The sequence below is a fragment of the Malus sylvestris genome, chromosome 17 (assembly GCF_916048215.2).
Source record: "Malus sylvestris chromosome 17, drMalSylv7.2, whole genome shotgun sequence".
Classification (NCBI taxonomy): Eukaryota; Viridiplantae; Streptophyta; class Magnoliopsida; order Rosales; family Rosaceae; genus Malus; species Malus sylvestris.
The window spans coordinates 3,454,711-3,524,248 of NC_062276.1; the positions used below are offsets into that span (position 1 = coordinate 3,454,711).

General features: G+C 37.2%; 8 protein-coding genes across 16 annotated transcripts in view; 4 read left to right on the forward strand and 4 right to left on the reverse strand.

Moving 5' to 3' along the window:
• The window catches only part of LOC126611671 (plant cysteine oxidase 2-like), a 2,873-nt gene extending 167 nt beyond the window's left edge, over positions 1–2,706 (forward strand). The window contains exons 1-6 of one of the 2 annotated variants that reach the window (XM_050280045.1): positions 1–50; positions 154–394; positions 1,147–1,265; positions 1,355–1,517; positions 1,857–2,075; positions 2,176–2,706. The exon at positions 1–50 is cut by the window's left edge and continues 167 nt beyond it. In XM_050280045.1, the coding sequence (XP_050136002.1) occupies positions 172–394; positions 1,147–1,265; positions 1,355–1,517; positions 1,857–2,075; positions 2,176–2,300 (849 nt within the window). In that variant the 5' untranslated portion in view covers positions 1–50; positions 154–171 and the 3' untranslated portion in view covers positions 2,301–2,706. The remainder of the gene's footprint in view (positions 51–153; positions 395–1,146; positions 1,266–1,354; positions 1,518–1,856; positions 2,076–2,175) is intronic. The other variant, XM_050280047.1, reaches the window with a different exon arrangement.
• An 11,125-nt stretch (positions 2,707–13,831) lies between these two features.
• On the forward strand, positions 13,832–16,811 carry LOC126611666 (probable WRKY transcription factor 72). 2 transcript variants are annotated; one of them, XM_050280040.1, is made up of 4 exons: positions 13,832–14,282; positions 14,686–15,201; positions 15,412–15,525; positions 15,800–16,811. In XM_050280040.1, the coding sequence occupies exons 1-4, from the start codon at positions 14,187–14,189 to the stop codon at positions 16,439–16,441; spliced, it is 1,368 nt and encodes a 455-aa protein (XP_050135997.1). In that variant the 5' UTR covers positions 13,832–14,186; the 3' UTR covers positions 16,442–16,811. The 2 variants fall into 2 exon arrangements, with proteins under 2 accessions (XP_050135997.1, XP_050135998.1); XM_050280041.1 differs by lacking the exon at positions 15,412–15,525.
• Positions 16,812–21,126: 4,315 nt separating this feature from the next.
• On the reverse strand, positions 21,127–25,761 carry LOC126611662 (translation factor GUF1 homolog, mitochondrial-like). 5 transcript variants are annotated; one of them, XM_050280036.1, is made up of 12 exons: positions 25,304–25,761; positions 24,054–24,813; positions 23,758–23,914; positions 23,575–23,629; positions 23,223–23,290; positions 23,045–23,149; positions 22,875–22,946; positions 22,583–22,696; positions 22,174–22,314; positions 22,023–22,082; positions 21,752–21,938; positions 21,127–21,599 (listed from the first exon to the last, which is right to left on the reverse strand). In XM_050280036.1, exons 1-11 carry the CDS (start codon positions 25,640–25,642, stop codon positions 21,773–21,775), a joined length of 2,037 nt encoding a protein of 678 aa, XP_050135993.1. In that variant the 5' UTR covers positions 25,643–25,761; the 3' UTR covers positions 21,127–21,599; positions 21,752–21,772. The 5 variants fall into 5 exon arrangements, with proteins under 5 accessions (XP_050135993.1, XP_050135990.1, XP_050135992.1 ...); XM_050280033.1 differs by having other exon boundaries at positions 21,127–21,602; XM_050280035.1 differs by having other exon boundaries at positions 21,127–21,655.
• An 833-nt stretch (positions 25,762–26,594) lies between these two features.
• On the reverse strand, positions 26,595–30,122 carry LOC126611664 (uncharacterized). The gene is made up of 4 exons (XM_050280038.1): positions 29,513–30,122; positions 28,906–29,390; positions 27,394–27,994; positions 26,595–27,160 (listed from the first exon to the last, which is right to left on the reverse strand). The coding sequence occupies exons 1-4, from the start codon at positions 29,600–29,602 to the stop codon at positions 26,705–26,707; spliced, it is 1,632 nt and encodes a 543-aa protein (XP_050135995.1). The 5' UTR covers positions 29,603–30,122; the 3' UTR covers positions 26,595–26,704.
• Positions 30,123–33,171: 3,049 nt separating this feature from the next.
• On the forward strand, positions 33,172–35,548 carry LOC126611660 (probable endo-1,3(4)-beta-glucanase ARB_01444). Its single transcript, XM_050280030.1, has one exon. It carries the CDS (start codon positions 33,305–33,307, stop codon positions 35,387–35,389), a length of 2,085 nt encoding a protein of 694 aa, XP_050135987.1. The 5' UTR covers positions 33,172–33,304; the 3' UTR covers positions 35,390–35,548.
• Positions 35,549–39,064: 3,516 nt separating this feature from the next.
• LOC126611486 (uncharacterized) lies at positions 39,065–42,417 on the forward strand. The gene is made up of 5 exons (XM_050279781.1): positions 39,065–39,435; positions 39,556–39,605; positions 41,088–41,211; positions 41,322–41,429; positions 41,634–42,417. Exons 1-5 carry the CDS (start codon positions 39,240–39,242, stop codon positions 42,257–42,259), a joined length of 1,104 nt encoding a protein of 367 aa, XP_050135738.1. The 5' UTR covers positions 39,065–39,239; the 3' UTR covers positions 42,260–42,417.
• Positions 42,418–42,600: 183 nt separating this feature from the next.
• LOC126611485 (serine/threonine-protein kinase PBL34-like) lies at positions 42,601–47,439 on the reverse strand. 3 transcript variants are annotated; one of them, XM_050279778.1, is made up of 6 exons: positions 46,501–47,433; positions 44,828–45,165; positions 44,583–44,718; positions 43,782–43,918; positions 43,579–43,702; positions 42,601–43,445 (listed from the first exon to the last, which is right to left on the reverse strand). In XM_050279778.1, exons 1-6 carry the CDS (start codon positions 46,679–46,681, stop codon positions 42,925–42,927), a joined length of 1,437 nt encoding a protein of 478 aa, XP_050135735.1. In that variant the 5' UTR covers positions 46,682–47,433; the 3' UTR covers positions 42,601–42,924. The 3 variants fall into 3 exon arrangements, with proteins under 3 accessions (XP_050135735.1, XP_050135736.1, XP_050135737.1); XM_050279779.1 differs by having other exon boundaries at positions 44,828–45,162; positions 46,501–47,430; XM_050279780.1 differs by having other exon boundaries at positions 43,179–43,459; positions 46,501–47,439.
• A 10,304-nt stretch (positions 47,440–57,743) lies between these two features.
• On the reverse strand, positions 57,744–60,168 carry LOC126609697 (homeobox-leucine zipper protein HAT7-like). The gene is made up of 3 exons (XM_050277567.1): positions 59,737–60,168; positions 59,168–59,583; positions 57,744–58,491 (listed from the first exon to the last, which is right to left on the reverse strand). The coding sequence occupies exons 1-3, from the start codon at positions 59,834–59,836 to the stop codon at positions 58,093–58,095; spliced, it is 915 nt and encodes a 304-aa protein (XP_050133524.1). The 5' UTR covers positions 59,837–60,168; the 3' UTR covers positions 57,744–58,092.
• Between the last annotated feature and the right edge of the window lie 9,370 nt (positions 60,169–69,538).

The window sequence follows — 69,538 nt, forward strand, 5'->3', positions numbered from 1 at the left end:
CTGTTTTTTTCTGGGTTTCAATCCAATTTCTCATTTTTTTCTTCAATTGGGTATGTACCCAGATTGAAAGTTTACATTTTTTTTGAGTTTTTCTGAAATGCCCTGATCGAAAATTTCATTTTTTTCTATTGGGTTTTTGTGTTATGATTAAAGGTAGAACTTGGGGTGTGAATGGGGATTGAAACGGTGGCGCCCAATCGCAAAGGCAGTAAGGAGTTTCTGGCATTGGCGGAGGAGACGAATTCGAAAAGCAAGACCAGGAAGGGCCGGCGACGTCAGCGGAAGATGTCGCCGGTTCAGAAGCTGTACGAGACTTGCAAGGAAGTCTTTTCGTTTTGTGGGGCCGGGGTCATTCCCCCGGCTGAAGATATCCAACGGCTATCCTCTGTTTTGGGTATAATTCTTTTATCTCTGCTTTAGCATGAATTCAAATTCATGTTCTTGCTCTAATTAATGTCTCAGAATTTCGTAAGTATTTCATAAGTTGATTGAATTAAAGCTCAATTTTGGTTATTTTTTAATGAATTTAGAAAACCGTATTGAATTAAAGATGCAAAATTTTATAAAATTGGACTCCATTTTACCATTTCACATGTTTGTATCGGTCTTCTGTGTTGAATTTGCATTATCTTGTAGGTTCTGTTATCGGCCGGTGCCTTTTTGTTTTATTTTTTTCCAAAAAAAAATTTAGATAATTTAATCAATCTGTGTCCTTGCATTTGATACATGCATTTCAGTTTTGCGGCTGTATACATGCATCTATATGTATGTATGTCTTTTCGGGCATTTCAGTTTTGCGGCTGTATACATGCATCTATATGTTTGTATATCTTTTCGGGGTTGTTGTTCAATTTACTGTATAAAAAAATGTTTGTGACATAACACGTGTCAATTAACGATAGACGTTAGAAGATTTGATCTCGTTTTTCATGCCAGAGGGGGCCTCCATATCTGCATCGGTTCATTTCTTTACATCTGGATACTGTTTTGGTTACACAAATGGAATATTAGTTGCATTCAACTGTGTTTAATTCAGGATTTTGAGAGAAAATAATCCGTGATAGTGTTATTTGCAATCGTTTTTCTTTCCTTTTTCGAATTGATTCCCCCAAAGTGGCTTATAGGGTTTGGTTGTTTTGATGCCAGATGCCATGGAGCCTGCTGATGTCGGCCTCACTCCTGATTTGCCGTACTTCAGGATGACGGTAGCTAGACGAACCCCGGTTATAACATACCTGCATCTTTACGAGTGCGAAAAATTTTCAGTAAGTTTCTTCCGGGTGCATTCCCGCAATTTACGAAGCGAAATCAGTCAGCGTGGCTTTTGTTCTTATAAGGTGTTACCTATATGCAGATGGGGATATTTTGCTTGCCGCCTTCGGGTGTCTTACCGCTTCATAATCACCCGGGAATGACGGTTTTCAGTAAGCTTCTGTTTGGGACAATGCACATCAAGTCCTACGATTGGGTGGCTGGTGCCCCGGAGAAAACATTGGCAAGTGCGAATCCTTCACTAGGTAAATTCCTCCTTTGAAAAATTGTACTATTTCTTAACATTTGTATAGAAAGTAGTAAGTGCACACTCAACTCCTGGTGCCGCACCCAAGACTTTCTAGTTTGGGTGGGACCAACGTGGGGTCAAATGCGACCAAAATACATGGTTGCATGCCTGAGTGAGAGCTTTCCTATGGATGATGTGGTCCGGAGCCCTTGCACAAGTTTTTTTCTATATAGCAAAGACACAGCATGACCTTTCTTGTTAAATGTTATTGCATTGTATTGCATCTTCCTTGAGATAATCTGTGGGACTTGATGAGAAATCTACCGGCCTTTTCGATGTGCTTTCGTTCATGCAGTTGCACCGCCCGGTGTTCATCTGGCTAAAGTTAAGGTTGACGCCGATTTCACTGCTCCTTGCAAAACATCCATCCTCTATCCAGCTGATGGAGGCAACATGCATTGCTTCACAGCAGTGACAGCATGTGCAGTGCTCGATGTGCTTGGGCCCCCATATTCTGATCCTGACGGCAGGCACTGCCAGTACTACCTTGATTACCCATTCTCTCGCTTCCCAGGTATCAATTTGGTTAGATCTTCCATTCCAACTAAAAACCAAGAGCGCAGCCTGTTAGAACTTTGAGAAATCTCGATGACGGTTCTGTTTTTGAATTTCAGATGGGGGAGTATCGGTGCCGGAAGATGAGAAAGAAGGCTATGCTTGGCTTGAAGATATAGAGAAACCTGAGGACTTAGCTGTAGATGGAGCCAAGTACAGAGGCCCAGAAATACAGGAGAATTGATGATCTCACCAATCCATCTATCTATATCTCTCCATCCTCATTCCATTTCAGTTGTCTGCATCGCCATACCGTTTTCCCCATTCATCCATCCGCCGCCGCATCACCATCCTGTCGCTTTCATTGATGTCATCAGTGGCTGCTGATCAATTCAGTGCCGCAATAGTAGTGCTTTTGTTTCGTTATGTTGGTTTTTTGTCATGTTTTGTTCTTTTTTTCTTCTTTCCCTGTGGGACATGAGGAGGCACTTGGTGCCCTTTTTTTTCTTCTTTCTACAGTTAATGTACATATCTAAAAAAAAAAAAAAAAAAAAAAAGCAACAAAAAGAAGAGAAGTGTTATTTGCACTGGAAATTAGTGGATGAAAGTGCATTAGCACTCTTTTCATACTTTGCTTTTTAAGTTTTACATACCCTTCTCTTCACCGCCCCCCCCCCCCCCCCCCAAAATTTACTTGGTTCGTTTATGATGATATTATTCATCATTTTCCAGTCAGAGATGATGCAATTTTCTGTTGAAGTCCAAATCTGAAGATCTGTAGTTTTCCTTGATTTCATGGAAGGAGAAATGTGGTAAATGTGGTTTGGGATTTGTTTTGTTGTCACCTGTAAGAGGAAAATGAATGCATGTCACATGAGAGATTTTTTTGTGCGCGATCAGAAGGGTAGCTTCTTACCTTGGAATTTATCGTGTCACCGGGCTAGCCAGTAGCTTACAGGGAGTGTAGGTAAGCTTATAGGGGTGTGCTTGGGAGAGAATTACATGTGCCCTAGATGCTATGTACCGGTTTGAGAAATTACCACGGAAGTGGTGAAAGTTAAACTGAAACTAATTTATAAACTAGGTTTGATAATATTTCAAACTAATTATGCTCAATGCGCAGCTCTCAATGACATTGTGTTATTAGTTTGGAATGATGTCATAATGTCATATTTAACGGAGATAAGTCTCTCTCTCGTGTACTTTAAGAGTATCTAATGTAAGTTTATAATATGTTGTAGTATTCGGTGTAGGTAAGTCTCTCTGCGAAACTTTGGGCTAGACAACGTGACGTGTGAGTAACATGTGGTAAACGATAGTTGAGCTGAAAAGTGAAGGCGTTGGTTTGGCGTGGGTCATATCATATGAATATGCATGATCATATATCATCAATGGGATAAGACGACATGATGATGGAGATGATCTGTGAAGGGTCTGGTTTGGCGTACTTGCCCTTTGAAGATTGGGACATGGGGACATGTCTCTGGCTTTGGAGACAGCTTCAAGAAAAACAAGTACAAAGCAAGCAGCTGTGACGTGTTTCCGTGGGGATCAGCACCACCAGAGGGGAGAGAGCTGCATCTGCATGCATGTCTTGCACATATATTTACCCCTTTATCTGTTACTAATTACCAGGAGTAGTAACGTGATTTAAACAGGTTAATTTTCATACTAAATTACTAATTAGCTAGCTAGTAATTACAAAGCTGTTTCCAGAAAGATGATATTTCTTGTTTTGTTGAGCTGCTGCAAATTAACTTTGTTTACATTCTCTCTCTCTCTCTCTCTCACATACACATACTGTTTACTTGCATGCAATGCAACCTGTGCGTGCCCTTGGGGTTGGGGTGGGTGTGCCGCCAAGATTAGGTTAGGCATGTAGATTGTAGGGTTTGTAAGTTTGCGAGTGCGTCACTTAGGCTCGTGATGATATCAAAAGTAGGTTATCTGTCTGCAATGACTCGGAAGTTTCTTGGAGAATATTACTTTATTACCAAAGTACAAAGTGCCCATGGAGGGAAGCATACGAAGATTCCTGCAGTTAGCAGTATATGATATATATATATATATATATTTCGATTAATTGAGTTTCGGGTTCAAATCTTCAGCGCCTTCCTTAGTTGTGAAAAAAGAAAAAGGAAAAGAAAAAAACACTGCAATTACGCTCACGAGTTTTGACTTAATAGGCATGTTGCTGCATGCATTTGGGCCCAATGGATTCACACTTCGCAGGTTCTCAACCAAGCTGGCAATACACGGGTTGAAAACTTGCTAAGGTGATATCCCCAATACAGTTCACCGTCTAACCCACAATATTAGTCCAGATACAAAATCTACTAGCTTTTCTAATTTACCCAATTATTTGCAAGAGGAAAAACTAACGCGGTTCAAATATTTATAAACTAATTTGTAATCGAAATTAAAATAAGGATTGATTTTTTTACAGGTTGCTTTAGTGTTTAATGACCAAGTGCAATTTTTCTTTAATAGTCTGATCTACTTAGTAGTACAAAAAATAAAACAATCAAAATTGAATTGAAGAAATACTATTTTTACTCGCTTTCCAATCTAATAAATATAATGTCGGACTATCCAGTAGTCCATACTACTTGAAGACTTACCTGACTATGTGAAAACAAAAAACAATACTATGAATTCAACTCTTGAAGTTGGTGGAGTTGGACTCTTCCTCAATTCAATTCATGCCCCCGCTACTAGAGAATCTCTCCCATTTGGCATGTTAAAACTACATTCACATCTTATTACATTTATGGAAATGCAAATGTGAGTTTTGCTTTATTAGAGGAAATGTAAATTTAGATTTCATGAGATAGCTGCTTAGTTTACGTGATAGTCTTCTTCTCTCCTTGTTTTCACGGGTTCACATATTTTTAGCCCAAGTGAATATTTTACAACTCTTAAAATTGTCCTTTGAAGCGCTTTTTGATCAATGAAAGATGTATAATGTGTTTTGAGAAATGTTAGTAACTTCGCACTAATTTTTGTATTTGAATTCTTTTACTTTAACAAATGACATGTGTCAAATTTGTACTCAAGTTGTTTGTTTGTACAAATTCACTTAAGATCTTTATTTTTTATTTTTTATTTATATCACTGGAGCAATGTATCCAATTGCAAATTTGTATTTGTTGGCAATATTTTTGCTCACTACTCTATTTATGACTATTGGATGAGTTTAAATTTAGATATCTATATAGTGGATAGACATATATATCTCAAAATTTAAACTCATCAAATGATAATAAATAGGGTGGTAAGCCAAAATGTGTGAGAATGTGAGGACAAAATCCCACATCGGTTGGAGACAAAACTATGCAAGAGTTTATAAGAGGTTGAGCTACTTCTCTCATATTGCTAATTAGTTTTATGGTGAAACCTCAATGTTCTTCAAAATGCACCCATATTTGTTTGTGATAATGAAATATCACTCTATCATTTGACATTTTTACACACAAACCAAGATATTTAATGCTTTTAAAATATTATTTTCTATTTTCCATTTTCCTTCTTTAATTCCTAGCCACAAATATTGTTGTTCTTATTTTTTTTGTGTAAAAAATAATACGTCTTTTGTTGAAAAGTTCCATATACAAAGGTTGGTTCAAAAATTGCTAGCACTTCCCATGTTTTATACATCCCTATATACACCCATAACATGAGGTGCTCTTACAGTTAATAAACATAGCTAATTTATTATTAATTAAGTTTACTACCATCACACACACACACACACATATATATATATAGCATCATCAACGATCCAACATATATAACATGTTCAAATGTTCACCAAACCAGATAATATACAAAGCTCCATTCTTAATGAAATTAATCAGTTGCTTAGGCAAGGCATATGGAATACAAAAATGCAGATTAATATTAAATCAGAACTTAATTTATTAATTCAAGATGGCTATCTTGCTAATTGAGAGCATTGACCTAGTTGATTATAATAAGTACCACATGGCCTTTAAGTCTCTTCCAATATATCTGCTCGTAAGACTTAAAAAATCTTATGTCTTGACAACGTAGTGCAAATAAATTAATAAACCAGCACCTCTCTCTCTCTCTCTCTCTCTCTCTCTCTCTCTTTTCAGTCTTCAGTCTATATTTTACAGAGTCAACTATATATGCAAGGGCCAGTAAACTTCATGCTTAATTAACACACACACACACACACACACACATAATATTAGTATATATACATGTTGGCGTTCCATTTTTACGTCTTTCATGGCCGTACGATTGAAACGTTTTAACGAGGCAGAGCAAACTGACAAACCGATTTTTGTGTTGCTTCAAGACCCAATTAATCCACGACATACCTAAACACCTTGAAGAGTTGCCTCCATTATATTCCCTTCCCTTTCCTTCTCAAACTAAATTGTTTAAAGTTAACTAAGGGGGTGAATGGCTTCCTACGTTATCTCAAAGTTGGTGACATCGTGCCTTGTATGCCTTGTATGTTAGCAGCTTTCTTATTTGAATTTTCTCATTCTACTTTCTTGACTCTCATTCTCATGATGATCTTAAATGTTCATTTTTCTGTCACAATTTAAAAATTATCTCGGCAAACAATTTGTTAACTACTCTAAAATTTATGAATACTGAACAAAGAAGAAGAAGCTCTTAGAGAGAATATGAGAGAGTATGAAGTTTTGTATATATTTCCAGATGCCATAAATGGCAGTTTACATTTGGTTTTATAGAGCTGAATTCATGAGCTCAATTACAATAATACCATCTAACAATTCTAACCAATCTTATCCTTATAACTACCTAACCACACATCCCAACTATTTATATTCTTCATTACTAAGTAACCATGTCATCACTAATGACTATGAGCTTAGATTGCCTTCAATACATCTTTCAACAACACTAAATCTCTGATTGAATTGTAGCAGCCTGAGGAAGAACACCAATATTGAGATTATGGCAGTGTTTACTGAAAATTGGATTGTGAAGTTCTTTGGTGAAGACATCAACTACTTGTTCTTCAGTGGAGATGTATTATACTGTGATATCTCCTTTTTGTACTCTTTCTTGAACAAAATGATAGTCTGTGTCTAGATGTTTAATTTTGGAGTGAAACACCAAATTAGAACACAAGGCTAATGTCGACAGATTATCACATTGTAAATGTGGTGGTACTGGTGCATATCTTTCAATAAAGAATGAATCCAAAAGACATTAGCTGCACAATGAGCTAAAACCTTATATTCTGCCTCTGTAGAACTACGAGATACTGTTGATTGTCATTTAGATTGCCACGGAAATGGATTGGAACCATTGTAAACCACATAACCAATAATAAATCTCCTTGTATTTATATTTGCAGCCCAATTAGAGTTAGAATAGGCTGAAATTGTAAAGTCAGGTGACTTTGTATACCTTAAACCACAATGAATTGTTCCCTTCAAGTATCTCAGAATCCTTTTAACTAAATGCATATGTAGCTCAGAGGGTTGTGTCATTTATTGACATACAACATTAACAACATGAGCTATATTAGGTCTTGTGAATGTAAGGTATTAGAGTGCCCCTACTAGGCTTCTATACTGAGTTGGATCTTCAACAGGACTTCCTTCAGACATAAGGACTTGAGAATGAGGCTTCGAAGGGGTTGAGGTAGGTTTGCAGGACTCCATACCTGCTTTCTTCAGTAACTCCTTTGTATACTTCGATTGATTAACAAATATAGATCCATCTGCTTGGTATTTAATTTGAAGTCCTAAGAAATATGTCAACTGCCCCATATCTTTTAAGTCAAAGACTTCTACAAAATGAGAGATGATAGATTGGATTTTGCAGTATTTGAACCTGTCAATATTATGTCATCCACATATAGGAGCATGATAATCACATCACCATCATCTTCTTTCACAAATAGACTTGTATCAGACATTGAAGTTTTAAACCTCAGAGAAGGTAGCTAGTATATTTCGAATTCCAGGCTTGTGGAGCCTGTTTAAAACCATAAAGAGATTTTATTAGCCTGCAAACATGTGTTGGGTGCTTGGGATCCACAAAACCTTGTGGTTGTTTCATATAGACGTCATCATCTAATTCTTCATGTACAAAAGCATTCTTAACGTCTAACTGTCTTAAGCTTTAGTTGTTTAGAACTACCAATGCAAGGATTAGCCTTACTGTGGTGTGTCGAACTACTGGACTAAATGTCTCAGAGTAGTCTAAACCTTGTTCTTAACTATAACCTTATGCCACCAACCGTGCCTTATACCTTGCAACTGTCCCACCATGATTTCTTTTAACCTCATATACCCATTTACTCCCAATAACAGTTCTATTATCTAGGGGAAGCTAATCTCCAAGTTCCTTGAACTGTCAATGCATCAAACTCCTATTGCATGGCATTTTGCCATTGCACCATTGTAGAAGCTGCTTTAAAATTCTTAGGTTCTATAACTTCAGCTATATCAACAATGAAAGAGAATCCACTACTCATACAATCTAAGTCTGTGAACACACTAGAATCATGGAAATGTAATGATTGTAACTCTGGTAAAGCAGCAATAAATGATGAGTAGTCTTGTCTTGTAATAGCTCATGTCTTCAACCAAGTTTGAATACCATTATTTGTACTTGGAGTGGTGGTGTGAGTGTCAGATGAAAGAGTAATAAGAATAATTACCTGGAGTTGTGTAGAGTCAAGGACAGGAAGCAAAGAAGGTGTATTAGTTGACAAGGAAAGAGTGTTGCCTATTGTAGATGTTGAACTTTGTATTTGACCACTGATATCTTGATTAACTATGTATGGTGAGGCATTGAGATTGACAGAAGTAGTAATAGATCCCTCATTATGCATAGACATGTTCCCAGGTTGACTTAGGGATGCGGCTGAATGAAATTGATCATTTTGACTATCTGCATTCTCATAATGAACATTCTGTGTTTGAAATGGAACTGGAATAATGACTGATCTAATCTCAGAAGATGATGTATATGAATCCATAGGATGTTGAGAAGCATTCTGTTAGGAATCTTGAATATATGGAAACACCATTTCATCAAATAGAACATGTCTTGAAATAAAACATTTCCTGGTTTTAGGATTATAGCATATAACACTTTTATATCCCATTGAATACCCCAAGAAAACACATCTTTCAGACCTTGGTTGTAGTTTATTACTGTTATATGGTCTCAACCATGGATACACAGCAGTACCAAAGATCCATAGAGATTTCAAGTCCGGTTGCTTATGAGTATTGTTTATATCTATACTTATATTTTATTGTTTCAACATAGCAGACAATATTTCATGTGTTGGATGACCCAATCTCTGGTGCCAAAGTTTTGACTTTACCAACTGTCCCAGGAAAGCTAAATTCTGCACTATGGATTGTACTCCTCTTGCTCCTTTCACAACCGGTATTTGAAACAGCTCCCTAGGCTTACTCTTTCCTAGATACAAAACCTCATTTGTCTTCTTGTCCTGCATAAAAAACTCACTTTCATCACAAATAAACCAACTATGGTTATCAACACATAGTTGTTGCACAGATAGAAGACTTCTTGCAATTTTGGGCACATGTAACACATTATTAAGAATAAATTCATGAGAGTTATGTTTAAGTGTAGTAGAACCAATATTGTTAATGGTTAAACCTATTCCATTACCAATAATGATTTTCTCAGAACCTTCAAATAAAGTGACTTGATTCAGTGCTTTCACGTTTGCAATGATGTGATGAGAGCCCTAGTGTCAACGATCCAGGAGTCTTGTTGAACATATTGAGGTGTTTGCTGTGTTGCCATATAATTCAATGTTGGTGGTGGAGGTGGATCTTGAAAAGCATAATTTGCCTTGTAAAAGCATTCAAGTGCAGAATGCCCTCTTTTCCCACAAATTTGGCACTCAAGTAAGAACCCTGTGGATGGTGTATTTGAATTTTGATGAAAACAATTGACAGCCGTATGACCCATTTTATTATATATTTGACATTCAATCACCATAGGGTGCCTGTTTTCAGTATTACCAGACCACAGACTATAACTATTTTGTCTTGAATTCCCAGACTGAAAACCCAACGAAATGCCAGAGTTGAAATGTTTGCCTTGATAACCACCATTTTGCCTATGATTTTTATTTCTGTAAGTTGAACCACTGAATGACTTCTGAGCATAATTTTGTCTTGAACCACCAGAATTTGATCCATTCCCCATGAAACCAAAACCATAAGGATGTGACTCAAAGAATTGTGGGTGCTGTGGTAGTGGTAATTGCTGCTGATGATATTGTGACAATGGAAATTGTTGTTGTTGATACTGAGGCATTGACACTTGTTGTTGTGGGAATTGTTGTTGAATTATACCACCATGAATATGACAATGACTCAAGGGATTAGAACCCGATGCATTAGACGAATTCTGTGTTGTAGATGAACCTTGAGTGTATAAAGCAGCCATGCTTTGAGACAATATATTTAACTCCCCTTCAATCTCCTTTTCAGCACTTAACAATTGAGCTTGAAACTCTTTCAAAGTAATAGTTGATTCCCTGGCAAGAATAATAGTTCGAATTATGGCATACTCCGTTGGCAAACCAGCAAGCCTAACAATTATGACATCATTATCAGAGACAAACTCTCATGCAACAATTAATTGATCTCTTATGTTCTTCAGCCTCAACATATACTTTTCTATGGAATCTTTTCCCTTTTGAATGGTATGCATCTCAGTTTTCAGATGATTAATCCTGGACTAAGACACAGATTCAAACCGATCTACAAGATTTGACCAAGCCTCAAATGCAGTTTTGCAACAAAAAACATACTCAATAGCTTCATTAGAAAGAGTTGCTAATAATAGGCTAAGTAATGCCATATCAATTGATTCCCATTCAACATATTCTTTAGTAAACTCAATTGTGACCCCAGTATCATTGTTTATCACAAATTTTAGTGGACAAACATCAGTACCATCAAAATGACCAAACATTTTATTTTAAGAACTAACTTGAATTGAAAGGCCCATTTAGCAAAATTGTTATCCTTCAGTTTGATTGTGAGCATACCCAAAAGATTCTCAAGTTTAATAGTAGGTGTATACATGATGAAATGTGCAAGAGGACACAAATTGTAATCAACAGAAGAAAATTGCACCCACTCAAATGATAATAAGATGCACTGTTATCTAATTTTCCAGGAAAGATTGATACTTCCTTTCAATTCAAGAAAGATAGACACTTTCTTACAATTCAAGAAAGATTAACACTTTTTGTATATACCCAACAAGATCGTTATTTGCAATGAAGAAAGATTGACACTTCATTACAATTCAAGAAGGATTGATACTTTCTGTAAAATCAAGAAAGACTGACACTTCCTTGAACACTCAAACGCCACAGAACTACTTGAGAAATCATATGAACAATCGAGCAATCAATTTCCAATACCCATATCGCAGAATAGTTAGCAAGAAACAACTACAAAATGCGATCTAATCAAATCTTCCAATTACTAATCGAAAATACCAGGGATAACACCTGATTCAGCAAGCAGCAACATCACCAGATTCACCAACCTCTCGAACCCAATCAGCAACTTCCAGGCAGAGTTGAATGTCATCGCAAACCAGAAATCTTCGATCTTGAATCAATAGAAGAGAGATTGTCAGGATCAGAAATGGCAGTGAGCCTCTTTCGGCGATGATACCATGTTAACTACTCTAAAATTTATGAATACTGAACAAAGAAGAAGAAGCTCTTAGAAAGAATATGAGAAAGTATGAAGTTTTGTATATATTTCCAGATGCCATAAATGGCAGTTTACATTTGGTTTTATAGAGCTGAATTGATGAGCTCAATTACAATAATACCCACTAACAATTCTAGCCAATTTTATCCTTATAACTACCTAACTACACATTCCAACCAATTATATTCTTCATTACTAAGTAACCATGTCATCACTAATGACTATGGTTAATACAATTAGCTAAGTTCGAAATCCTTTAGTCATCTAAACAGTTACTCGATTAAGCACTGAAATTTTACCAAGATTAATTCGACGGTTAAATTTTTTTTTACTTGGTTGATTTTTTACACCGTTGATCTTTGACTGCAAATAACACAGTTCCAATCATCAAGCAAAATTCCAAGATGAAAAGAATAGTCGAGAAAGTAAAAAAAGGTCCGAGTGAGAAGGTTATGTCTTCACTGTGAAAGTTTAGTTATACTTTAAAAATCTTAATTTTAGGAGGTAACAAATGGCCTTCCATTCATGAGAATTTTCCCTTTTGGATAGTTCAAATTTCAAATCATTGAAATTAACCTTGAGATGAAAAGCTCACATGCACGATTGATATTTTTTCCATTCTGAAGGTGTGAAATGGCTCGCACTGCTGAGATGACCTAAAAAGTCTATTATCGTTAGTTAAGAAATCCTTAAATATTTAGAATCCTCTCATAGTCATATATATTCAGCAGATATATAGTGTAGATAGGATCTGATAACAATATAGTTAGTGTGTGCAATAAATACAAGGCCTCAGAGTCATATGTGTACAAACACAATTTGGTTTCAGATAAGCTTCACTATTTGATTGTTTAAGATCAACCATAACGATCGGTTTAATTTTTAATACAACGGTCATCTTATAGTTTCAAAAGATTAATATAATTTTTTTGTTTTAATAAAAATGTGACCAGTTGGTGGTTTAGCCACGTCAGTCTACTCTTCGAGGTGCTGGAAAGACTCACATATGCATTTCAGCATTTCCTTGACCACCATTGTATGATTACCAGCGCTAGAAAATCGAACCTAGAACGTAGTATATGAAACATGGGTCTGAAATTAATATAATATTTTTCGGGGTTAGAGTTTCAAAAGATCACACTCATATAATATTCACTTATATGTCAATTTTCAATGGATGAGATTTGTATGCGTAGACCCAAATATAGTATTCCTGGTACTCAGATCCCCAGATAATAAGTTGAAACAGGTAGGTTTTTAAGCTTAGTTTAACATAATCATTAATTATGCAAGATTAGATGTTAGAAGCTACATGGAATTAAACGGCTTCTCACCTCACAGGAAAGTACTTATATACATATTAGGTATAGGATATGCATGCGATTAATATATTAAGTTTTATTTGATCAAATTTTTGTATATATCTTAAGAACCAATGAAATAAATGTTGTGTCGTTGCAAATCTGATAGCTAGTAAATTAGGCATGGTAGTATGCATCGTGTATATATCTATCAAAATTATGAATATCTCATTATATGACGTCTTTTTGTTAAACACAAATTTTATATCGATAATGTAGTTTGAAATGTTTACTATGGAATATAATATATAACTATTATCGATTTACCAATCTCTCCTGCTGAACAAAGAAAATGTATTGTTACCATTATTATCGATGACTTATCAACCTTAGTTTAAGTTTCCCTAACATATATACAACCCAAATAGGTCAATACAATGGAAATTTAGATGGGTGAAGTCTCAAGTCTCACTTTCGACCAAAAAAAGAAGTCTCAGTCTCCTACCGTGTATGACAAGCGTATTGACTGCTGACAACGAATATATATTAGGTTATAATATATATAGAGGCTACACTCTGCAGCATCAATACTAGAAGGTAGAAGGTCACACGACTCACACCCAAATACTTAAAATTCCTATACCTTGACTCTTTGCCATGTCCATGTGACGTCTCCCTCGTTCGAAGCTTCAAAGACGAACTGTAATACAATCGGTGCCCGCAAATTCAGCTATCTCTTAGCACATTAATTTGTTCATCAACTGTGGAAAATGTTGAAACTTATATTTATTAAATCTTATTGTTAATTAATTTGTTTGTTTAATCTAGAAAAATTCATAAATAAAAAAAAAGGGGTGGCAGAGAGTTGACATTTTATGCGTGCCTGCGTAATGGGGCAAACAGATGATCACTGGATTTCAAATTTGTTTTTATACCAAGTCTGAAATTTATGGCTTAACCCCATCTGTCATTTGCCCCACATATTTATGATTAAGTCATTTCATTTGCCACAGGCCCACTGATATATAAGGAAAGATATTTCGTCAATATTATTAGAGCAAACCCTGATCTGCTAATTATAAAGCAATGAGAATGCCAAACTCCAACAGCAGATCATCTGCAGAAAAGAAAGTTGATCAATCTGTTGGATATCAGGAGGTTCACAGGCGGGTTTTAAGAAAGGTAATTAAAATTCAAGTATATAATTATACATACTTCTCTGTGTTGCAAATTAATGATGTTTTCGATTAATTTCTGTATATATGTTCTCTCATAATTAAGATCATGAGCTGACCTAGCTAGATCATGGTTTAATTAGGTTTGTGTTGAACGTGATCATCATTTTCTACGAAAATTCTACTCTTTAGAATAAAATCTGTCTTTTATTTTTAGTTTTCTTGATATTTTATATTTTATGTATCAGTTTCTGATCATCTCAGCTACTGTTCATAGTATTGTTACTAATTTCTAATTAAATTTAACTTTGCTGCAGTCTTAGTTTCTTCAATTTAATTTGTATATATTCATTATTCTTGATATCCAGTCAACTGATTTTTTCATTGTGTTTTATTTATGATCAATATAGGGGAGTGAACTGGATGATGCCAAAGCTGAAATGGGAGAGGTGCGAGAAGAAAACGCTAGGTTAAAAATGACGTTAAATCATATACAGAAGGATTACCAGTCTCTCCAGCTGCGGTTTTTCGACATCCTCAGACAAGAGGCTTCCAAAAACGCTGTAAATGTTGCCGGTGATCGAATAATCGAAGAACCAGAGCAGCTCTTGTCTCTTTGTCTTGGAAGAAGTCCAAGGGAGCCTACAAGTGATCGTGAAACTACTACCAGCAGCAACTTCACAAAACTAGTACAGGTTGATGATGGTGAAGATAACTTGAAGGCCAATCTTACTCTTGGATTAGGTTCTAATGAGACTAGTTTGGAGGAACCTAATAAGGATCGTGCAGAAGCTGGAAGTGGAGACGCAACGTCTCCATTGAGTAAGACGCCGAAGACGATGAGAAATGAAGACGGTGAACCTCCAACGCAGGTCAATGCAAAACGAGCTAGGGTTTCTGTGAGAACTAGATGTGATACCCCAACGGTATATAATTTCTTCGATTCTTCTTACTTAACTATATCATATTGTTAAAATGATTTAGGCCTTTTACTATTACAAAAAATATTATACTGCATACATAAGTTCTACCAGTTGGTTAGAGTAGTGTGCATGCTTCCCATAGATTATATAATTTGGAACAAGTCTTATAAGAAATACAATATCTAATAGATATATTTACTTGATTTCCCATAGATGAATGATGGTTGCCAATGGAGAAAATATGGACAGAAGATTTCAAAAGGAAATCCATGCCCACGAGCGTACTATCGGTGCACAGTTGCACCAGCATGCCCTGTGAGAAAGCAGGTGCGCAGATTTAGTGATCTTCGTTATGAAATAAATTTTTTGCAAACATGAGCTGTCCAAACAGGTTCTTAATTCGTAGATTAGGTTTGCATTTTTTATTTTTTGATACAAGCGATATTGGGGAGCCAGATGCTTCAAACACAGTCTTAAGTGTAGAGGGCCAAAACGCTCTTAATTACTTGAGCTTCATACCCCTTACGTAGCCTTTAGCAGTGGTACCAAACTTTTTTTGAAATATTAGCTAATATGTTACTCCTCCTGTAAATGATGTCAGGTGCAAAGATGCTATGAGGATATGTCTATCTTAATCACCACCTATGAAGGAACTCACAACCACCCGCTTCCATTCACAGCCACTTACTTGGCTTCCACCACCTCTGCCGCGGCTTCCATGCTATTGTCCGGCTCTTGTACATCTCACCCGGGTTTCAGTACCACATCCACCCTACTCAATGGATCAGAATTTAGTGCCTTCGATAACACAAGAACACAACTCTACATGCCCAAATCTTCCCAACCTTTGCTCCCCACAATCACTCTCGACCTCACTGCCTCTCCACCCTCTTCTAGCACATTTCCTTCAAGTCTAAGCTTTTGTTCCCCATCAGATTCCAACATATTCCCCACAAGTTGGGACAATGGATACCTCAAACATGGCTTGCACCAGTTCGACAAAGCTCAAGTTGGATCCTTCAATCTTGGAAAGCCATCGCAAGAGTATTTCCACCAAAATTATGCAGAAATTATCCACCAAGCTTCTTCCCAGGTGTCCTTGACAGAATCATTAACCAAGGCAATCACGTCCAACCCGAATTTCAAGTCGGTAATTGCATTAGCACTTTCATCTATGGTCGGAAGTGGAGGTGGTGCCACTCATAGGAACCAAGGCGAGAGTGGCGAAAGAATCAACACTTGAAGTGGGGTAAAGCTGCTCTTCAGTTTACTTCTCAAAAGTGAAACTTGATGCTTCTGCACCTTCGACTACCATTTCCATGAGTACATCTACCTCTACAATCAGGGATAGAAAATTTCTAAATTTTTCCTTTTTGCTGCTGGAGAGTCGCAGATGTGTTGACAAACTATCAATCTTGACCATTGATCAAGTAAACTCTTGTTCAATTGCATGGTTCAGATTGACAGTCGAGCAACACAATACGCCTCCAAAAACATAATCCGCATTTGTTGTAATGAATATTTGAGTGTTGCAAAACATAAAGGGCAAACGACCTACGGAATAAAAGGCATATGTATATGCTATTAAGAAAACTGTTTAATTGAAAAAATAATTAGAGTACATCATTGGTTTATATAGAGCTATACATTTGCCAACTAGGCACAACAATCCTATCTGTCCTACAACTAATTACAAGGAAATTACAACAGAAAATCAAGATAAACTATCCTTAATAGGCCCCCTCAAACTGAACGTAGGCAACCGAAGTGAGAGTTTGTCTCGAAGAAGTAAAAACCGAGAAGTGGACAGAGATTTTGTACAAATATCCGCAATTTGGTCCTGTGAACACACAAACTGAACAATGACAGCATTGGAAAGAACATTTTCCCGGATATTGTGATAGTCAATCTCTACATGTTTTGTCTGGGCATGAAATAAGGGATTCTTAGCTAAGGAGATCGCCGAAATGTTATCACACCACAATGTAGGAGAACATGATAGAGAGACACCAACATCAACAAGTAACTTGCAAAGCCATGTAATTTCAGCAGCGGTGTTTGCTAAGGAGCAATACTCTGCTTCAGTGGAGGAACGAGCCACGGTTGGTTGCTTTTTAGCACTCCAACTAATGAGAGAGTTGCCCAGAAAAATGCAATAACCACCTGTAGATCTTCTATCCAGTGGACACCCCGCCCAATCTGCATCGGAGAAGGCATTAACAGTGAGAGAACCTGAGGTTTTTGGAAACCAGAGGCCAAGCTCAAGTGTGCCTTTCAGATAGCGCAATATGCGTTTGACTGCCTGGAAATGTGATTGTCTTGGTTGGTGCATAAATTGACAAACCAAGTTAACAACAAAAGAAAGATCAGGTCGGGACCAAGTAAGATACTGCAGGCCACCTACAATAGATCTGTATTCTTCTGAATTAGAGAGCAAGGGAGAAGAGTGATCCAGCTTAGATGTACTAAGAGGTGTAGCACATGGTTTTGCACCTACCATGTTGGTCTTGGTAAGCAGATCAAGAATATATTTAGTTTGAGAGATAAAGATTCCAGAAGATGACCTGTGAACCTTAATACCAAGAAAAAAAATGTAGGGGACCTAGATCTTTGATTAGAAAAAGAGCATTGAGTTGAGCTATTGTATCCTTGCAGGCTTGGGAAGATGGACCTGTGACTAAAATGTCATCCACATATACAAGGATAAACACCAGAGAAGGATATGTCTTGACAAAGAGTGAGTGATCATTCTGTGAACCACAAAATCCCATAGATTGAAGTGCACCATGAAGCTTCTCATACCAAGCACGAGGAGCTTGTTTGAGGCCATAAAGACTCTTATGTAACTTGTAAACATGATTCGGCTTAGTAGGATCTTGAAAACTAGAGGGTTGCTGCATGAATACAGATTCAGAAAGGCATTACTGACATCTAGCTGGTTTAGAAACCAGTCATACTGAGAAGCAAGAGTGAGAAGAAGCCATATAGTAACTGGTTTAGCAACAAGACTGAAGGTTTCTATGTAGTCTAAACCTTCCTGTTGATGGAAACCTTTAGCTACCAATCGTGCTTTATAGCGGTCAATAGTGCCATCAGCTTCCTTTTAATGCGAAAAACCCATTTACATTCAACAAGAGTTTGAGATGGATAAGGAGGAACAAGAGACCAAGTATTGGTATTGACCAAAGCATTGAATTCCTCCTGTATGGCCTGTCTCCAATGAGAATGTTTTGAGGCTTGGAGATAAGTGGTTGGAAGAAAATCAGGAGATATGTGAGAAGGAAGAAGGTGTTTAGTGGCTGAATAAGCCTTAGGCTTAAAAATACCTGATTTGGATCGGGTTTGCATAGGGTGAGTGGGCCGAGGTGGTAATGGTTGTATAGGTGAAGAATGAGGAGAGATGGAAGTGGGAGAGGTGGGAGAGGTGGGTGGGGAAGGTGAGGCAACAGGGTGTATAAGTGGGGAATGAGTAGTAGGTGTAGGGAGTTTGGTAAAGATAAGAGTGGAAGGGATTGAAGATGAAGGGGTAGGAGGTGATTTTATGAAAGATAAATCTTGAGATACTTGATGAAATGGAAAAGTCAATTCATCAAATATGACATGTCTCGAGATATAGACCTTGTGGGATTGAATATCAAGACACCTATAGCCCTTATGATTGAGACTATAGCCAAGAAAGACACAGGGCTTACTTTTAGGCTCAAGTTTGGAAGCTACATATGGTTGTAACCAAGGAAAACACCTGCACCCAAACATTTTTAGTGTTGTATAATATGGAGACTTGTTGAACAAATTTTCCTAAGGACAGGATCGAGACATGGTAGGCAATCTGTTGATAAGATACACTGATGTAGAGAATGCTTCAACCCAGTAAATATAGGGAACATGAGAGGCAGCTAAAAGTGTTCGAGCAGTTTCCACTATGTGTCGGATTACGTTCCACACAACCATTTTGCTCTGGTGTGTGAGGGCAAGATAGTTGATGATGAATACCATGATCCTTAAGATATTGAGTAAACATAAAATTGACAAATTCACCTCCAGAATCAGATCTCAGTGTAACAACATTAGTATGTAACAAAGATTCAGCAAGGACTTTGAATTCAACAAATGTCTTGAACACCTCAAATTTACATTTGAGAGGAAAGAGCCAACAATAACGAGTGAAGTCATCCACTATAAGGAGATAATATCTATAACCAGATACAGAGAGAAGTGGAGCTGGACCCCAAACATCGGCGTGCAAAAGTTCCAAGGGTCTAGTTGTAACACTCGATACAGATACAAAAGGCAATTTGGAACTTTTACCCATTGCACAATTTGAGCATAAAGTCTTATTCATACTAGTAGAAACATGAATACTAAACTTAGAGACAAGTTTATTTAAGATTTTGAAAGAAGGATGGCCCAATCTTTGATGCCAAGCCTCTGAAGAAGCTTTAATAGTAGCTGCATAAAGCTTGTGGGAACCAGCATTGACAGGAGCAGATAATTGATAAAATCCATTTTGCACAGGGCCTTTAAAAAGCGTCCTCGCCGAAGTAAGATCCTTCACAATGAAGTGAAAAGGATAGAGGTGAATGGAACACCAATTATCAATTGTAAATTGATTGGCAGAGAGTAAATCTTGCTTTAAATCAGGAACATGTAACATATTATTCAAAGCAAAACGATGAGAATGAGTATGTATATACGAAGAGCCGGAATGAGAGATAGGCAAACCTTTGCTGTCACCAATATAGACTTGTTCAAGGCCTGTGTAAGGTTCAGGATTTTGAAGATTGGCTAAGGAACTTGTCATGTGGGAACTTGCTCCGGAGTCAATAAGCCATGAAGTAGAGCCATGCTGAGAAGTGTTAGCACACATAGCAGCCTGAGAATTTCGGTTACCAAACTGAGGATTCAGACGATGTGGACATTCAAAAGCTTCATGATCATACTGGCGACATATTTGACAGATGAGTCATTTGCCAAAAGAGTTGAAACCTGAGCGACCTCCACAATGACGTCGTTGATTAGTGCGATTGTTACCACGATAGCCAGAGAAATTGTTCTTGGTCTGTGAAGATCTAGGATTTGATTGATTGCGATCTTGAGAACGTCCTTGATACTGGTTGAAATTAGAGGAATTGTGAGCAAGAAAGGCTGGAGATCCAGAATTGGAGGTCGGTGTAGGCAGAAGACCAGGAGATAAGCCAAGATTCGAAGAAAAAGCCTGAAAAATACCAAGAGATGTAGTGGCTTTCTTGCGATTCACCAGTTGAATTTCTTTGCTAAAAAACAAGCCCTGAAGTTAGTCAATTGTTGTAGAACTGAGACGAAATTGAATCGCATCAACGAAAGAATCATACTCAGGCGGCAGACCATGAAGCGTGACAGAGCTGAGGTCAGAATCCTTAACCGGAGCTCCGGCGCTGGCAAGAGCATCAGCAATTTCCTCAATTTGCTGAAGAAAGGAGGCAACAGTATATGGAATCAAAGATTTAGAGAGAGTTGAGTTGATCCAGATAAGAATTTTTGATCATTCTCATACCAAGCAATGTACTCAAGATTCCAGATTTGATTTCTAGAGGCATCGTGAAGAACTTTCGGCGGAGCTTCGATCGAGCCATCAACAATTCTAGTGAGATTATAGCGGCGAAAAATCGGAGCAAACAATGCACTCCACATGAGATAATTGGTGGTAGTAAGCTTGATTGGAACCATGGAGCCAATGTTCTGAATCGTAATTGAAGCTGTAGAAGCGGTGCCAGAGGAATTAGGGCACGAAGTTGTCACCGGAATTGGATGAACAGGTGTTGCAGAATCAGAGGAGGGAGAAGCAGCAGACGCCATTGCTGGAAATTAGGGTTTCAGAGAGAAGAGGGATGGAAGCGTAAGAGGGAAGACTCAAGGGAGAGGAGGATTGAGAAGAATTGGAGTCGGTCGTCAGACAAAGGCGAAAGATACCATATTAAGAAAACTGTGAAAAAATAATTAGAGTACATCATTGGTTTATATAGAGCTATACATTTGCCAACTAGGCACAACAATCCTATCTGTCCTACAACTAATTACAAGGAAATTACAACAGAAAATCAAGATAAACTATCCTTTTAATATATGCATCGCAAGATCAGAATTGAACTCCATAAATTCAGAAATTTCCATTCCGAGAGGGTTCCTTTTAAAAATAAGCTTTCAACTCCCACCAAAAAACCACAAAGTCATTGTTATTTGATCAGCATCTATACCATTAATGTATTACAACTCAATTCTGCGCGATCCGTTAGAAGGACAAAACGATCGCAAAAGTGATATTTTCTCTACATTGAACCTTCCGTAAATCATGAGACGTCCCCCTTGAGACGGCCATCTTCCCTAGTTATTTCTTCATTGTGGAGGTTAGCAAAACAATCGTTCTTCTGACCACCAAAACAAGAAGGGGCGGATTAGCCACTTAGCGGTCGAAGTGTCGCTGTGCAAGTGCAACCAATAAATTTGACAATATACTAATGGCAAAGGAGCATGAAAGGAGAAATGGTAATTACCAATTAGGCGGTTACAGACATACACTATTATTTTGGATTTGTTTCTATGAACTCTTTAGTAGATCATGAAATGCCTCCTGAGGTATATCAACAGAACCGACACGCTTCATTCGTTTCTTCCCTTCCTTTTGCTTTTCTAACAGCTTCTTCTTTCGACTAACATCTCCACCATAACACTTGGCAAGAACATTTTTTCTCATAGCAGAAATCCTACAAAAACACACAGAGAAGTTTAGGTGAACGGTAATTGTTTCAAGATGTACAACATGACAAACAAAAATTTCAAGTACTTACGTCTCTCTTGCAATAATCTTCGAGCCAATTGCAGCTTGTACTGTTATCTCAAACATTTGCCTGCTCCGAATCAAGACTTTGAGTTGCTTAAGAATCGAACAAAAAATTATTCAGAAATTACCATTTAGTATAGTCTATTAGATAAACAGACCTGTCTATGTGTTTCTTCAGCTTCTCCACCAGTTCTCGACCAACGCGTTGCGCCTTCAAGTTATGAACAATTGTTGCCATTGCATCAACCGGTTGTCCATTCAAAAGGATATCAAGTTTGACCATATCAGATTGTTGGTACCTATATTTTACATTCAACGAAAAATTTGCATCAGTAAATATAAAATAAAATGAAAAAACAACAGTCGTCTCGTCTATACACCTAATGAGTCATGAATTAAACAAAGGCAGGCAAGCATAAGGCTTAAAATAAATTATAACAATATAATGCAAATTGCTCTGGTTTGTTCTTTGAGTTTAAATCATCAGGAGCAAGACTTGATCCTACCAAGCTTTTACGCTAGGAGGATCAACAAAATAGAGAAAGAGAGGCGTGGGCTGAAACTTACTCTGCATCCTCGTAATCAAATGATGCATATCCTGATGTAATACTCTTCAATTCATTGTAAAAGTCGACAACAATTTCCCTTAGAGGCAAGCGATATTTCATAAAGACTCGTAGACTGCATGCATCAAACTACACAGAATCAGCATCTCAATTAGAGATGAGTTCAGAACATCATTGCGAAAACACAAATCCACTTTAACAAAATATGAGTGGTGAAGTAAACGTGATGCTTGAAGGTGAAACCCCTCCAAAACAATAGGGCCAATTTGGCCCAATGATTATTGAAGAATTACCTGTCTATGAACGAATACTCCAACTGCTCCCCTCTCCGCTCAGAGCAAAGGGTGATGACAGGCCCCACATACCTTCAATTAGAGAACAAATTACTTATGGAGTCTGGATGAATAAATACCTCTCAGTGTTGAGAGGGGAAAAAACATGCTAAGGGTGCGCGAGAGCTTACTCACTAGGAATAATGATGGTAGCTAGAACTGTAGGTTCCCAACAAGCTGTTACTCGTTGCTTGGGGTTCGAGGGCAATGTGGCAGGATTCTGAACTTCTAGTTTGCTAGACCAGAACCAACATTATTTGGTAAACCATATAAGAAGACAATCTTACAAGAATAACATTAAATACATACCTTCCATCAGAATACTCAAAAATATAAGGAACAGTTGGAATGGTAGAAATAACACAAGCTCCATGCTCCTATTATCCATAAAAGAGACATGAATTCTTATTTTGTCAATCACTATAGGAAAATTGTGAAACAAGCAAATCACAAAGTAATGACGATTCCCTTTTTCCTGACAAAATTATTAGCATAAAAAATTAATATATTTTCCATTCTGATGAACTAAGAAAAGTATCTTGTGGTTTTGTTTTGTTTTTCCCACAAATAAAGGCAAAAAAAATTTATATTGTTCTCGCACACAACTGATACCTCCATTAAGAAAAATTCTATAACATATTCCAGAAACTACAACCTTTACCTGTTCAAGACGCTGGTGAAAAACATCCATGTGGAGTAATCCTAAGAAACCACACCTGTAGATGGACACAGTAAGTATAACATGTCTACTTCATATGAAACTTATTGAATATAAAGCTGTGGTAGAAGCCAAATCCTTAATTTTGAAGTTAAAAAGAAAAGGTATTAGTAGTAAATACCATACCTAAAACCCATACCTAGTGCTGTGCTACTCTCCTTGACAACAGCCACACTGGCATCATTGCAGGTCAGTCTCTCAATTGCATGGTTGAGTGCTTCAAAATCAGATCCATCAGCAGGGTAAACACCAGAGAATACCATATGTTTTGCAGCCTTGAACCCTACAAGTTGACCACCATCAGTGACAATAAAAGTAAGCTAGGTCTTGACATTCCTTCTGGAGCTACTATTTCTTCCGTTAAAGGAGATTCAGGAAATAAAACTACCTACTGGTGCAGCAAAAGAATGTGATGCATTTACCTGGAAGGGGCTCAACAATTGTTCGATTATGATATAGTGTGTCTCCAATTCGTGCCTCTTTGGTCGAGCGCATGCCAGTAACAACATACCCCACTTGTCCAGTATGAAGAACTCCTGTAGGAGTTAGCTCAGGATGCAAGAACCCGACATCCAAAATTTCATAACCTTGGCCAGTTGCGACAGATAAAATTTTGTCCCCCTTGCGCAGCATGCCATCAACAACTGCAACATGGCATATAACTCCTTTATATTCATCGTAGTATGAATCCAGTAAAAGCATACGTAAAGGTGAACCACTCTTCCCAGGAGGCGGTGGAATGCGTTCTATGACTGCAGGAAGGACTTGCTCAAGACCCTGGCCTGTTTTGGCTGATGTTAAAAGAGCATCACTGGCGTCAAGATCAAACATTGATTTTAGTTGAGCTTTAACACGATCAGGATCAGCAGTTGGCTGGTCGATCTTGTTAATAACAGGTATTATCGCCAGGTTAGATTCATAGGCAAGATAGAAGTTTGCAACAGTTTGTGCTTGAACACCCTGTGCAGCATCAACAACCAAAAGGGCACCCTGGCAAGCAGCTAGAGATCTTGATACTTCATAGCTAAAATCCACATGACCAGGCGTGTCAATCAGATTCAACAAAAAGCTCTGTTCTTTTTGGTCTCCATTGTTGTCGTTCGCACCGTTAAGATTCTGCTTGTGGTTGTAGAACATGGTAGCTGTCTGTGCCTTAACAGTAATTCCCCTTTCTCTCTCCACCTAATAAACCCCAAATCAGAATGACTGCCATATAAACTAGAAACAACAATATAAACAATTTTCCACAACAAAAATCAGCAAGCTGAGCTATAAACCAAAATTAACTGCAAATGCACCTTGTTCCTGAACTACGGAAATGACATGAGCTTCAATGCAACCAAATGGATGAATGAACAAATAAAAACACTAACTTTATGCACAAAAATTGCAAGTAAACAAAACTAACATGCTCATAGAGGCAGAAAACCAATCCCATCTACCAAACTCTCTCTCTCTCTCCCCCCCCCCCCCCCCCCCGGGGAACTATGAAAAGAGCTTCAAATGCAACCAAAAAGATGAACTTTATGCATAAAAATGGAAATTAAACCATACTATCCTCCTCATTGAGCCAAAAAAGCAATCCCATGAACCAAAAAACATTCCAAAGAAAACCCATCTCTCACTTTCTCTCTCCTCATTCTCTCTCTCTCTAAAGAGATTGGTATTCTACCTGCAATTTGTCGAGGTACTGGGGCTGGCCATGGCCTCTCTTGATAGTCCCGGTGAGCTCCAAAAGCCTGTCGGCGAGAGTAGACTTGCCGTGATCTATATGCGCGATTATCGAGAAGTTCCGAATCCTCTCCGTCGGATACTGGCTCAAATCTACGCCGTTCTCTTTGCTGTTTTGGCGAGAGTGGGAGCAAAATCCATGGTTCTGTCCGAAACGGCAGTAACCGAAGTCGTTTCGAAGTGGGTTACTTCTGTAAATTCTGGAGAGCGAGTTGTTCTGCAGAAAAGACGAGTACTTGGAGGGTTTTAGGGTTTTGGAAGCTCTTCTGAGAAAACCCATTTGGGAGTTTAAGGAGCAGAGAGACGACGAGTGCTATCAGCTGCGGAGGTAAAATTCTGAAGTTTCCGTTGACGAGAAAATGAGAGCGTTAACGACGACGTTGTGAGTTGGATTGAGTGGGTTGGGTCAGTTAGGTTGAATTTGGCTGATTGGGCACTACGTTTGGATAAGGAAAATAAACTTGAAATTTGGATAAAAATCAGAATTTATAAATCTCAATGCACCAATTTTCTTGTTTAGATTCAGACGCATAGAACTTTAGAATTTTAGTGTGGAAAAAAAAAAAACTTGGAATTTGAGACCTCCAATTCCCAAGTTTAAATTTCATGTAAATATGTGTCATTTCCTAATTTTTATGATTGATAGTGTAAAAATAACTTTGTATTTAATTTCATTATTCTTTTAGGTTAACCAAATAAGAAAATTCACAAATTCTAGAAAATAAAATATCGTCATTTTAAATTTTTTTAGTAATCTTCAATTTCTTCATCTAAACATAGTGGTTACTGTATGTAATTAGGTTAGTTAGTTAGAGCAATATGTTTGCTCTCTTGCACTCAAGTTTGAGTATAGGGATTGTGATTCATTCCGGATCTTTGTGTCCAGATCCTGCAGGCCGAGAGATTTGGACTACTCAATTTTAATTTTATGGTCCCTATTAGCCTGGCTTCTTTTGCATTACTGGGCATGAGTGGTTTACTTGCCAAATTGTCAGTTTTTTTTATTTTTTTTTATTTTTAATTTTTAAATTTCATTAGTCTATCTCACTGGTTCACTTCACAAAAACTCAAAATATTTAACGATCTCGGATCTCTCTCTCTATCTTTCTCTTTTAAACGGTCCAGATTTCTAGATCCACGAGCTCCGAACACAAAGATCTGGAGTGGATCTCATTCCTGAATATAGTTTTTCCGTACATAACAATAGATTAGGTTATTGGGAATATTCACAATTGAGTGGCTAATGCTTGTATTGCTAATGCATGCTCTGCATCTTGTGTTATTACAGAATTTCACCTAAGGGCAAAGATTCATATTACACAGTGTGGGAAACTGGTAGCAACTAAACACAGAAGGCAAAGAGCGTAGTTCCAGCGGTGTAATTCGGGTTAACGAATCCATTGAAGACCTTGTATCCATTTCCAAGGTAAATGCATCCGTCGCTCACCGAAATGCCGCCATATACAGTAGCCCCGGTATCATATGTCCACAAGATTTTCCCGGTCTTAGCGTTCATCGCGTATATCGGTCCTAGTCGATGAGTAGACCCTCCAAAAACAACGCCATTAGCCACAGTGACAGCGGCTGGGGCAGTAGCATCATTAGCATTCGCCGTGGACCATAGGATATTGCCGCTGCGAGCCTCCATTGCCACCCATCCACCAGCAATTGTAGTGTTCTGGGATGGTTTGAGAGTGAAGTTCTTGTGCTGGCTGTTGGCTATGTTTGTGTAGACCCTCTTTTCGTCCGTGGCCGCACCCCACATTGCTCCTCCTCCTAGTCCTCCTGGTCCAGCTTCCTAAATCACAGCATTTTGTTCAGCTAATGCTTTCTGTAAGTGCATTTAGAATAGCTACTAGCGATTTCAGATAACCAAAATGCTTCTGACAACGTTTGACATAAGAAATTTAAAGTGATTATGAGTAAGCCAGCTAAGAAATTTAAAGTGATTATGAGTAAGCCAGCTAGGAAAGCATATTAACAGAAGTGCTTTCAAGAGGAGCATTTACAAACTGCAGCTAGCAAACTTACCGTAGACCATACTATGCTGCCAGTATCGCGATCCAAAGCCCAAGCAAACCCGCTTTTCTGAACAGCAACAACAAGGTCCCTCCTAGCCCCATTGATATAAGTAGTTAACATCATTGGTGCTTCACCAAAATCTGCATCCGGACTAGGACCAGGTGGGCACCGTGGATCCAAATGTCTATGGCAGGCTCCAAACCATATATCATAGCCTCCTAGCTGCTTATACCATTTGATTTTCCCAGTGTCCAAATCAAGAGCTACCATGGATTCGGAGTGGTTTTCGGGCTCAATGCAGGCCTCTGGATGAGAAGGTAATGTCTGATTGTTTTCCTTCTCCTGGCATTCAATTATCCGCGGAGGAGCTGAGTAAAGGTTCGATGTGGCAACGAAGACGAGGTTCCGAGGGACATCAATGGAAGGGCTGCTTCCCCATATTGCTGCTCCTGCATACTCATTAAACTTGCCGAAATTGTCAGGCAACATGAAGGTCTGCCACAGGATTTTGCCCGTTCGGACGTCTAATTTCGATACGCTCCCACGAAACGTACAGCATTGTTCGATGGTGAGTCCTTCTTCTAGTGACGATGTTCCAACATAGTAACCCCTACAAGAAATTGAAATGTGGTGCCATAAAATTACATTAATACAACTCTTTGTGATTTAAAGATTGATTAATTACAATGCAGATTACATTTTTTCTAGCAGAGTACATGTGATGAGAATTAAAATTACAAAAAATTAGGGACGGTGCTATCCACATACCATTTTTTACTTTCTACACGTTCTCTTAATTTTCTGTCGTCGGATCAAATAAAATGAAGAATATTAAATGACTAAAATTAACAAAAAGTGTGAGAAAAAAACAAAAAGATGTGTGGACAGCACCACTGAAATTAATGTTTTCTTGATAGGATTAAAACATTGCCATAAAACTAAAAAAAAATTCGGAAGTCCAGTTGCCAACAAGTCTTAACATATTTGTATTGTTGATTAACATATGCAGAAACTACAGGTGAATAAAAAAAGACTTGGATTATTAAAAATTGACATATTACTTATCTCAAGTAGGCATAAAAAATTGTTATACTTCTATCCTAGCAGAAGAAAAATAGCCAAGAAGCACATGGTATTGCTTATCTTGTTCCTAACTTCTTGTTTCCAAGTAACACCATTGACTGACTCACAAGTTATTAATATTATAATGAGTATGAGGGAGACTTTGGAATTGGAGGGGAAATCCATGCGAGCTAGGTTTACGACTCGTATTCAGGATAAGGAAGTGCTTCTATTCGTAAGTATTTTCTCGTTAGAGACGTTTTTGTTAGAAACATACACACACAGAAAAAAGAAGTAAAAGTTCAAGTTATTTTCCAATTTTAATGCGTTTATAGTTCCTAAGCAGTTTACTAGAAGCATTTTTGGTTATGTAAAAGTATTTTTAATCATTCTAAAAGTACTGACAAACGAGTAGAAAACTAATGAAAAAAATAGTAAGGTAGATTAAGCTTGACTAACCCTTTGTAATAGGTTCCAGACATGGTGATGAAAGCTCTGGTGTGGTTGTCAAGCCTGGTAGACCAGACAAGCTTCCCGTTCGACCTTTTGACAGCAATAACAAAAGCAGGTCCATAGATTCCACAAATGAGCAGATCGCCGGCGACAGTTGGGGTCGATCTTGTTACTGTAGAGTTGACATTGAGTATGAAACCGGTGTTGTTAAAGCCAGTCAGCTTCTGCACATTCTTCTTCCAAACAAGGGATCCGTCGGAGGCCTTAACAGCGTAGAGGTATCCATTCCAGCTGGGGAAGTAGAGTGTGCCGTCGAAAATGACTGGTGTTACAGTTATGTCACCACCTGCATAGAATTTCCACTTCAAACTGAGATTGGAAACTGTCACAGGGCTTATCTTCTTCTCCCTGTTGGCATATCTTCGGTTGTACAAGTCTCCGCCGTGATTTAGCCAATCTTGGGCATCCTTTTTTTTCTGTGCAGAACCCCACTGTAAACCAAAACCATCAAGTTGTGAAAACCACTTAGAGAGAGAGAGAGAGAGAGAGAGAGAGAGAGAGAGAGAGAGAGAGAGAGAGAGAGAGAGAGAGAGAGAGAGAGAGAGGAGCTTACAATGTTAAAACCTGCACTTGGTGTTATGACTAGACAAAACATACACAGAGAAAGGAGAAAAGGACCATTGGAGAGTTCTGCAGGCGCCATGGAAGTGAAAGCTTGAAGTGCTCTCACACAAAATGCAGAGAAGCTTTGCCTTTTTACTATTTATATGGTCAATCTTTGAATTCATGCCAATTGTAACATTTTATTAATCATTAGTCGTACAGATTACTGAATCAAATGGAAAAAAAATGTCCATCCCATATCTGCAAGTGCATTGGCAAGTTCTACTTTGCTGTGTTCTCAAATGTGTGCCCATGAATTTTATAAAAATGATCAGCATTGGAGCCTCGCGGATTTGTGGATCCAGCAAATAAAACACCATTAGCCACTTTCACTGGTCCAGGAGAAGTTGCATTGCTCGGATAGGCAGTTGACCATAGAATTTTACCACCGCCAGGAGCCATTGTCACCCATCCACCACCAGTAAAACCACCGGTTGTTACGGTGTTGGTTGGCTTTAGAGTGAAGTTTTTTAAATCAGAGTTTGCAATGTTGGCGTAGACCCTACTCTTGTCAGTGGCTGCTCCCCCTGTTCCTTATCCGCGGACGCCACCAGGTCTGACTTCCTGCATATCATATCGTGTAGCTCCTTATTGAGTTAATTTATCAAATATAAATTTGTTTGGAGCCAATTTTGCATGCACTCGGCGCATATACTATAAGTTGTGGGATGAAGGAACATTAAGGATCAGAATTGGTGTCTGGATAAAGGTTGAATCAATCACATAATCAATCTATTTAGAATCCTAATTAAGTCAAAGAGGGGGCACCAGACTCGGCGGCGGTAGAGTTTCCAAAATTCCGAGTATATTTAGAGAATATGCTGAGAAATTGAAATATTATCATAATTTTACAACTCAATAGACTTGACCATCACGAAATTCAAGTATGAGGTTTTGCAATGTGGAGTGGACCTTGAGCTCAACACACAAATCAACTCTATGAGAAACCCTTGCTTTACGCAAAACCTTCTCATACCCTGAGAAAAACACTAATTTATTCATTGACCTCCATCATCACACATTCAGTTCGGTTGAACATCATTGAGTTGACAAATTGGCTCCATATTCAATTCGGTTGAACATCATTGGAGTCGTAAAATCAGTCAGTGGCCTCAGAGTATTTTCAATTTGGTTAAACAACACCACTTCTATTTTAGTTGGTTATCTATCCAAATCTAAGCCGGCCAAGAGTCTACGATTCTCTCGCTAAAAAATGTCACTTCATGAGCTTTTTTGGCGAAGTGAGGTGTTCTATGAACGATTACTCACAAGTACATTTTAGAGTTTGGCATTCAGACGACCAAATTACTTTGACCATAAAAATGCTTATTTATTTTGAGTATCTTTGTCCTACAACCTAAGACCATCTCCAACCCTTGAGTTAAAACCTAAAATTTTTTTTACCGAGAAAATTTAGGTTTTAGCCCATAAACAGTTCTTCTACTCCAACCCTCTTGAGTTAAATTTTTTGCCCGATATTATTAAAGAATGAATTTAGGCTAATTTTTTTTTCTAAAGCAACCATTTTATATAATAAAAAAATTATGTAGAATAATTTTATTTTATTTTATGAACATTTTTACATATAAATATTTAGATTCCGATAAATATTTAAAAATCACTAAACCGACCATATGAAACTCATTAAACACATTGAAAGAATATGAAACAATGATACAAATGGTTTTAGAAGATGGTAGAAAGAAAAATTGGAAGAATTGTAGGAGAATAATAAATTTTGTGTGGAGGTTTGAACAAATCATAGGTATTTATAGAGTTTTTTGGTGAAATTTTGAGTTAAATATTTTTTTTATAGCTGTTGGATTTAATTTGGATCCTTAGTTTGTTTTTTATTTTTTATCGTTTTATATCTAAGCCATGAGATTAAAAGAATTTATAAATATAAAACTAAAAGAAAAAATTAAAGTTGAACCTGGACCGTTGAATTAGCCAATGAGCTTTTGGGTTCATATCTTTTGCCAACAAGTCCTTTATGTTTTGGAGACATGCCCACGTGCATAGGACCCAGCATGTTTACTTTTAAAAATGGGGTTTTTGAACATTAGTCCTTACAAAAGATTAAAATTTAAAAAAAACCTGGTGCTAGATTAAATATTTAATTTAATCCCTTGAATAGTGCTTTTATCAAAATTTACATTCAATTTTTGTTATTTAATGTGTATTTTTATTTAATCCCTCCATATTGAATTTTAATTTTATTAATATGCACATATTTAGTTTTTTAATTATAAATGAACGTAAATGAGAAAATATTAAAAGACATTTGTGATACAAAAATATATAAATATATAAGTGTACAGAAATAACTATGCCGAAATATATAGAATTGACTTTTTTTGTACCGAAATATTTGTACCTACATGATTGTACCGAAATATATTATAATTAACCTAAATGTATGTACCGAAATGTATTATTGAATTAATGTACCTAAATGTCAATACCAAAATGTATGTACCAAAATGTACGTACCGAAATGTATGTACATAAATGTCAATACCGAAATGTATGTACCTAAATATCAATACCGAAATGTATGTACCAAAATGTAGGTACCTAAATGTATTTACCGAAATATAATATATTGAATTAATGTACCTAAAAGTCAACTCAAATATGTGTACCAAAATGTACGTAACGAAATGCATTATATTGATCAATGTAACTATATGTGTGTACCAATAGATATACCGAAATATTCAAATATATTAATGTACCTAAATGAATAACATACAAAATTGTTATCGGAATATATATTATAAAAGAATTAGTTACCTAAATGTAGACATTAAAATATATTATGAGGAATGAAATAAAAATTAAATTTAAATGTAATTGATACATTAAAATAAAAATAAATAAATAAATAAAACATCAAAATATAACTAATAAATGATATGATTAAATGTACTAGGGACTAAAATTGGATTTTAATCTTACACAAGGTTAAAATCTAAAACTCATATTTTTTAAGGATTAAAATGAAGTTTTCTATTTAAAAATAGGGGGAGTGAGATTCGCGTGAAAAAGCTTGTGGGTGGTCAGTGCTAGGCGCATTCAGTCGAACTAGTGGGTTTAAAACTCAAAAGATGGCCGGTATTTGGTCCAATTTTGAGTTTTAACCCAAAACCAAATTTTTGACCAAGAGTTGGAGTGAAATTGGGTGGGTTTAGAAGTCAAATTTTGAGACTTATTCTAAGAGTTGATGATGGTCTAACCGTCTAAGTGATGGAAAAATGAAGTTTATTAAGGAACACAGATCCTCTCCGGATCTGTGCAATTGGAGCTCGAAGATCAATAAATTCGGATTATTGAAATTTGATTCAACGACTATAATTATTATAATTTTTAGAACGGTTCTGTGTTTGTAACCGTTGAATCAAATTTCAATGGTACAGATCCATTGATTCCCGGGCTCTGGTTGCACAGATCCGGAGAGGATCTGTGTTTTGATGTGCACCTGTGTTTTGAGATTAAAAAAAAAAAAGAAAAAAAAAGGCTAGTTTTCTGAAGCTGTCTTTTGCTGGTTGAGTTTTCTGACTTTTTTCACCCACAATTGTGAAAAAAACTGATCTAAGAAGTTTACCAAACACTAAATAGCAGCAGCTTTTTTCTCAAAATTTCAGCACTACCAAACTGGTACATAGTCAGATAGTCTTGTGCAATTTTTCATGAATGAATATGCAATTTAAGATGTTTACCAAACCTTGTGCAATTTCTCATGAATGAATATGCAAAAACAAACATGAAAATCAACATGCTTTCTTCTCTTGCTCTCGTCGTCTGCGCACTCTGTTTTTCGGCGTTGATTCCGCTGGCTACCCCCGCCCCATTTCTCTTCCCGGAAGCTCAGTCCACCATCCTCCCCGACCCTTCCACCTTCTTCGCCCCGAACCTCCTCTCATCCCCGCTCCCCACCAACTCCTTCTTCCAAAACTTTGTCCTCAATAATGGCGACCAACCTGAATACATCCACCCCTACACCATCAGATCAGCCAACTCTTCCCTATCTCTCGCTTACCCGTCTTTCTCCTACAACTCTACTGCCGTATCCACAACCCCGTTCGAAGCTGACCTCACCATCTTCGCGTCCAATTCAAACAAGAACGGCCACCATGTAGTCTCCGACTTCAACGATTTGAGTGTGACATTGGACTTTCCCTCCTCCAACCTCCGCTTCTACCTGGTTCGGGGAACCCCCTTTCTCACCTGCTTTGTTTATCGCCCCACGTCGGTTTCTTTATCGACCAATCATAAGATTGTCTCGGCATCCTCAGCGAGTGGCTCAAACACCAAGTTCATCGTCAAGCTCGACAATTATCAGACATGGCTAGTATACACATCCTCCCCAACTGAATTAATTGACAGCGACTCATCCACGTTATCTTTAAAAAAAATTTCTGGGATTATTCGTGTTGCTGTAGTGCCGGATCCTGATCCTAAATCTGAGAAAGTTCTCGACCACTTCAGTTCTTGTTACCCGATTTCTGGTGCAGCTGTGCTCGAAAACTCAAATACTTTGTCGTACAAATTTGAAAAGAAAGGTGGAGATTTGCTTGTGCTAGCTCATCCTCTCCATCTCAAGCTTCTGTCCAATGCTACTGTTTTGCAAAATTTTAAGTACAAAAGCATCGACGGTGATTTGGTTGGCATTGTTGGTGATTTGTGGCTGTTAGCACCGAAGCCTATTCCAGTCACTTGGAATTCCGTTGGAGGTGTAAAAAAGGATGCGATTTCTGAGATCAAATCTGCTATTCGTCGAGATGTTGACGCCCTTAGTTCAACAGAATCAAGTACCAAATCTTCATACTATTACGGGAAATTAGTTGCTAGAGCGGCGAGGCTGGCTCTGATTGCCGAGGAGGTAGCTTGTTCTGATGTGATCCCTGCGATTAGGACATACTTGAGCGATAAAATTGAGCCGTGGTTGGACGGTGCTTTTAGCGGCAACGGATTTTTGTATGACAAAACATGGGGTGGAATTATTACCAAATCCTCCAGAACTGATCCAACTGCTGATTTCGGGTTTGGTATTTATAACGATCACCATTTTCATCTGGGGTACTTTATATATGGGATTTCCGTGTTAGCAAAGATTGATCCTATATGGGGAGAGAAGTACAAGCCTCAAGCATACTCGCTCGTGGAGGATTTTCTGAACAAGGGCAAGCAATCGAATCCAAATTACGCTCGTCTGAGATGCTTTGATCTTTATAAAATGCACTCGTGGGCGGGAGGGTTGACAGAATTCCCAGACGGGAGGAATCAAGAGAGCACGAGTGAGGCAGTTAATGCCTACTATGCAGCTGCTCTAATGGGGAAAGTTTATAAAGATGCGCAACTTGAGGCCACCGGTTCGCTGCTTGCTGCATTAGAAATTCAGGCAGCTCAAATGTGGTGGCATGTGAGAGAGGGAGGAAAGAATCAAATTTACAAGAAAGGTTTCGCGAAGAAAAATCGGGTTGTGGGAATTTTATGGGCCATCAAGAGAGACAGCAAGCTTTGGTTTGCGACTGCAAAGGCAAAAGAAGCCAGACTTGGAATCCAAATGCTGCCTATTTTGCCAGTTACTGAGGTACTGTTCTCTGATGAGGGGTTTGCTAGTGAGCTAGTGAACTGGGCATTACCGGCGTTCAGGAGGAAGGGAGTCACGGACAGATGGAAAGGATTTGGGTATGCATTACAAGGGATGTACGACAAAGAACGCGCTTTGGAGAAGATTAGAAGCTTGAAAGATTTCGACGATGGAAACTCCCTTAGTAATCTGTTATGGTGGATTCACAGTAGATCAACTTCTGTGGGTTAATTTTTTCTTGCATGTGCATGTGGTCAAATATCTTAACGGACAGAGCGTTAGGTTTCTATTCATACGTCTTAGATTTGAAACTCACATTTGTCTTAATTATTGTAATAGTTTCGAACTCTTCTTTCTTCCTTTAATATTAATAAAATTGCTTTAATAAAACTATTCTTGTATGAAAGTTCTTCTTCTTTATTTATTTATTTATTTTTCTAAAATTGATTGGTATTGGTGATATTTTATTTATCTAGTTATGCATTATCGTTTAGTAGGTACCACAATTGGATTGCTACCTTTCGCAAAGCAACACAAACGGCTACACGAAAAAGGAAGGAATATCCGTATGGGAATCAACTGGTTGTCAGTTTGTTTTGGTAGCCTGCCTGTCACTCAGTTTTGAACTTTTAATATGTGCCATTCTTTTCTCTTATCAGCCCATGCTTGCAATTAGAGGGCCCAATAGTCAACATCTCCGGCTGCTTTGCTTCTTGGATGGCAATTGGCAAATACTTGTGTTCTGCCCTTCTTTTGATTTCCCTCGTCACGGTATCAGGCCACGTAACGAGTAAGATAAAAAGAATAAATGTATCGTTGTTACATGTAAGAATCTCTCAGCGTGAATGTCCCAACGATGATTTTTCTCAACTTGCTTGGTGGGTCCATGTCACATCTGGTTAGAGTACTTTTCAAATCTAAAAGCCTTAGCACCTAATGTTTTACTAATGAGGATGATGCTTATTTTATTGCATCGTAATCATGATTTGCAGACAAAAACCAAAAAATTTAGGGTGTCACGGCTGTCTTTATATGACATAAACAGTCAAGACTTGAGGATCACAGGTAATGGGAAGTCATCCTTATTCGATATTATCTTGCACATCATTGCTTAAACCCGAGCGATTAATGAATAAATTGCGTTATTAAACTCTTAATCTGTCTTATTATGAAGAATCTGCTCACATTGTTTGTAGGGTTGCCAAGTCAACACAACCGGCCATACAACCATAAGAGCTTAACCATAATGTACATAATGCCGTCTTTTCTCTGAATTGTTTTGTGTTCATACCCCATCTGTTACACTTCTACTCTTCCTCTGATCTTATCTGAAATGAACATTTTATTCAACAAAATCTCCATCACATATGTTCTACTTGTTTCATCGTTCTAGCCGCTACTGCGATTGCGAATGTTTCTGGTTCCGTGTCGAAGGAAAAGGTTGGTGTGTATGAGCTCAATAAGGGTGATCTTTCAGTAAAGGTCGCCAAACATTGTGATTACTCATCCTCCATGGATGCAAACCTAACTTCCACTTAGAAGCGGGATTACATATCCTCTCTTGATGCAAACCCAACTTCCATTTAGGCAAGAGAAAGAAGGAACACTCAAAATATTACAACTAATACTAGAAAATACTCAAAATATGACCAAGGGTGTTCATGGATATCCTGCTAAGGCTCCAAAAATTATTGAGGTGTTGTGGCGCCCGTCTTCTCAATCTTGGATCAAAGTAAATACTAATAGTGCTACAAGAGGTTCCTCTGGTGTGGCTGCATTTGGTGGTATCTTTCGTATTTTTACAAGTCATTTTCTTGGTTGTTTTGCGGGTTTAATTGGTTTGACCTCTTCTTTAAATGCCGAACTATGCGATGTTATCCATTGTATATCTTTAGCTTGGGACCAAAGTTGGCATTCATTATGGATTGAATGTGACTCCTCTTTGGTTGTTCACCTTCTTTCTTCAACTTCGCCTTCATGGAGACTTTTGGTTAGTTGGCATAACTGTCAAATTTTATTATCCTCCATGCAGGTTCAGATTTCTCATATTTTTAAGTAGGGTAATCAAGTTGCTGATTGTTTGGTCAATTATGGTGTTGATCACCCCGGTGTTCATTGGTGGAATTCATGCCCTCCTTGTGTTGCAACTGCTTATTCTCATAACCTTTCTAAGCTTCCTTGTTACAGGTTTTGCTAAAGAGGTTTTGACTTGTTTTCATAATTTCTTTAATGATTAGGGTTTGGCCTTATGTCCTCCTTGACATGTTGTATTTTTCTTGTTTATCAATAAATTATCCTCAAAGTCACTTCCTATGATAATAATGCTAGAGTGAGGTGGATTTTGCGGCCAAATTTAATTAATATATATATATATATATTATGATTAATAAAATAAAATGAAAAAAAAAAAACACTGCCTACACTATTTGAAGCTATTGTTGCTTCTTCTTATTTGATTTGATGTGATTAAACCTTATGGGGAGGGGGTATTTATACAAGAGGAAAATCTACTAAACACAAGACATAGTGACCACTCATCCTCCATGGATGCAAGCCTAACTTCCAATTAGAAGTGGGATTACTAATCCTCCATTGATGCAGTGGCCAATCTTACCTAACGATAGAAGGTTCCATAGGCTGGACCATTTATTTGTGTTTGATAACTTGGGCCCAAGACAAGTTTATAATTCAACATGATTATCATGGTATCTCCACAATTACATTCTGTGGTATGGAAGTACCTCATTTTTCATTTTGATCAGAAATTGATTGATATGGAAGTTCTCCATCTTTTATTTTGATCAGAAATTGATTGGTATGTGCGATCATTTATTTACTTTTGATTGGAACCAAAAGTTTGCAGCCTTTTTATGTTTATACCGGTGCAGTAATATCCCGTCTTATGAAAGTTTTTATTCTTTATTTATTTATTTATGTTAAAATTGATTGGTATTGGTAATAATTTATTTATCTAGTTATGCAATATCTTTTAGTAGGTACCTTTCCCAAAACAATACAAATGGCTGACATAAAAAAGGCCGATATCCTTAGGGAACCAACTGGTTGTGTCATTGCTTTCGTAGCCTGCCTCTCACACGGTTCTAAAATTTTAATATATGCCATTCTTCTCTCTTACAGGGACCCGGTAGTCAACATCTCCTGCCGCTTCGCTTCTCGGATAGCTAATACTTGTGTGCATACATTCCCTTCACTCCATCTTGCTCGTCACTGGATTAAATCACGTAAGGAGTGAGATAGGAAGAAGGGATATACCCTCGTTACATTGCGGAGCGAATGTCAATGATGTTTTTTCTCAATTTGCTTGGTAGGTACATGCCACATGTAGTCAAAAGTAACATTTCCAATTTTGCTTCTTATTGATGACAGAGAGTTTAATCCAAATCTAAAAACTTTAGCAACTAATACTTTACGAATGAGGATGATATTACTTTATTGCATGGTAGTCATGATTTGCAGACAAAAGCCAAAATCTTTGGGTGTCGTCACGGGTATCTTTTGTAAGACATACAGTCAAGACTTGAGGATCATGGGTCATGGAAAGTTATCTTATTCAATATTATCTTGCATATCATTGCTTAAAGCCAAGAGATTAATGAATAAATTGCGTTAATAAACTCTTAAGGCTCATTTAGAAGTGTTTTTAAAACGACTGAAAGACTTTTGAGGAAAACGTTTTTAAAACTAATTCTTAATAAAAATCCAAGTGAATCTTGAAAAAATATTTTAAGTGCTTTATGCAATAAGCACATATTTGGTACTTCTTTTAAAAAACACTTAAAGTGCTTCTAGAACAAAAAAAAACAATTAGGCCAAAAGCATTTACAATCGTTTAAAAACACTTACAAGCAAACTCTTAGCCTATATTATTATGTGACCACGGTTGGGCGGCTGAAGAATCTTCTCACATTGTTTGTAAGGTTACCAAGTCAACACAACCGGCTATACAACGATAAGAGCTTAATCATAATGTACAAACTGCTGCCTTTTCTCTAACTCGTTTCGTGTTCATATCCCATCCGTGACACTTCTACTCTTCCTTTGATCTCATCTGATATGAACCATGTTACTCAGCAAAATGTCCAACACTAGTGTTCTACTTTGTTTCATCGTTCTAGCCGCTTTCGCGATTGCGAATGCTTCTGGTTCCGAATCGAAGGAAAGGATTGGTGTGTATGCGCTCAAGAAGGGTGATCTTTCAGTCAAGTTCACCAACTGGGGTGCAACTATCATCTCCCTCGTCTTACCGGACAAAAATGGTTTGAGTTCATTTCTCGAATTCTATGAACTTTGATTTTACCTCGATAGTTTCCTGTTTCTCGAATTCTTGTGTTAACTTCTTTTCGGTTTTCCTGTTTCTTCCTTTCTGGTGTTTGCAGGAAAGCTTGCTGATGTAGTTCTCGGGTACGATTCCGTCAAAGAGTATACGGTGAGTTTTCTCTTTTCCTGTATTTTTTTTTTCTGTTTAGTGTTCTTGTTGTGGTGTTCCAAAGCTTCTATGAGGGATCCACACTGCTGTGTTTGTCTCATAGGGAGGACAATGTTAGTTTGGATTTTAGGCAAGAATTAATGTGGATGTGCTAGCTATGTTTAGTTGTTTTTATTTTCACATTAATCTTTGAAATGATTTGATTAGCTGGGCAGGGGAGCTGTAGGATGTGGTAATCTCTAGTCTTATTTTTATGGGAAATTGGCCGAAAAGGTGAAAATACAAATTTAAACGATAACTTTCAGTATTTGATCGGTATGTTGTTAATATTTTATCAAAATATTTGAGAGGTGTATGATTTATAAAATTATTATTTCAGTCAGTTTGTGTTAGAACCTAGCTCCACATCTTCTACAATTGCACAGAGAGATAGTAACAGAACAACAATATCATTTCATTCACCCCCTTCCTTCTCTTACAATGTACTATTTATACTCGTGCTCAACTCTAACTGTCACCACAAGATGATGCCATCTGGCATCCTAACAGTTTGTCTATTTTTTATTAAATGATTTCTTATTCTTGAATCAACCAAATCTACATTTCTTGAATGTCATGGAAAATTTGTAAAATTGTGATTAACCCCAGCTGGAAATTTATCTGTAGTCAAGGAAAATGCAGGCAAGATTTTAAGTCAATGGTCAAGTTTTTCCTAATCTTGAAACAAAAAAAGTTGTCCATTTGAAAAGTTCTAGGGAAACACACTCCTTAAATTAATACAACTAGAGAAGTGATGAGGGGACTCTCTCAAAGTGACTCTCATGGACTCTCTATCACCTCAAAAACGTCAATTTTGTTGCCAACATTATAAAACATTGTGCAAAGTATGAGGTGACAAAGAATCTATGAAGAGTCCCATTTTTTTGAGAGTCCCTTAGCATTTCTCATACAACTAACCACATGGACAGAGTTTTTGGTTCCTGCACTTCTGCTACTCACAACAATTGTTTTTAACCAATCATTCCATATAAAACCAAAAAAGGATCATGCTATGCAGAATGCAGAGCAAGTTGAAGGTGTGCAAATCTAAGTCTTGACCTGGGTTTTTTGTTTTGGTCTATATTTAAATAGTTACTATATTGTAGATACTTGAATGATGATTTACAGTAACACGTGAATCGAAGTGGTTGGTTGACCTGTGTGTTTGTCCTGTAACTCGAGAAAAACTTACGTGCACTAGAATGTTAAAGTGGTGGTTTGCATTTTTCATGATCCTCTTATGTGGATTAGGATGGTGTTGATGGATAATTGCTTAGGGATCTCCAAGGCTTGTTTTGTTTAGGGTTTTTGACCCTCCTATTTTACCAAAAAAAAAAAAGAAAAGTGACGGTATTTCAAATCTACCACTTGGGTCCCACCTTGCTTTTTACTCCTGCAACTGTCTAATTGCTTCTGTTTTCATTGTGATTTGCAATTTTGCAGAATGATACTTCTTACATCGGTTCTGTCGTTGGACGGGTTGCTAACAGAATTGGAGGAGCTCAATTTACGTTAAATGGAACTCACTACAAGCTAGTTGCTAATGAGGGAAAAAACATACTTCATGGTATATACATTAATCTTGTTTTAACTTGAAACTAATCTTGTTTTAATCTGTGTTTTAGCTTAATACCTGCAACTTAATTTACCTTATTGAATTGGTTAACTGAATGTCAGGTGGCAAAAAAGGATTCAGTGATGTTGTCTGGAAAGTGAGAAAGTACAAGAACGAAGGCCATTCTCCTTCCATTGCCTTCACCTATCATAGTGCCGATGGCGAACAAGGTATACGCAACTTCACTACGTTCGCTTTTGTATGTGGTCTAGATGCTACTGTGACGGTTTCCCAAGCAAATCAAGCATTGTTATGCTTTTGAACTTTCCAACATTGACCATACATGATTTAATTTGGATACTGCTACAATGACATCTCATTGCATAAAAGTTCTCGTTCTGCACACTGAATTCATTGTTACATAATCTGTGCAGGATTTCCCGGCGATGTGCTAGCTACCGTGAGCTATACCCTCACTGGAGACAACCAACTGAGCATAAAAATGAAAGCTAAGGCTCTAAACAAACCGACACCGGTCAGTCTAGCTCAACACACCTACTGGAACCTCGGCGGTCACAACAGTGGCGATGTTCTGTCCCAAGACGTCACGATCTTTGCCTCTCATTACACTCCCGTCGACAGTCACCTCATTCCCACCGGCAAAATAGCTTCTGTAAAAGGAACCCCGTACGACTTCCTCAAGCCTGATGCTGTGGGAAGCAGGATCAACAAGCTGACTAGCGGTTACGACATCAACTACTGCCTCGACAGCAGCGGTGTAGGCAACAAACTGAGGCCTGCCGCGGTGGTGCACGACAAGAAGTCCGGGAGGGTTTTAGAGCTGTCGACGAATGCGCCCGGCTTGCAGTTCTACACGAGTAACTCTCTCAAGGATGTGAAGGGGAAAGGAGGGTTTGTGTATGAACCGCATGCAGCGTTGTGTTTGGAGACTCAAGGGTTTCCGGATTCTGTCAATCACCCTAATTTCCCTTCCACAATTGTGACTCCCAAAAAGCCTTACAAGCATTTTATGCTTTTTAAGTTTTCAATTAAAGCTTAAATTAGCTTCATACGTCTCATGAGTTTCGTGGCTAAAAGAGGAATGTCACTATTCTCACCTTTTGTGATTTGAATTTCTTGTAAGAGTAGGTTCTAGGGAATGAATAAATGTAATGATTAAATGCATTGATCTGGACATAATTCGAAGATTTTTCCCCAGCGCGTCATGGCATGTTTGCTTATTTAAAATAGGAAACTCGTGGTTAAAGTTTAATAACAATCAACCAAGTGCGTGTGCGCAATTGTCCACCGCGGATGTGTTTACTGCTTCGAAACTTCAAGCAGTTTCATGCACATCAACGGTTGGCAATTGCTCAGGCAGTTCACGTTTGACACAAATAATTCAATGAGAAACACAGATTGCAGATTACCGACAAGGGCAGTTACTGACGAAGAAACAAGAAAACATGAAACCTTTTTCACTGCACATACAACAAGCATCTTTAAGATTCTTTTCTTTGGTAAATTTCTATGCTCAATATCTATGTCTAGCCATACAAGTTAAGCTTGATGACAAAACCCTATAAACTCGACTCTCCGAAGAACACACTGACATTCGACTCAGATAAAACAACTGAGGTCTTTTCTTTTCTCACTCTGTCCCATTCCTTAAACGATAACTTCTGACGAAAGGAAACGAAATGGAAAACTAACGGGAGCTCAATCTTACGATTGTGCAGATTGCGCAATAGGTCTGGGTGATCGGTTAAGATGGTTTAGGTGATATGGTGAGGCATGCGGACCATTTGGCATGGATCGGGTTCTGGTTGGTTGTCCATTCCTTGAAACCCCAGCCAGCCCTCTGCTGCCATTTCGAGAATTTGGATTGGACCCAGGAGCTTGTAAGGCTTGGTAGTAAGATGAGGAGCAGGCCATGTCTTTGAGATCGGGAAGAGGCTTCAGCACTTCAACAACTTCACTCATCAGGGGTCTAGCCTTGGGGTCACGGCTAAGACAACGGGCAGCCAAATGAAATGCCTTCTGAGCACCTTTGATAGAGAAGCGGCCTTCAATTCGAGGATCTACTAGACGATAGAACCTTCGCCTGTCTCTCAGATGCGGGTGTGCCCACTCAACCAAGTTATGCTCCCCTTTGGGTCGGTTTTTGTCCATAGATCTTTTACCAACCAACATTTCAAGCAGAACCACCCCGAAGCTATACACATCACTTTTTGAAGTGAGGTGTCCTGATAGAAGATGGCTTGCATTATATAAATTAGTTTACATTCCACAAAAGCAAAAGAGCATAAATAATGAGATGCAGTAAGCACTGTTGAGACCAAGGCAAAAAAGATGATTCATACAGTTTATGATACCAACCTGTCATTACATACTCTGGGGCTGCATAACCGTAAGTGCCCATAACTCGGGTGGAGACGTGAGTTTTGTCTCCCTCTGGAGCATCTTTGGCGAGCCCAAAATCAGAAAGCTTGGCAGTGTAGTCCTGGAAGAATAAATCATTGATTAGAAGAATAGGTATCAGGTAAAAACAAAGACATTCGAACCTGAACTCAGTAACACACCGCATCCAGCAATATATTAGATGTTTTGAAATCTCGATAAATCACTGGCCTTTCGGCTTCCTCATGAAGAAAGGTAAGACCCTTTGCAGCGCCAAGAGCTATTTTCATCCGGATAGACCAAGGGAGCGGCCAGGACTCTGAAATTGGGGAAAAAATAGTACTGAAGTATAAAAAAATCAAACAACCAGAACTTACACTGCAGACTCTCATTCACATCTAACTTTTGTTTTTTGTTTTTTCAGGAAACATCTCACGGAAATTTTTTCAGGTGTGGCAACTTAAACTCGAGCATTCTTACCACCTCACCACATTTAATCATGACGTGGATCCAACTTTGGTAAGTTTTAACCCCTTTCTTTATGTAGATGTAAATTAACAGTAGGAAATAAATCGTAATCCACAACCTCCAAACATGAATTTAAGATTGTATTATCACAATTTGCATATGAATAGCATCTAAAACATAGAAACTTTTCATTCCTAAGACAAGCACTTTCAAACACACTATAACAAGCTAAAAACTTCAAGGACCTGTGTTAAAACAGCATCCACACACGTCAACGCTAATACTAATAGAAAACCGGTCACCAAAAAATACAACCACCATCATCCTTATGTCCCTCTGCATCACATTAAACTCTATCCTAGGTTAAATTCAGTGGGAGTCACAGTAGTTCAAATCACTCGCAAGCATTAAAAGGTGAACATAAATCTTCAAGCCAAAAGAAAATACACATCTAAACACTTGTCACAAGGAAGACCAAATTCAAATTTCGAGCAGATATAGTTTTGAGTACATACTTCTAAAGAGGTGATTCTCCAAGCTTCCCCGAGGCATAAACTCATATACAAGTAACCTTTGATCATCCTCAATGCAATAACCATATAGTTTGACTAAATTAGGATGAAGTAGGTCGCCAAGATAATTAACTTCAGCCTACAACATGGAAAAGACAAAACATCATTCGTCATCCACGAAGGAGAAACAAACACCCCATAATTCTAATTAGTGGTAACGGACAAAAAATGATAATGAGGTTCCATACCAGCCATTCTTTATGACCTTGAAGTCCGTCATGGTTCAGAGTCTTTACGGCAACTGCAAGCCCACCTCCAGGTTTTACTGGAGCAGTTCCATGTTCGTCAATCCAGCCTTTAAATACACAACCAAATCCACCTTCGCCCAGAAGATTCACAGGTCTAAAATTCTTTGTTACAGACTTGAGCTCATCAAAGGTGAACTTTCGTAGCTGGGAAGCAACTTTCAGTTCCTCAGCTGCCTTAGGAGTAGGCACAGTACTTCCTGTGTTACTGGTGGTTGAAGACAAAGCAACTGGAGCACCTGGTTGGTCTTTGATCGATTCATGTGTACCTTTACTTTCTGCTGGTTCACAAATGACACCACATCAAATCATTAGGTATAATTTAAGACAACCAGCTTAGCCTTATATAAAGAGTAGGCACAGATTCTAAATTTGGCATGACTAGGATATATGATATGCATTGATAGAGAAGTCTGCATATTTATCAAGCATTGATGAGGTATTTTATACACCAGAACTCGTAATAGGAAAATGCTCTGCCAATGTGAGTATCCCGTTAAATGGTTTCCTCATTTAATTATTATTTTTTATTATCGGAAGCATACTCTGTGGATATGCTAAATTGTTTACGGATTAACATCTAGATGATCATAAAAAAATTGGACACGGCTATTTGAAGGAGTAGGTGACCATGACTAGAGCCCTCCCTGCTAAAGATAAGATTGCTAAACAGTTAACCGGACACAGGTAACACAGAGTTCCACCTACGTTACTTTCATGAAAGAGTTTTGTTTCAGTCAGATGTCCACGTGCACGTGGAGAGTAACTATCATCGCCGTTACAAAATGTGCATACAGAGACGTGTCTCATCACATTAGAGATGCATTAATTGTCAAGACAACTCTAAAATCTTCCGCTAAAACTGGAAACATTATCATTTCACAATAGCGCACAGCGAACAGCCAAATTAACACATGCACAGAATTTATACAAAACAATGAAAGGGTACACCTGTGTATCCCTCTTACCCCGCATCCAGAGACACGAGTCAAAGAATAAACTAGCCGCATTTCATAAGCACAGAGCGAATCAAACACGTGCCAGCATTTATCCAAAACCACAAAAGAATGATCTAGCCCTATATCCTTATGTTTGGGAGCATCCAGAAAACACAAGTCCAATTCGAATCTAGATAACAGAACATACTTAAAAAGTCAAAATCAAACGTGCTGGAAATGTTTAGGCAAGTTGGAATGTTCGGTAGAATTGGTACAATTCTAATTCAAAATGTGAAGAACACCTCATGGTTGAACTTTCGAAAGTTCTTAGCCTTTCTTGATTAATAAACTACCAACTAAAGAAACCTTATCACTGGATAAAACCAAAACCCAGAAACAATGCACAAACAGATACAATCACAGAATGATCGATGTATCCAACCAGAATAACAAATACAGAACCAAATGAAGATTGATGAATAACATGATCACTTCAATTCTTTCACAAACATCTATATTCATGGCGCACCGACGTGCTAAATAACATGATCGCACCAGTACATTTTCAATGAATCAATCAAAATCTAATCTGCAGGTAAAACCATAAAAATTGGGACAAATTGTATAAGAAAAACGTCGTAAAACAAAACGAAATTTAAGGAATGAATTGAATTATACCATCTGGTGAGCTAGTTCCACTTGCAGAACTATTAAGTTTGGTCTTTGGAGACATGCACCTCCCCATGAACCTTAACTTCATCCAACACCCTGTCACTTCATCTTCGTCATCTTTCTTTTCCTTTCCCTTCGATTTCCCGACATTCTTAGCTTCAACAAAAGCATCAGGACCCAATTCCATGTTGTCAAAACTCAAAATTAATCCCCCGTTTGCGAAAATATATGAAATTTCACCAAAAAAACCGATCTGTCAATCCCCTTTGAAAACAACCAAATTATGAATTCAGAAAACAACTCTGAAAAAAAACAACCTCAAAAGAGAAAAACTGCCCAAAGAATCATAATTCTAGGAAACGCATTGGGTCCTTCGCAGATATGAGAATCCTGAATTCAGAAAAAAAAAACCCAAAAAACACTGAAACCAACTCGAAAAATCAAGCTTTTTGCTTCAAATCAAGACAAGAAAAACGACATGCATGCGAAAATGACGACCACCTAGTAAAATTTGCAGCTAAAACAGAGGAGAATGTCGGACTCGGAACGAAGAAAAAAACCCAGGAACAAAATCTCAGAGGGCGACGAGTTCTAAGAGAAAGAACACATTTTGCACTCGAAAACCATCACTTGGTCACTCGCAGCAAAACTAAAAAACAAAAACACACATTCACTGGCACAAAAAAGACGTAGAGACACGGAGACAGAACAGAAACAACTACTGAATCGCGTCGAGGTTAAGCTAACCAGAAACCTAAGAACAATGTGGTTTGGTTTGGTGAGAGAGAGAGGAGCCAAACGCGCGTTAAGCATGAAAAGGAGCGAAGGACAAGCGTGAGGAATGAGGAGGATGTTTGAGAGGGTTTTAAGGGAGAGAAACAAGAGAGAGGAGGGGGAACAAGAGGCAGTCACTCAGTGAGTGAGAAGAGATTTTTTAGTACGCCGATGACAAGATTTTAACATTAATTGTTATAATACAAATGCTCAGATACTTGAAAAAAAAATTATTTCAATCACTTATATACCGACATTTTAATGTACGGACTATGTTATAGCACATTGAAAATTTTCTAGTGAGTTATCCAAACAAACGGTTTGTTTGCCGTCCTCCAACTTGTGACTAAAACGTTACTATGCCAATTCTCGGTTGCCACATTTCATGTGTTTTTTGGCGAAAAAAGGAACATAAATTTTAAAATTGAAAAAGATAATTACAAATTTTGATGATGATGGATGCTCATGCAGATGCTCAACACATTGTTTGACTGCAAAATTATGGCGTTCTTAGGACTTAATTTGTCTTATTATTGCTAATTGGGATAAGGGTTTTTCTCTTTGGATTAGGCCAGTGTGTCCATCTCTTGTAGTTGAGTTTGAATTCCTTTTAATGTAGATTAGAGTAGATTTAAACATTCTAACAACGATGTTATTTAAACACATAAAATTAACATACTTGTTGACACACTTTATAGATGGTTTCTTCCATTATATGTCTGCACTAGTTTTGTGTGTCAAGTAGAAACATAAAACTGACAACATTACTGATACATACTCTAATACTAATGATCTCACGCCGTCCTAATGCTATTTAGACACATTTGATGACACACTCTAATGCAATTGACACATACAATGATAGGACCAACCTCATTAAATAGCGTGTTGAGCAATGTTAAATTGTTGTGCATCTAAATAGCTTTCTCAAAAAACAAGAAGACAAAAACAGAGGTTTTTTCCTTTTACTTTATCTTTTTGTGGTGTGGTTTTTATGGTGTTAACTTTCTGCTCGTTTTTTTTCAATTTCTGTTGAGGACACTTTAATGCATTCTTGTCGGATCTTTTTAACTTTTGTTGTTGTTTTTGTCGTGCAAGCCCAATTGCCATTTACAATTAGGGGATGCATGATCAACCGATTGGATTGTGAATTGAGATCTGTTTAGTTTAATTTCGCCTTACACCATCATCACTATTACTAATCTCACGATCTGTTTAGTTTAATTTCGCCTTACACCATCATCACTATTACTAATCTCACTTCTATATTATAGTGATATCAAATTAAACAGGTCTTCATGGGTACTCATTAATAACTCAATTTGCCACCTCTACTTACAACGGCTAATATCAGCACCATGCGCGAGTAAATGCACTTCTCTTCATAAGAAATTATGCTTTGACTAGTGCTATTCACACACCGCATTTTACTTCCTATATACTATTGTCAATTTTTGTCAATTGATCTTTTTCAAATGGGGCTTTCTTGCAGAAACGGCTATGCCGACTTTTAATAAGTCTCATATTCAACCAATTCTGAAAGCAAGGACTTTTGCTTCTGTGGTTTCCACCCCAACTAAAGATGTTCATCTCAGCCAACTTCCGACTCCAGTTGTGCTTGGCGACAAAACATATGTCAAAATTAGCAAGGATTTATACCAAGAACAGTTGAAGTTGTTTCAAAATAATCTCCTTGGACGTTTGCTCCTCAAAAAGGATTCTACGCCAATGAAGACCGGTGCTCTAAAATCTTGTTTAGAAGATGCATGGTGCCCTACTACACCATGGAACCTTGTTCCTATAAGTAAAGGTTATTTTGATATCCATTTCAATAAGGAAGATGATATGCGACGGGCATGGGGTAGCGGTACGTGTACTCTCGCTACTGGTTTATTCAGGTTATCAAAATGGACGCTAGATTTTTAACCAGGTGACGTTCTCCCTCAAACTCATGCTCAGTTATGGATTAAATTTTTTGGTTTGAGTCAGGAATATTGGCATCCTAGACACTTGATGGAAATTGTGAGAGGGGTTGGCACTCCCTTGCAACTAGATGTAGCTATAAGGGAAAGGCAATATGGTTATTATGCACGTATATTAGTTGATGTCAATCTTGCAGATGATTTACCTACATCCCTTATGGTTGAAAGAGAAAGTCATGGCTTCCTAGTTGAGGTGGTTTATGAAAATTTACTGCCTAAATGTAGTCACTATGGTTTGATAAGGCATTTGGTTAATAGTTGCAAACAACTTAAACAGATGCCGAGAGGTTGTTCTCGTAGCCAGACGCGGAATGTTGGTAACAAGGGGGACAACAAAATTGGAGATCACTCTCGGAGTCAACTGCACATGGAATATTGTCCCAAAAAGGATACGGCTACCAGTTAATGTTTTATGTGGGTCACATGCTTCTGAACCTCTTAAACATTGTTACCTGCCTTCAATACTGAAGGTAATGAGGCAGTGGTTGATGGTAATGACGAGCCCATTCTTCAGTCTCTGCTTGATACAGCGCCAATTGTCTCTGGTAATGATAATAATGTCATACTAACTCCCGATAATGCCCATATTCTCATAAACCAAGTTCTTGAACAGGTGGTCGATAAGGCCTTAAGGATTATTGCTCAAGTTGTGGTTAATTTTGAAAATGAAGAACATGGTATCCAATCCCTTGGGATATCTCATATTTGCAATTCTATGACCGGATCGTTGTCATCAGATGGATCACATTCTCAAAATGGTCATTCTTATGGTCAGCATTTCGGCAACACCGATGTCCCAAATAATTTTGGCCCGCAGGATCTTCATGACGACTCTAGCATTCCTCATGGCTTTGAACATGTTAAGACATTAGTTAAGGATGTTGTCGATATTGTTAATCACATAGATGGTTGTGATAAGGATGGTTTTACTCCTGTGTTATCTAACAGTAAAAAATAAATAAAAGCAGGTTACCAAGCTTAACCAACCCTCTGATAAACCCTATCCGAGTAGGGTCCGTGGAATACCAGCTCGTTATAAATAAAGATTATCTTCTGGAATATCCGTGGCATTGGTAATGATGACTCTCAGACAGAACTCTCTAACATCTGTCAGTTGCATCACCCGGATTTGGTTTGCATTGCGCAACCCATTGTGACTTTTAATTCTATTTCAGTTGCTTATTGGGACTCTTTAAATTTATCTGCTCTTACTTTTAATTCTAGAGGAACTCTTGCTCCCAATCTTTGGTTACTAACATCTTCAACTTGTGCAGACCCTTTAGTTATTTCTATATCTGATCAACAGGTTACTGTTCAGTGTACTTTTGATCATATCCCAAGTCAGTTCACCTTTGTTTATGCAAGCACTTCATCTATCAAAAGAAGAGACTAAGTTTATTACTCTGCACTCACAAACACAAGTTCCATGGATGGCTATTGGCGATTTCAATCTTATCCTTGGTGCCCACAAGCAGATGGAATGAGGTAGACCGTCTTAAACTTCATGCGCTGAGTTTAGTAACATGTCTTACTCTTGTAACTTTACTCACTTGAACATTTCTAGGGCAACTTTTACATGGTTTAATGGTTTGAGGTTTCATGGTCGCACAGAAAGAAGGTTAAATTGTTCTTTGTGTGATATAAGTTGGTTTGATTCTTGTCCTCACTTTAAATGCATAGTGTTGCCAAAGGTAGTATTAGATCATAACCCTCTTATCTTTTCTGGTTCAAAAGTTTTGAGTAGTGGTCATCGTCCTTTCCGTTTTCAATCAATGTGGGTTCAACATTCATCTTTTCGAGAAACTGTAACTTAGTGTTGGAGGAATATAGTTGCCTATGGTTATCCTATATTTATCATTCTGCAAAAATTGAAAGCTCTAAAAATCTATTTGCACCAATGGAACTTTTCAGTTTTTGGTGATGTCCATAATAAAGTGGCTGATGCTCGGCATAAACTCTTTATGATTCAACAGAGAATCTCAATTGAGGGTATCAATAATGATCTTTTCGAAGAGAAGATTGTCGCCAAGACTACAATAATGGAGTCTCTTAAAATGCAAGATGCCTTTTGGAAAGATAGAGCTCGTGTTAAGTGGTTGACTAAAGGGGATAGAAATTCTTCTTTCTTTCATGCCTATGCTTGTGTTAAATCCTCCAGCTCTCGTATCAGTTGTATTCTTGATGGAGATAATCTTTTTACTAATCCGCAGGCAATTGAGAACCATATTGTTAATTTCTATCAAACTTTGTTCAGTTCTTCTTTCATTCATTCAGGTATTGATAAGGTTTGTGAGGTCATTCAGCCAATGGTCACTGATTCTGAAAATGGTCTTTTATCTACATTACCTACTGATAAGGAAATTAAAAAGGCAGTTTTCTCTTTAAGTGCTTCTAGTGCACCCAAGCCAGATGGTTTTCCAAGTTTTTTCTATCACAATTGTTAGGATATTGTTGGCTTTGATGTTATTCAATTTGTGAAGCAATTCTTTCAATAGAATTGGTTATACCCTAATGCCAACAGTAATTTCTTGATTTTGATACCGAAGGTGAAATACGCTATTTCCATTACCCAATTTAGACCCACTGCTTTGGCAAATTTTCTTTTCAAGGTTATTCCCAAAATTTTGGCAGTTCGTCTTTCTCATGTTGTTCAACGCATTATTTCTCCTCAACAAGCTGCTTTTATACCTAGGTGACGTATCACAGATTGTATTGGCCTTGTTTCATAATGTTTCAATGTGTTTGACAAAAAATCTCGTGGTGGTAATATGAGAGTTAAAGTTGATATAGCTAAGGCTTTTGATACTTTAGATTGGTCATTTCTACTGCGGGTGCTTACAAACTTTGGGTTGTCCACTTGTTTTATAGACTGGGTTTCTACTATCTTAATATCTGCTAAATTGTACATCTTAATCAATGGTTCCCCGCATGGTTTTTTTTCTCTTGTTCTCAAGGAGTGCACCAAGGGGATCCTCTATCTCCGTTACTTTTTTGTCTAGCTGAGGAGGCTCTATCAAGGGGTCTAAGTAGTCTCCAACTTGATGGGCTTACTAAGCCAATTTTTGCCCCAAGTGGTTGTATTTCTCCTTCTCATGTTCTATATGGAAATGATTTATTCATTTTCTATATAAGTGATAAAGTCACACTGGGTAATTTGCAAGGTTTTTTCGATAGATATAGTTGGGCCTCTGGTCAATTTATCAATAAGGCAAAAAGTACTTTCTACTTGGGCTCTACTTCAAGGCACCGCAAAGTTGAGGTTGAGAGTTACTTGGGATTCAAAGAAGGCAAAATACCATTTGTCTATTTAAGAGTTCCAATCTTTTGTGGCAAGCCTAAGAGGTGTCATCTTCAAGCCTTGGTCGATAAAGCTAAAGCTAAGTTAACAGGTTGGAAGGGGAAACTTTTATCTATGGCAGGAAGAATTCAACTCATTCAATCAAAATTTCAGAATATGCTTCTGCATAGTTTTTCTGTTTATCAGTGGCCTTCTTCCTTGCTGAGATCTCTTTCGCGATGTGCTCGCAACTTTATATAGTCTGGTGATGTGACCTCAAAGAAGATTGTTACCGTTTCTTGGCTTTAGATATGTGCTTCGAAGAATGAGGGTGTTTTGGGCAAGGTTCTAAAAAATGCTAGGCGCTAGTCGGGTGGTGAGCTGGCGCCTAGCGCCTAGGCAGCTAGGCGGGGTCTAGGCGGCCTAGGCGGATTTAGGTAATCTTCTTGTATATCTTATAAATAAGTGCATATTAACACGTACAAAAAATTATACTTGTATGAAATCCATGGATAAGATAATAAAAAATGATAAAATGCAAAAAGAGTATCCAACAAGTCCAAATTTTAAAAATACATTAAGCATATATGCCATATAACCATAGTGAGGAGTATTGTAGAATGACAAATGTATAACAAGTTCATAATTTTAAACCACTTAGACTTATATAGGATTTTTTATTTTATTTTTCAATTTCATTAAAAAAAAAAAAAACCGCCTAGCCCCGCCTAGCCGCCTACCTCGCCTAGGCGGCCGCCTATAGCCGATCTGATTTTTCCAACCGATTTGCAAGAAAACGCCTCGGCTCACCACCGCCTAGCGCCTAGACGGCCGTCTAGGCCGTTTTTTAGAACAGTGGTTTTGGGATTGTATGATCTTTACTCTCTAAATACTACAACTCTCTTAAAGCTTGGATGGGTTATTATTACTTTTGATTCTCCTTGGAGTGTTTATTTTCGAGAATGATTCCAGCTACATAATCGTTTATATTCTTGTAGTTACAAGCGATCTTCTATATGGCCTAGTATTAAATCCATTATTCATATCTTGTTTCAGAATTGTCGTTGGGTGATTGGAAATGGCTTTAGTACTTCTCTTTGGGTTTATAAATGGTTGGATACGCCTATTGTGGACGTCGTTGGTGCAACTAAGATTGCTCATTCTCTATCTCGTACTAAGGTCTAAAAAATTATTCGTATGGGAAAATGGGTTATTCCTTCTATTTTTTCTTCTACTTTTCTTGACCTAGCTAAAGAGATTTTAGAGCTTCCAATTGATTAGGAAGCTTCTACATCTGGAGTCTTTTCGTTTTCAAATGGCTATGAAATTGTTCGTCATCAATTTCCTGTTAAGAATTGGGCTTCCATTAATTGGCGTCATTTCATTCCACCTCGCTACTCTATTTTAGTTTGGAAGATTCTTTTCAAAAAGCTCCCCACAGAGGATCAACTTCAACAACGGGGCATTTCGCTGATTCCAATATGCCAACTATGTTACAAGAATTCTGAATCTATTAACCACATATTTTTTTAGTTGTGAATTTGCAAAACATGCTTGGTGTTAGCTAGCTACCCAATTTGGCACTACTTTTCCACCTACAGGTTCCCTCTTTGATTTATGGCTTGCTTTTGTGTCAAAGCAGTTTTCTCCACAACTTCGCAACGTCTAGCTAACTTCAGGGTTTTTCTTACTAATGGCTATTTGGAAGATGTGTAACAAAGTGAAGTTTGAAAGTAAACCCCATTCATTCTCACGCCTTTGTTGTTCCACCTCGACCTGGATTAGGCAGGTTAAAGTTCTCACCCCTGGCCATGTACAAGGCATTTTGGATAGGCAACTTTTAGTCTCTCTGATAGGCAACTTTTAGTCTCTCTTGGAATCTCAGCTAAGTCTTGTAAAACTCCTTTTATAGTCCCTGTTCTTTGGCATCCCTCTCCTTTTTCTTGGGTCAAAGTGAATACTTATGGCCTTGCTAAAGGTAATCCAGGTCCTGCAGCTTGTGACAGGGTTTTCCGAGATTTTGCAGGCTATTTTCTTGGTGGTTTCTCCCTAAGCTTAGGGCATTGTACTTCTTTCTATGCGGAGCTCTATGCTGTCATCCTTGTTGTGCAATTGGCTCACGTGCAGGGTTGGCAAAATCTATAGCTTGAAAGTGACTCTTCTAGCGTGATATCCTGTTTTGCTTCTAGATCATTCTCTCCTCCTTGGTCGCTCCAGACACGCTGGAGCAATTGTATTCTCCAATTGCAAAACATGGTTTTCCGTTGCTCTCATACATTTTGAGAATGGAATGTTGTTATTGACAAATTAGCCAATTTAGGACTTCTCTCATCTTCACTTGTTTGGCATTCCGCTCATCCTATAGAGATTCTTCCTCTTTTGCACTCAGATTTCTTGGGCATGCCAGCTTACAGGTTTGTCTCCCCTTATTGATGTGTGATTTCCCTTTTTTACCTAATCTTTTTGGATTTCCTTTTCCGTTTTGTAGCTTGTCTTGCAGGTTCTTACCTTTTAAGGTTTATAGAGGGGTTTGGGTATATGTCCACCCAATCTTTTTCTTGTATTTTCTTTTTCAAGAGGTGTATGGTCTATGTCCCCCCCCCTCTTTTTCCTGCATTTTCTTTTCAAAAGGGTTAAGGTGTATGTCCCCCCCTATTTGTATTTCGTTTTTCTTGTTCTATGAGGAATAAGGTTTATATCCCTTCCTAACTAGGTGTAACTTCTTTTTTTCCTATCAATAAATTTACCTCGTCCCGCCGAGATTTTCCCAAAAAAATAAAAATAAAAATAAATCTTTTTCAAATGACACTTTCAAACGGGCCTTAAAATCGTTATCACATGCCTCCTCGTGAATTTGGGCTTTACACTATGTTGAGGCCACATCTCCATCTATGGATCTAGGCTACAATATTTTGAAGTTTGTAACTGTTGGGCTTTGCCACTTTACCCAAAAGAAAAAGGAAAAAAAAGAGAGAAAAAGGATGGATTTTACAATAAACAATTGGAGTGGTAGAGATTTTTTTAATGTGCCAGAAACGTGACCTGATACACTATATTTATAATATAATTAGTTGAAAACTTTAAAAAGAAATTTCAACTAATTATATTATAATACTTGATATATCAAACTGTGTTCCTGGCACACTGAAAAATTTCTTGTGGAGTGGATGGAGAGGGTTGCACATGATCGTTCATTAGTCCGCCATGCATCAAGAAAATACTATCCCAATGCATCAAACTATTGCAAACTCTAGAAAATGATAATGCTAGGGGGATTAAATTTTTAAACTAAATTTGCAAATCAAATGATGTGTAACCAATAGGAAATAAGCACGTTTATCAACACCTAATTAATAATTCAAGCATCAACAACCACATCATTTAGTTTACATAATTTAGATTATTAATTAAGTTATCTTCTATTGGTGATACATCATTTAGTTTGCAAATTTGGTTTAAAATTTTGGTATCGAAAAACAACATGCAACTGCAAGCACGGTGTTCAAGGCTTGGCTTGCAATTCCAAAATCTTCAATCATCGACTGCTATATTATATAGAGCAGATGAATATCTAAGAACCACGAAAGTGATTCTTGTAGAGTGTACTTTGAAAAAAAAAATCCTAAAAACTAAACGGTTGAGCTCATAAAAAAAAACAGTGTGAACTAGACTATGGGCTGGTTTGGTTTTACTGTGATTTGACAAAAAAAATTTCTTTTGTTGTGCTGTGAGAATAAGTTCATTTTGTTGCTTCACGTTTTCAGCTTTTTTTCACCCAAAATTGTGAAAATACGTTGTTTTTAAATATTTATCAAACACCTTTTTGAGCTCAGTTTTTTTAGATACCAATTAACTAAAGGCATATATGTGCATATATATGTGTGTGCTGCCAAGCGTATGTACATAACCTTGCATGTTGTACAACAATTTCGAGGTTACAATTGATAGGAGTCAAACTATTAATCTATCCTAATTCTCATTCATCCACTGACATTCACCGCAGATTCCAAAGTTATACATATAGTTTTATTAATTAGTGGTTAACTGTTGTGACCTTGTTTTCATTGGTTAACTTGATATGACCATTTCGGTCTCCTAAACACCAACCCATCAACACAATTTCTATCAAATCCTATTGAAAATGATACATAGATTACACAAGAAAAGAAATCTTTTGTAATAGTACCTAACTCAAGAAAACTACAAATATATAGAACTTGGATGATGTGACCACTCAAAAGATAAGTACTCGAGTATTCTAAGGCTCTGTTGATAATAGATATATGTCATGAAATGGACCCAAAAAAAATTAAAGATATATTTCATGAAAAGTTAACTTCTATGACCGTATCGTAAAGTAATTACGTAGATAAATTAACATACTTTGATATATTATGAAAGTAATTGAAATTTTGTCTTAGTCAATTAGCTAGCAGGAGGATTTCAATTCTTTATAAGTTTATGCAAAGTTTTTTAGTTACTTTTACGTGAGGTTCACACTACTAACAGAAAATCTGGTTTAGGAAGGGATTCACATATGGTGTGGCAGTAGGTCACATGGATATACACAGGTAGATACTTTATCTTGTCAGATGGAAATATACAAACGTCACCTTCAAAAACCCTCACAAATATTATTTACAGTCCAATGAATCCATTTGTTTTCTTTCTCCTCCCATCTCTTTGGCTTCTTTCGACTTGGAATGTGTGCTCAGAATCTACCACTCAACCCTCGTTTTCCCACCTCTTTAATTGACCCTTCGATCTTTACCTCCCACAGAGATTTTCCTCACAGTTACCTTTAAGGCTTTAATCTTTATGAACACTTCTGTAGCTAATCTGCTATATGAAGTCAGCTTTTTCTCATCACTGCAAGTCTGCAACTTATTTCCACAGAGCAATTCTATATATAGAAATTGTTTTATATTACAATATATCATGATCCCCAAAGCACCAACAAACATAGAAATTAAAAAAGAAAATTGAAAATTTTGCAGGTGAAGAGAATCCTTTTGATCTCACGTCCCATATGCTCCATGGCAGTGCTGGAAATCCACTCACTGGCACATGTGTGTGTATATATATAACTTAATTATTTAGCTAAATCTTTTTGTAGTGTACTGTACGTAGTCTTGTAAAATTGAGCGTAACCAAGTTGGTTATTTCTCGGCACTCAAGTTTGAATATCTTCATGTAGTTTAGATTAGACTAGAACATTGCTCGAACAAGAAAAAATTCTTAATATGATCTGAGTGCAACCCAGAAAATTAACAAGCCTAGACAATCTAGAAAAATTTGGGATATAAACTAGAATTGAAGTATTATTCAGAGCCAAATCAATTCCCCCACACTGATTTTTCAGCCCAACTGATGAAATTGATGAAGCAAAAGTGGAACTCTGTACATCAAAAAAAAAAAACCTTGAATATTTAATTAAAACTCATAGGAAAAAATTTCCCAATTGTTTTTTAATTACTTGTCTGATCACTGAGCCTTGGCCAAACTTGCTTGAGAATAATGTAATTAATCTTCAGGGTTTGGAATTTAATTGGATGATCAATCCAATTAATGAAAATGCTGCTGCTCAGGCCATGGCCAAAACCCTTGCTGCTCTTGATCAATGCCATTGAACATGCTGCACAATCCTTCGTCCTGAATCATCTGATCAAGTTTGAGGGACTGAAGATCTGACCTCGATGATCCTTGGAGGAGTTGGGTTGTGCTTGCAGACATGAGGGAGGAGGAGGACGGTGGAAAGAGGTTTTTTCCGTTCATATGAGGAGAATCAGAAGGTGGGCTGCTGGTGGTTGCCGTTGTTCTTGAAATTTCTAAGTTGAGATGGTGGTGGTGGTGGTGGTGGTCAAAACTGTTCTCACTTCCATTGCTCCAAGAACCCTGATCAATTTCTTTCTTGAAATTAAACCCTCCTTCATTTGATGAATCTTTGCTTTTTAGAGTCAATAACTGCATCATATTTAATTTTAAACCAAACAAATATAAATATCTAAACAATTGGAGTTAGGTAAACTTTTGAAGCAACTCAGATTAAAGTACCTTTGTTCATTAAGATGCACATCTTACAGACTGACACTGATTAAGATAAAATAATTAGGGAATATTACTATGACTTTTGATACTAATTATATATTTCCATGTGCATTGGATCAGGAGTTGATCCAGCATCCAGTAGAATTGAGATTAAGATGTCCTAGTAATCATAATGCACCATAATCAATGCTGATGCTATAAATAAATATTCCTCTTACAATAACAAGTTATTTAATCATTTAATTAAATGTTTAAAAGAAAAATTAGCATTTTCTAGCTACTTCAAACTCTATGTACACCTCAGGAAAACCAAGGAAGGAAGGAAGAAGAAGGTCAATCTGCAATGAAATTAGGGAGATGAAGATTCAAACTGCAAACTTGGTTTTCATCCGAGAAGAAAATTGAGGAATGGAGGAGAAAATCAGTCTGCGATATTCTACTTTCATCTAATCTAAATTACAGGACGAAATTCAAACTAGAGTGCAGAGCATGGAGCACATCTGCTCTAGCCAGCTTGGTTATGCTTAAGGCTGCAACAATTTATTCTTCAAAAGTTATAAACTTGAGCTAATTAATTAACTTAATCGATTACCTCAGCTTGAAGCTTCTTATTGTGAGCCTGAAGGGCATCATTGTCAGCCTTAAGGGCATCAAATTTGTTCTTCAAAACATCGTAGTCTTTCTCCAACTGCTTTGTCTTCCACCTTGCCCTTCTGTTCTGAAACCATATAGCGATCTGTCTCGGCTGCAAACCGAGTGCCTTAGCCAGCTGCATTTTTCTCTCCGGTTCTAGCTTGTTCCCCATTTCGAAGCTCTTCTCCAGAGTCTTGACCTGCTCAAGATTCAGCCTCTTCTTCTTCTCTCCCATCTGGGATCCGTCGTCCGACAAATCATCATCCCCTCCTCCTCCTCCATGCAGCGCCGCTTCTTGGTCGTGATGGTGGCATCTATTGTTCTCAACGCCTGAAAACGACAGTGATCTCTTCATCATAAAAGGCATTCCACCACCTGCAGAGAGCCCACAAAAAACCACAAAAAGTAATCAATAATTAAACACCCCATCTATTCATTAATCAATTTAATGAATCACAAAGTATAAATTTTTTGGTCGAAAGTCACAAACTATATAAATGAAAGAAAAAAAAAATGAGAAAGAGAAACCATGGAAGTGCTGAGGAGGGCAAGAGGAATTAGCAAGGTGGAGGTCTGGATCTTCATGGGTTTGAAACATGAAACTGTGACAAGGAGGGAAGGCCATCATATGTGATGTGAGCTATGAAAAATAATAATAATAAGACTTGGATTTTTTTTTCATGCAGGAATGAAAAGCATAGCATAGAAATAAGGAAGCATCATGTACTAAAAATCCCGATGGTACTGTGAGTTTTTTGGAACAAATTTTATACGGAGGGGAGCTTTAGATTATGGTGGTGCTGGCTCTCACTCTCATGGCTGACAGGGCTTTCAGAAAGAGAAAGGGGATGGGTGAGATGGGTGCGCAAACTGAAAGACAGCGATTTTTAGGTGAGAGAGAGAGAGAGAGAGAGAGAGAGAGAGAGAGAGAGAGAGAGAGAAAATGAGAGAGAGAGATCCATATCCTAGGATGGGTCCACGAAAGCTCTCCTCCAATATTATACACAAATACCTCACAAACAATATACTGAGAAAAGGAAAAGGATCCTTGCCGGATCATTTTTTTAGGGATCCAGAGAATTCCGTGATCATGATCGTTCATCGTACATCTTGTAGTCAGAAAAAAAAATTGACCGTATGATGTACAATAAACGATCATGATCACGGAATCTCCCGGATCCCAAGGAAAATGATCCGGCGAGGATCCTTTTTCCTGAGAAAAGCAGATGACCGTTTATGGCAGTGTCGAAAAAAAAAATATTGTATGAGTTCGATTCTAATTGATTCTCCTCATTCTTAACAACTAGCTAATAATTTAATCTATTAACATTATCATTTGTAATAAGGATACTGTGAAAAAAAAATGTATTGAGAAATATTCAACTAGGGTTAAATATTTTTAAAACCCTCCTCTTAAAACAATGTCGTAAGACCAAATTATTGTAAAGTTAATTCAGTGGTGTAATTTTGTACTCTCGTTTTCCCTCCACTTAAAAATGCAACAGAAGAAAACTATACGTTTGTACGGTTTACCTTAAGATTGTGAAACAATGTCATAAGACCAAATCATAGTAAAATCAATTTAGTATTGTAATTTTTGTACTCTCATTTTCTCTCCATGTAAAAATGTAAAAGGAGAAACCTATACATTAGTACGATTTAACTTAAGATAATATTGCGATTAGTGGTGGACTACACATCTTGTCTTTTTAAAATTTTAACTGAATAACTAAATATTTTTTAAATTGAATAAATAGATAATGATAAAGAGAATGAATAATTGAAATTATAATGTTACGTGGTGAAACGATGTCATGTTAAGAATGAGGGAAGTTTTGTCCCTTTAGGGGGTGTTTGTTACACCTCCTTAGGAGAGACTGGCTTGGACTAGCTTAAATAAGACTATAATCCTATGTTTGTAAGGCTCTGGACTAGAATAAGTGGGACTCGCCTCGACTACGAGGCACTCCGCTCTTCGCTAAACCTCATTAGCTAGTCCCCTGCTTTCGCTTGGTATTAAGCAGGACTACGAAAATGAGGCGAACATCCAGTTCCAGTTCACGGGCCTCGCTTCTTTTTCTGCATCGTTGTCATCATGGCCAAGCCGTCGGTGGTGCTTGGAATCGGGAAGTTGGCTTTTTGAAAATTGGAGGAGTTCTCGGGAGGGTTGGGTCTTTGGAATTGAGAGGGCTGAGATTTTTTTTATTTGATTTGGGGATTTTGAAAATCGAAGGGCAAGACCTCCAAACCACAAACTCACCCCATCTTCCAGATATGCTCACGAATTTCAAGTGCAAAGGAGAGGGATGGAAGATTTGGATGTTGATTGTGAAAAGCTTCTAGAATGCAAACCAGATCTTGATTGTATAAAGGCTCTGCATTTTGACAGCGAGGTAATTTGGATTCCAATACCCCAATACAAATTCTCTTAATCAATGAAGAAAATTAAGAGATTGATGTAGGATTTAACAGAGAGAAAATGATGGGGAAGAGATAAACGATGAAGGATATAGGAAGGAAGGGAAAGAAAATGTTCTTGGTTCCATTCATCTCCAGACTTCACCCCTTTTATTATTAATTTTTGTTTAATTTTTAAGTGAATTAAAAATGGCCAAAAACTTAGTCCAGCTTAGTCCGATACTGCACCAAACGTCTTACTAAGTTAGTCCAGCTTAGTCTAGTCTAAGCCAGTCCAGCTTAGTTCCTGAAGCTAGTCCAGTCCGAGATAGTCCGGTGCAACAAACGCACCCTTAATTTATTGTAAAGGATAGAGAAAAAGTGATTAAAGGAAAGATTTGTGGAAAAATACGGCAATATGAAAACCCACAGAAGAAGAATATCATATTGACATCAAATACTTCCCCAATGCATCGAAAGATCACATTATGTGTGACGAGGAAACTGGGCATGCAACATGAAATTCCAGAATCCAAGGGGAGAAAAATAATAGACAATGGTTATGGCTATAACTAAGTTTTTCGGTTGTTTAAGAGCATCTTCAATGGTGTAGGGAAAAAAATAGGCAAAGTTGCACTCTAATGACTAACTTGGAAAGTCGCATACTCATTTGCTTCATAAAAAAAAGAAGGTAAATTTCCACTTTATTACCCTCAAGTTTCACCAAAATCGCATTTTACTACATTTACTTTTTTTTGTATCACTTTCACACCTAAAATTTGATTTTTCTGATATTTTGATATTTCCTTAGCCTAGCCATTAATTTTTCTATTAATCGATGACGTGGTAAGATCTTGGCCCACTAATTCTTATTTTACTACTTTTAAATATCGTGAAATTCGCACTTTACTACCCTCAGAGGGGGTGTTAAAAGGGAGCGAAAGGTGCAGTCGCACAAAACCCTAAATTTGAAGGGACCCCCAAAATTTTTGCCATCTAATGTTATGTAATAATGTTATATATTTAGAAAAATATTTTTGTTAGTACTTTAAAATCTCATTATGCATTCCTTATAAGAGTAAATTTTGTTCATTTCTAAATATAAAAGGGTAATGCTAGAGAGACTAAATTTGTGAACTAAATGATGAGTCACCAATAAGAAATGATCACGTTTATCAATACTTAAGTAATAATCCAATAATCAACTTACATGTCATTTAATTTACAAAATTTTGTCTACAAATTTAGTATCCCTAGCATCACTCAATATAATTTTTTTTAGTACAATGAGATATTCTGATTGTCAATAATAACACCCTAAAAACGATAGTTTTCCAATTTTATTATATAATAAGGTTATATATTCAAGTGGACTTTAAAGTTAGAGTTTTGAAGTTTTTTTTTTCATGTTTAGTTGTTTAAGATTGAACTGCTTTTGATTACCTAGTGAAGGTTATGTTTGTAGCTTTTTAAATTATAATTAATGACATTTGTAAACTTGCAATCAGTGTTGATTTAAGTGATTGTTTTATAACATCAATACATTGTTTTACTTTTTTTTAATACTATTTTAAGGAGAGACCCTTTTATAAATTTCGCACAGGCGTTAGGACTCTCGAAATCTCAAAAAGGGCCATGACTACCCTTAGTTTTTTCATCTCACTTTTATATCGAAAGTTATGTGTTGCTCACAGATTCATACTTCAGTTAGCCTTAATATCAAAAATTCTATTAAATTATGACATGACGCTTAACTGAAAAATGATTGTACACAAACGTGGCACTGTGATTACGGTTACCCATTCGCCTACTCTGGAGATGTAATAAGTTAACGGTTTGATATTCGTGGACCCTGTAATTTGCTGGAGAATTTTGGTTTATTTTGTATCAAACGTTATGTAATATTTTATATGAGCTGTTCCTGTGTCACCTTGGGATTTGAAACATAGTTACTGTAGAAGAAATAAAATCATTTACAATTCATTTTAGCATGGTATTTTTATAAAAGCCAAATATTTTAACCTATATTCTCAGATATCTTGCCTAGTATATATCGAAGAATATTTAATTCCTTACGTGTAAATAACTATTTTTCCTTATAGAACGTTTGCAGTTCGAAATACAAGCGAAAAAAAAATCTTTGTATTTTTATAATGTTTATGCGGACTGTAATTCGTAGACAAGTAAAAAATGATTGCTTATGTTTGATGATCTAATTCAATTGTAATATAGATACTTTAGTAATAAATAAGTACACTAGCTAAAATGTTTCTGTAAGTCTTTCCAACTCTTAAAATAGTGAACTACGTAGCGAAATCATCAACTAGTCTCATTAAAAAAAAAAAAAAAAAAAAAAAAAAGCCTAGCCTGTTTAGGATGGACTACCGTTGTGAAACACTAGCTTGTTTAAGGTGATTATCTTAATTAGTAGACCTAATTAATTAAATCCCAGCTATGTAACCACCCCGACACATATTGTTCAAGACATAATTGAAGTGGGAATTGCAGAACACATGAGATTCCGCATTGGTTGAAATTAGGGCATCTCTCTCTCCTTCCCACTCCCCTTCAGTACTTTGGTTTGGTCCTCCCATAATTTTATGGTTTGAAAGCTGAGCAGATAAGGCTTCAGGAGGAAAATGGATGGGATTGTCCGTGTCATTTATCCATGAAAGGAGAAACCATTTGTCGCTTTCACTTTTCTAGTGTTAATACCTACAACTATAAGTCCGACTGTGTTTTGGTATAGGCCGAGGGATGTAAATTGTTGTGTCTAGAGTCCCACATTGGCTAAGGCCACCACCACCATGCATCCCCATTTCGAGAAGAACCTTCAAGTAATGGGAATATCATTACAGTTGTATATCAAATTAATCTTGCATTGTCATTTCGAAAAATTAAAACGTATAATGTAATAGGCCAAGGAATGGAAATTTGTTGTCTAGAGACCCTCCTAGGGCTATGGCTACCACCACCACCCCACTTCTTGGAGGAGAACTTATAAGTAAGGAATTGTCGCTACAACAACTATATTTCAAATCAATTACGCACTGCCGTATAAAAGAGTTAAATTATATAACAATACATGTTCAGCATCAAATAGGCCATAGTAATATGGGAACATATCCTCTCCAGATCCCCTGACCATTCATCAGGATCCTTACCATCCCTCACCTCCCCCTCCCCTCCCAATTCCCACTGCATACCCTCACCTTCAACCCCTTTCATTTTCTTCTTCTCCTTTCTTTCTCTGCGGTTCTTTTTCGTCAATCGCCGCCAAAGAAGAAGGCAAGGATCGGTAAAAAAAAGAGTGAGAGCTGAAAAGAAAGACTGATCTCAGCTGTACAATTTTAAGTGAACGACTGACACTATTTGGTCCGCATGATCCGAATGGAAAAAAATCCAAAGAGGATCATGTTCTCAGTAATATCTCCAAGTTATATAACAGTGGTAGGGTAAAGAAGTTGGATTTTTGGGGCAATGTGGGACCTACAAATGATTCGGCATTTGAGCTGGCCTACAACAAAGCTCCTCTTACAATCACATGCCTTTATTAGAAGATTAGAGGGTACCCCCTTGGGAGAAGGGTGGATCCATGTTGTTCCTTTGTTGCTCATTTCAAAAATAAATTAAAGAACGGGAGCTCGGAATCTTCCTCGCATGGCCTCCTGTTTCCATGTGCCCTGCTTCCAACTCCTTTCTCTTCCTTCTTTTTTCTCTGAAGGGGGTTCTTCAACCATGTTATTTAGTTTAATATATATATATATATATATTGTTATGTGCATTATGCTTCTTCTATTCTCCAAGCATGAAATATTGTTTGAGGTGAGCATTAACGTAATAGAAATATTGTTTATTTGTAACTGAAAGGTCAGAGTGCAAGTCTTGAAAATAATCTTTTTGCAAAGCAAGTGTAAAATTGTGTATGATAGACGTTTCCCCTCTCTCTGCCTACCCTTGCAAAGCAGAGAGCTTTGTTGGCTTGGGGTCGCCTCTTTAATTGTTCATTATCTATATTATATAATATTTTTTGGGTTGTTTTGATACACAAACTTATTAATCATATCATTTAATCAGATGGGACCCTTTCATCCAAAGAGATGAGCAAAAAACAAGCATTGAATTGTGGCATCCACAAGGTATCCAATTGAATTCGACCTAAACAGATGGGGTTACCCCCCAGATGGGAAAGAAGAATAGACACATTTGAAAGCTAATACTGTTTTTGCATCCACTAATTAAAACCAAAAAGAGAGAGAGAAGTTTTGTAAGTGATATGTGGTGCTTGCTTGCTATGCATGCACTGGATATAAATACAAGTAGCTAAACATAATTAAGGAAAATAAAATGATTCTCGCACACTTTTTTTTTTTCCTTCATATTTTTGTCTTTCATCAAATCAAGTTACTGATGGTTTTAATGAGTTTGCGAAATTTTAGAAAAAAGAATCATAAATGTATTTCCATAGAATTTTTGTCCTTGGATAAGCTTTTCTAATTCACACATGACAAGTTCAAAAACACTTCCATTAAATGCACTTTCAGTCATTAAAAAAACTCTTCCAAACGAGCTTTTAGTAATTTGTAAGATACATATTAGCTTCTTAAACACTTCTTTCTTCTTTTTGTTCTCCATCTAAGTTCCTTATTGTTTAAACTGAAAACTCCGAACAATTTTCTCTAGCCAGTCTTGGTACTCTCTCACCATCGTTGAATATGTTATGCTCCTTTTCCTGTTCCCGCTCTCTCAAAAAATCTTCTTTCCAACTTGAAAAAAAAAAATGTTTATAATTCACTTTTGTCCTACCTCTTGGCTTGAATACGATCATGCGATACGCCCTTAAGGAGTTTGGAAAGGATCATAGAGTTTGCAACATTTTTGTTTTCGAGAAACTTCGTTTATCTCAGCCTTTTGCCTTTTCTGCTATGTCTGGTCTTGTTCCCTCCCTCTTTTTTTTCTTGGTATCGTAGATTAGGACATGTCACCAACTCATGGATTATAACATTTTTCTTATTACGCACACAAAAGATTTAACGAAAAAACCAGTTTCAGTCCAAAACATAAACTTCTGTAGATAATAAGGCCCAAAAGATTTGAATCCATTTGCAGATGGCCCAGCTCAAACATTGTAGACTTATATACTCGGTTACTCCTCAAAAAATTAGAAGCCTATCCAGCTACATCATTCTTCAGTTTTGCTACTCTGAAAGCTTAATTTGATGGGCTACCCAAACTCATGCCGAAACGCGAGAGAGCGATTCTACCTTAGCTACGGAGATATTTTTCTGAGTGATCAATATTATATACTTATATGCTAGGTAACAAGGTGCTAAAAGTTTCGGCCACGTGATGAGTAAGACACTGATATGAGCATTTATCTCTTGTGACGCCTAATAATTTCTTGATTTGTTCGTTAATAAGTAAAGACTTTAGTCTCCCAAAGACGATGTTATTGAAGAACAAGATGTTCAATAAAGCTATTAGGGTAAAAATTGTACTAATAATCTTCACCATTAACATGCAACATTCTTGTAAAACATATTGTAATGAAATTTGCGGTTCAAAACACGTGTAAACTATGAGAAATCAGTGTTCCCGGAATATGAGGAGATACACCGTATGCTATTATATAAGTGGAATGAAATTTTATTTTTAAGTGTACTTTCACTTGTAAAATAAAATGTGGTATCACCCCTTATTACGGACACACTGAAATAGTTTGTTTGATTGTCATCTCCAAAATTAGATCAAAAAGAGACAATCTGAGCCGTCCGATCTAAGTCTCAAATGTCTAACCCCGATATACAATTTCCCCAAAACACCTAATAGATATTTTATTAGGACATGATTAGTATTTAGTTGGATAGTGGAAGCCATGAACTTAAACAAGAAGATAGCACTACGCAGACAAACATTCCATCCAAGAAGCCACTCACCCACAAAACGTGGTCAAGTTCCACTAATTTAATGATTTCTTCATTTCAAAATGTGTTAACTAATTTAATCATTTTTCTTTTTTTTTTGACAAGAATTTAATCATTTTTCTTTTGTTGCAATTTTTGGAGTTAAATATGAATTGCTTAGTCACTCCCTTTTTGTAACACAATGTTCCCTTCACGATAACAATATTTAGAATAAAGTTAGAGCTAGTCCATGAACTAAAAATATATTGATTGCGGTTTTTTTTTTTTTTAAGTAATCAATTGGTTCACTACATCAGTTCATTTTTCTGAGGGTCAGAAAAACTCATATAGGCATTTCAATATCTCTTGACCACCATCGTGTGATTCGCCAGTGTCTGGAATCAAATATAAGATATGCCATGTATTATTGCTCCATACCATAAATTTAAATAAAAAAATTCAATTAGTATGATGATGTGACACTCAGGTAAAATTAATCTAAAGTCAATTCTAAATAGAGAAAGTTCATAGAGTAATTTTTTTTTTTTTTTTTTATCTAATACATGTATTTCAAGTTTCATCATTTATTCAAAATCATTGTACTATTTCATTTGTGCTTTGCTCTTATTTTGCATTTTAAATAGATCTTTTCATACTTTCCGTCGTGCTATTTCTAAAGAAAATTGGTCACAAAGCTCCTCCCTCAATACTATTATGTGTATGAAGTTTTGGGATCAACCCTAGATCATTTTGAAAGTACAAGTATTCAAACCACTTCGTCGGTGTTTCACTCCAATTTAATGTTTCTTTATCTTCTTTTGAGTTTAATGAAAGGGGGCATGCACATCAATTGCATGTAGTCGGTAACAGAGAAGATGGAATCGAGAGATTTTTCAATATACTTGGAACACATAGTATTTTTTTAATTGTCCGTTATATGTCATTGGGAGAGGTTTTTTTTTCTTTTTTTTTTCAAGCCTCTCTATTTGTATAACGACGTATGTGATCATATTCTAAACATACGGAAAAATGTCTCTAGAATCCTACCATTCATTATGGTCATCTTATTATTCCCAGACGTGCCTAATAAATCTTCAATTATCTTTTAATCTCGAAGCATAATGAAGTGGTTCCTTGTTCGGTTGAAGCCATTATGGAAGTGATTGCATTAATTTAAGATCAGATTTAGCAATTTAAGGAGTATGGTGGGGTGGGTCTTGGAAACTGCATACAAGAAGCGTCCACGTGGCCTCACGTGGAGAGTGCCAATTCACCATGCCTACGTAATAATGAGAGTAATGAGGATCCTCTTCGGATTCTTTTAGTGAAAATCTGAGAATTCTCAAATCATGTCCATTCATCGTACATCGTACGACTATAAATTATTTTAAATATTTTTATTTAAATTAAACATGAATAATAACTGACGAAAACCGCAGAATATACGATAAATGAACACGATTTAAAGATTCACGGAATCCTCACAAAGAAGATCCGGAGAGGAACCTCATTCTAATGAGAGAACCAATCCCCATGCTCTGTCCTAGCTGTAAAATTTAGACGAGCTTATATTATAGCCTCCCAATTAACTATGGTGATACCAATTATCGACCTTTTCTCGTAACTTTAAGTTGAGTAAAGTTAGCTAGAGAATTTATTAAAAAAAAAGGTGGCTAGAGGATTAAACATACGAGAAATGTTAAGAGGATTTTCTCAAAAGTGAAACTTTTTATATACTTTTTGTCACTTCACATTTTAACGCTAATTCTCGTATCAATTTTATAAAATATTGTGCCAAAAACATGAGGGGACATGGAGTCTATGAAGAGTCTCACTTTTAAAAGGTAATCCCTAGCATTTCTCAAGACAAAATTACTCTCTAGAAAATGTAAGGGGGTAAAATAAAAAATTATTATTTGTATTTTGGATACAATGATATATTTACACTAAATGGACAAAGAATCAATTGGTTGCGTGCTCGTCATTTCAAGATTTGAACCTCTTTCGTTTAAGGCAACCCTCTTTGTAAT

Bases quoted from the DNA above. Each gene is read 5' to 3' on its own strand.
- LOC126611666 (XM_050280040.1), top strand. From the start codon at position 14,187: ATGAGAATGCCAAACTCCAACAGCAGATCATCTGCAGAAAAGAAAGTT. The intron at 14,283-14,685 runs GTAATTAAAATT...TGATCAATATAG, and splicing joins ACAGGCGGGTTTTAAGAAAG to GGGAGTGAACTGGATGATGC. The intron at 15,526-15,799 runs GTGCGCAGATTT...AAATGATGTCAG, and splicing joins CATGCCCTGTGAGAAAGCAG to GTGCAAAGATGCTATGAGGA.
- LOC126611662 (XM_050280036.1), bottom strand. From the start codon at position 25,642: ATGGGTTTTCTCAGAAGAGCTTCCAAAACCCTAAAACCCTCCAAGTAC. The intron at 24,814-25,303 runs GTAGAATACCAA...GGGGTTTATTAG, and splicing joins AGTACCTCGACAAATTGCAG to GTGGAGAGAGAAAGGGGAAT. The intron at 23,291-23,574 runs GTAAAGGTTGTA...TATGGATAATAG, and splicing joins TTCACCAGCGTCTTGAACAG to GAGCATGGAGCTTGTGTTAT.
- LOC126611664 (XM_050280038.1), bottom strand. From the start codon at position 29,602: ATGGCGCCTGCAGAACTCTCCAATGGTCCTTTTCTCCTTTCTCTGTGT. The intron at 27,995-28,905 runs GTTAGTCAAGCT...AATTTCTTGTAG, and splicing joins TCTGGAACCTATTACAAAGG to GGGTTACTATGTTGGAACAT. The intron at 27,161-27,393 runs GTAAGTTTGCTA...GCTGTGATTTAG, and splicing joins GCAGCATAGTATGGTCTACG to GAAGCTGGACCAGGAGGACT.
- LOC126611660 (XM_050280030.1), top strand. From the start codon at position 33,305: ATGAATGAATATGCAAAAACAAACATGAAAATCAACATGCTTTCTTCT.
- LOC126611486 (XM_050279781.1), top strand. From the start codon at position 39,240: ATGTTACTCAGCAAAATGTCCAACACTAGTGTTCTACTTTGTTTCATC. The intron at 39,436-39,555 runs GTTTGAGTTCAT...TGGTGTTTGCAG, and splicing joins CGTCTTACCGGACAAAAATG to GAAAGCTTGCTGATGTAGTT. The intron at 41,212-41,321 runs GTATATACATTA...ACTGAATGTCAG, and splicing joins GGGAAAAAACATACTTCATG to GTGGCAAAAAAGGATTCAGT.
- LOC126611485 (XM_050279778.1), bottom strand. From the start codon at position 46,681: ATGGAATTGGGTCCTGATGCTTTTGTTGAAGCTAAGAATGTCGGGAAA. The intron at 43,919-44,582 runs GTATGTACTCAA...CCCCAATTTCAG, and splicing joins GGAGAATCACCTCTTTAGAA to AGTCCTGGCCGCTCCCTTGG. The intron at 43,703-43,781 runs GTGTGTTACTGA...TTATTCTTCCAG, and splicing joins CTAATATATTGCTGGATGCG to GACTACACTGCCAAGCTTTC.
- LOC126609697 (XM_050277567.1), bottom strand. From the start codon at position 59,836: ATGATGGCCTTCCCTCCTTGTCACAGTTTCATGTTTCAAACCCATGAA. The intron at 59,584-59,736 runs GTTTCTCTTTCT...GGCTCTCTGCAG, and splicing joins CCCTCCTCAGCACTTCCATG to GTGGTGGAATGCCTTTTATG. The intron at 58,492-59,167 runs GTAATCGATTAA...AATATGATGCAG, and splicing joins ATAAGAAGCTTCAAGCTGAG to TTATTGACTCTAAAAAGCAA.